The sequence below is a fragment of the Sphaeramia orbicularis genome, chromosome 24 (assembly GCF_902148855.1).
Source record: "Sphaeramia orbicularis chromosome 24, fSphaOr1.1, whole genome shotgun sequence".
Classification (NCBI taxonomy): domain Eukaryota; kingdom Metazoa; phylum Chordata; class Actinopteri; order Kurtiformes; family Apogonidae; genus Sphaeramia; species Sphaeramia orbicularis.
This window is the reverse complement of record NC_043979.1, coordinates 28704330-28765277: the sequence shown is the minus strand read 5'-3', so window position 1 is coordinate 28765277 and position 60948 is coordinate 28704330. Positions and strand designations below refer to the sequence as shown.

General features: G+C 36.7%; 3 protein-coding genes across 4 annotated transcripts; 1 reads left to right on the top strand and 2 right to left on the bottom strand.

Annotated features, from left to right (window-relative positions):
- Positions 1 to 1627: 1627 nt before the first annotated feature.
- On the top strand, positions 1628 to 53498 carry fmn1 (formin 1). Of its 2 annotated transcripts, XM_030128737.1 has the most exons (19): positions 1628 to 1689; positions 3525 to 5359; positions 14395 to 14576; positions 24188 to 24296; positions 27003 to 27064; positions 28604 to 29262; positions 30604 to 30745; positions 31351 to 31438; positions 36270 to 36331; positions 36422 to 36510; positions 36597 to 36726; positions 37874 to 38020; positions 39147 to 39206; positions 40909 to 41029; positions 49577 to 49669; positions 51304 to 51355; positions 51541 to 51690; positions 52819 to 52900; positions 53141 to 53498. In XM_030128737.1, exons 2-19 carry the CDS (start codon positions 3613 to 3615, stop codon positions 53183 to 53185), a joined length of 4020 nt encoding a protein of 1339 aa, XP_029984597.1. In that variant the 5' UTR covers positions 1628 to 1689; positions 3525 to 3612; the 3' UTR covers positions 53186 to 53498. The 2 variants fall into 2 exon arrangements, with proteins under 2 accessions (XP_029984597.1, XP_029984598.1); XM_030128738.1 differs by lacking the exons at positions 1628 to 1689; positions 3525 to 5359; positions 14395 to 14576 and adding an exon at positions 21487 to 23623.
- Positions 53499 to 54467: 969 nt separating this feature from the next.
- On the bottom strand, positions 54468 to 55533 carry grem1a (gremlin 1a, DAN family BMP antagonist). Its single transcript, XM_030128507.1, has 2 exons — positions 55417 to 55533; positions 54468 to 55293 (listed from the first exon to the last, which is right to left on the bottom strand). Exon 2 carries the CDS (start codon positions 55283 to 55285, stop codon positions 54746 to 54748), a length of 540 nt encoding a protein of 179 aa, XP_029984367.1. The 5' UTR covers positions 55286 to 55293; positions 55417 to 55533; the 3' UTR covers positions 54468 to 54745.
- A 102-nt stretch (positions 55534 to 55635) lies between these two features.
- On the bottom strand, positions 55636 to 59338 carry scg5 (secretogranin V). Its single transcript, XM_030128506.1, has 6 exons — positions 59230 to 59338; positions 58653 to 58882; positions 58230 to 58379; positions 57714 to 57826; positions 56926 to 56979; positions 55636 to 56708 (listed from the first exon to the last, which is right to left on the bottom strand). Exons 1-6 carry the CDS (start codon positions 59289 to 59291, stop codon positions 56583 to 56585), a joined length of 735 nt encoding a protein of 244 aa, XP_029984366.1. The 5' UTR covers positions 59292 to 59338; the 3' UTR covers positions 55636 to 56582.
- Positions 59339 to 60948: the final 1610 nt, after the last annotated feature.

The window sequence follows — 60948 nt, the reverse complement described above, 5'->3', positions numbered from 1 at the left end:
ATATTTGTGACACTGGAAAGCTGAGTCTTATCTTTACCAAATGTAATATGACAGCATCAAAAGTTATTAGTGCAACAGAATATTTTAGCGGTTGCATTGAGTTGCTATATTTATGGCATTTTAACACCACATGTACTTAAACAATTTTCACTGATGATATGATTGACAACTGATTGATGTCAATATTAATTTAGGCATTACCCCGCGCCCCCAAAGGGGAGGCAAGGGGTACTGTTTTTGGTTCAGTTTGTTTGTTTAACACTCTAGCAGCAAACTATTGGTTGAATTCATATCAAATTTGGTTTATAGATTGTCAGTGGCCCAGAATAGATGTCATTAAATTTTGAGAAAAGTTCGTCCAAGTTTCAATTTTTTATGAGTTTTTTCAAACTCCCCCCCCCCCCCATTTAGTTATAATGGGTAAAATTTCACATGTCTGTTGCTGCAAAACTATTGGTTAAATTCATACCAAATTGACTTTATAGATTGCCAGTGACCCAGAATTGATCTCATTACATTTTGGAAACAGTTGGTCAAAGTTAAAATTTTGTATGAATTTTTAAAAATATTCCCATTTACTTAGAATGGGTGCAATATGTGCGAGGGGCGGGGTTTGTTGTGCCTGACACCACTTTTTGTAGCATCACATTAAATGGACAAATCAGACTGTACAACACCTTTGGTCAATGGTAGATCTGAGACTAAACTGAATACAGACTAATATTCTGTCAATAATTCACTGATTACTTGTTTTAATTCGGCTTTCTTTTCTTTCCTTAAACTCATGGACACTAAATTTAACTGGAGGGATTAATGAAGTTGACCTGTATACGTCTGTATATCTGTCAGTAACTGTGTTTTTCTAAAAGCTCACATTCACAGTAAACCATTTGATGCCTATTCCATGACCTAATACTACAATCATATTAAATACAGGTCATTTTTCTTTTTATTTGTCTTCGGACTGACTTAATAACATTACAAAACAACCATAATAGGGACATGTGTAAATAACATCTAACCTGTCTTGGAATGTGTTGTTGCTTTTCAGTGGCACAAACAGCTGTTTATTCTTCACATACGTCTGTAATCCTTCACAGACAGCTGGTCATAGGTCAGATTACCTGTGTGCATGCATGACGGAGGACAGATGTGGTTTACATGCTCCAGGTTAATATAGATTATACCCTACATGCAGGACTTATGGTGTGAACATAAGGTGACACATTTTTCTTCATGTATAAGCACATCCCGTCCAGTCCTCTGCATATGTATCTGTCTGATTCTAGTTTGCAAACAACTGAACTACCATCTTTATGCTCATCACAATTTATTAACTTACTCTGACAACTCACCAGGTAAAATTAATTTCACCGTTCATGCTTGGTTCATTTCTCTATAGAATGAAGTCAAGAGGATTACATTAATTAGTAGTAATGAGCCTACCATCTGCCTGTTTATGTGCTCCCCTCTGTACCTGTGTGTCCTCTGGGAATTAGTTGTGGTGAGTTTTATTCTGCTCATCCAATAGGAGTCCTGGAAACTCCCTTTGCGAGTTGTGATTGGTTGAAATCCCATCTGTCACTATGATGGGCGGGAGGGTGTCGTTTGTGACCTCAGTGTCGCTGCAAGTGTTAAAGAGAAGCAACCTGCTGCTGCATGGAGGAAAGCAACAGTTTACATCTCCAAGTAAGTCACTGTCTTTTGGTCCTGTCTCTGTCTGACAAATATTATAATAATGTGAATACTGATAATGCATATAAGACAACAGTAGATTTTAGTTTGAACAAGATGCTAATGCAGATTTAGTAGTTTACTACAAAAAAAAGTAGCTTAAGTCATCATGCAGACTATGATTTAATAAAATATAAGTAAATTTATGTACATATGTGAGATGTTATAAAACATTTCCATGTCTTCAGTTAATCGGTTATTCTCTAACATTCCATTCTAGTTACATAACAGCTACATCGTCATTTTAAACTAGATCATGATGGCATCAAGACATTGGTTTTGCATGCATATTTGTCTTTGCATAATACCCTGCACTGACCACTGACTGCCTCTGTCAGATGCCAGTGTGTGCATCAAGTCTGTGTCCTCATTTACCCAACATTCAGTTTACAACCTTCCTCTCATCTATTATTATTATCATTATTATTATTATTATTAGTAGTAGTAGTAGTAGTAGTAGTAGTATTGTTATTGTTATTGTTATTATTAAAGTAGTGGGCCTTCATGACAATAGGAAAATCTACAATGTGCCATAAATACTGAACATGCCATGTTCAATGTTATGATGACAATAGGACTTGCATATGTATAAATGTATAAATTGTAATACTTTTATATTGGGAATGGATCCCAGGAAGAATGGTCTCTACTTTGGTAGAGACTAATGAGGATCCTTAAATAAAGAAATACACAAATATCTGAACATATATAGAAACAGTGCTGACATGCATTGACTAGCTCATGCACAGTTAATTAAATAAATCATTTCAAACAAGTTGCACATAAATAACTCCTTAATTAAATAGAACATTAGATTCCACATTCTGCAAAGACATGTCTGTGTAGGTTCTCATTTGCCCAGGTCATCATTCTTCTTGGTTGTTCTTCTCAGTTCAACTGGACTAGTTTAGCTCTTTTGAAAACGTTTCGTCTCTCATCCAAGAGACTTCTTTAGTTCAGTTCTGAAGTAATCTCAGTTCTGAAATGAAGAAGTCTCTTGATGAGAGACGAAATGTTTTCAAAAGAGCTAAACCAGTCCAGTTGAACCGAGAAGAACCACTAAGACGTATCATGCATATTCGTGTAACGATGGCACTGAAAATATTTAAGATTTCTTCATATTTAGTTAGTATTACATATGCACTGGTCAGGACAAGTAAGAAGTAAATTAGGTTGCATCTTTTCAGAGGACTGGGGTAAGCAGCAGTACAATCATGTTAAGTTTTTGTAACTCCATCACAGAAAGTATTAGATATTGCATGGCAGCATAGTTTCACTGGTTAAAACAACAATGAAAGTTGTAAAGAAGAAAGAGTTTTGCTCATTTGTGGTTAGAAAAGCAAAAAGAAGATTCCCTCACATATCTTACATGATGAGGACAAACTATTTACTATGACGCATACTTTTCAGAGCTAGTAAATGCAAAAACAATCTGTTTAAGTTTTCTTTTCTCCCTATTTCCATAACTCTACTTCATAAAAAGCTGAAGTCTTCAGTATTGATAAGATCCTAGTCTGGTGTTTGGACTTTTTATGTATTCTTTCATACTCCTTGTCTTCGTATTTCATTTTTACACTTTTTCAGTGTTGTATTATACTCACATTATTTTTGTTTATTATCAAGCTGCAATACAATATTATTGCCTGAGACAAACTTCCCTTAGAGACTTAGTAAGACTTAAATGTAGAGGAAAAAGCCATTTACAAGTTTATAATTTGCCACAAAAATAACTCTTGCTCTTTAATTAAACTCAGATAAATGCAAAACATTTTATTTTCATTATTTTTCAGGGTTTCTGTTGAAGGAGAATTCACTGGGCCAAACAGTCAAAGACCAAACAGAAGTCACCTGCTCTACCTGTTTTAATCAGTCAACACTATGGAGGGCAGTCATTCCATCATGGAGCTCTACATGCCCATCATGGAGAGAAGCTGTGTGAGTAGATTTCTCCCCCTGCACAGAGGTCCAGCTTCCCCCTCTAAAGCCCCTCTGAAGCACCAGCGAGGCTTGACCTCCAGCTGCAAAGAGGAGGGATGGGCCGGATCAGTGAAGCAGGGCCAAGCCGACAAATTGGGCCCTGCAGACTTTACAGGAACTCACAAAGCAGCAGATGATTCTTCTGAGATCCTCTGGCTGACAGAGTTATTACTGCTGTGTTCAGACTGCCAGGCTTTCATGAACATGGGCAACCAACAGGGGACCAAGATAAACTTGAATAGTTTTGCGGAGAGTTGGGATTCTTTTTCGAAATCCCCTAATATCCAGATCCCTCAGAAGAGAAGAAGAAGGACAGAGGGGCGACTTTACACTGGCAACCTTCAGCATAACCTCAAGATGATGCCAGGGACTCTATGGGCACCTTCCAAAGCAAGACGGCTGACAAAGCTCCGGATGATGAACTCCCCTGCCTTTGGAGATACACAGAAATGGGAGGAAGAGAGGCCAATTATCTGCACACCTGAAGCCAGGAGAAAGAGACGTTTAAGGAAAGAAAAAGAGCAGAGAAATGCTTCAGTGTTGGAGGAGAGTGATGGTAGTCTGCAGGATCTGGCACCACCATGGAGAGAGAAGTCAACCGCACCAGCCTCTGTGCATTTTTCTAAACCTTTCAGCACCAAGGCCCATTTTGCTCCAAAAAAAGATGTATCTATAAGGGAAGAATTGTCTTTTGCTGATTCAGAAACAGACCTTTCTGAATATGACAATGAAATGTACTCAACATGTACTTCAGAGTCTAATCCGGAGCCAAAAAGTACCAGGAATAGTCCAGAATCGCAGGCAACAATCCAAACACAGACAGAAAAGGAAGTCGGAGGTGTAGAAAAGTCATCTCTGCAGATGTTAGATGAGATGGGAAAAAAGGCCGCAACATTACGAGTGATGGGTAAAATCGAGGAGGTGGAAGGGATCATACGCCGGGTGAGTCTCACTAGTTTGGACTGGATCAAAGAAAACAGGGAGGAGAGAGATGAAAACCACCGTCTTCATGAGCTGCTGAAACAGAGGCCCTGGGAAGAATCCAGCGCTGAATCGAAGGATGGGGAGTCTGCTGATGATCGGCCTCTGTTTGTTGAGGAGCTTCGAGCTCTGGGAGAAGCTCTGAGCCAGAGTCTGCATCAGGCCCTGAGGATGGAGGGAGAAAACACAGACTGGAGGCCAACAATCACTCACATTGAACCCTTAACCAAGACCAGAAAGACTTATAAAAGGCCTCATCATCTACCATTAAAACCTCATTTTAACTACTCATTAGTGCCGAACAGTTCCTCATCACCTTCTCTTTCAAACTCCTCCATGCCCTCTCCGTCTCTGTCTTCAATCCTGAACACGTCTACGAGAACATCCAGCAGCTTTGGATGTTCACCCCCTATCCTGTCCCCTCTGTTCAGCTCTGAGTCTCAGATACAAACAGATCAACATGAAGCAACCACCCCTGAGTGGATTAAGCAGAGCAGAGGCTTTGAAAAGACCACCAGACTGACAAGTGGAGAAAAAACCTATCAGAGGAAAAAGAAGGATTTGGACTGGGTGAATCTGGGGCTGAGTGAACAGTATCAGACTCATTCAGAGATAAATGGGTTCACCAGTGACACAGAGGACAGTCAAAGAGACCTGCTGCTTTCAGGTAAAAATACTAACATAATATTTCTGGCTGTTTTTTTTTTTTATTCACGTACTGTAGTTAAAGCTGCAGTCTGAAATAAAAATGCCATAATTACTTTTCTGCATACTGTAATTCGAGTGGTCTGAGAGGATGTGAGACTTCTGCATCCACTCCCCTGATTTTGTCCAATCACAAGTGTTTTCTGACAGGTAGGCGGGTTGAAGCTTTGACTGACAGCTTTATTTACCAGTCACTGATCAAATTCTGCCTGTGACCTGTACATGACTTCATTTCTTGGCTTCATTTCCTGATATGGAAGCTTAGAGAAATGGTTGCACTTTCCTATAAAACCATTAAACAAGATCAGGTCTATATTTATATTTAGGCTTTTGATTTGGGAGGAGGGAGCTGCAGGAGGAAGGCATCTACAAGGGGGGCTGAAAAGTTCATAGCCTGACTAAGAAGGAGTTCTTCCACAGCAATGAAACTTGGCATACATTAAATTCAACCTCTCCTGATACTAACTGCATGGTTTATTTCCAGATAAACCCACACTGGATAAATAATTTAGGACTTTGAAAAGTAGTACCCAAGACATTCGATGAACCATCCGTGGCACTGTGGTCTTATCAAATGTCTGCAGAAAAAGGGGTTAGCCCCCAAGGACATTCATGCTGACATGGTTGGTATAGGGGATGATGCTCCAGCTTTATCAGCTGAGCAAAAGTGGGAAGCTGAATTCAAGAGGAGAGAAGAGGGAGGGAGAACGAGGGAGGGGTGAAGAGCAAGCATTTTCATTAAATGTCTGTAGTACTACTTTTCAAAGTCCTAAATTATTCATCCAATGTGGGTTTATGTGGAAGGAAACCATGCAGTTAGTATCAGGAGGGGTTGAATTTAATGTATGCCAAGTTTCATTGCTGTGCAGTAACTCCTTCTTAGTCAGGCTATGAACTTTTCAGCCCCCCCTCGTAAAAATAACTTTACATACAATTTTACATTTATGTAGCTTTATACTTCTACTCCATAACAACTCAGAGGCAAATTTTTACTTTTTACATCATTGTATTTGTTTGAGGGCACTGGTTTGCATTAGTCTGTGATTGACATTTTTGTATCCAATTCCTATCCAGTGAAAACCACATATTTCTTAACACGTTTGGGTTTTTTTTGTCCTTTTTTCCCTTACGGGCTGAAGAACTTTTCCACTTTCTTAAGCAAAATAAACACTTAAAAACTCTCCTTGATTCCCTGAAAATGCATTGTCACAAAGTTAAAAAACAAAACAAAACCCCAAAACAAAACAAAAAAAACAGGCCTGTTTTTCTAAGCTCATAAAAATGTGACTTTTTAGATAAACATGGTTCAACACAGTAGAGTGATTCTACAAACATATGATGATTTTATGGAATATGATGCATAGCTATTGATTAAACTGCAAACTGTGCTGCCACATACCACACACATGTCTACACAGTTCATTTTATGTAATGCTACAGGTTGAAGAACTGTGTCCAAGACAATAAAATTTACTGTACTTGATCCAGAATATAAAGTAGTTCAAATGAGCTCAACCGTAAACAGTAGAAACAGTTAAATGAAACATGCACATTAATGCAGCAGTAAACTGAATCCAAACATATTAGACGTACATCCACTTACTTACATGATGATATCACACTCACTTAAGAATTTAAAATGCAGAACATATACTTGTAATGAAGTATTTTCAGTTTTGTATTAGTACTTTTACTTAAAGAATCTGAATTTCTACCCACTATCAGGGTGTTACGTGATTGTTTTTTTGTCACATTCTGTTTGCTATCTTCAAGGCTGCTGTATGGGAGAAGTATTTTAAAGGATTTTCCAGTTGTTGCACTGTGCAGTTTTCACTCCACTGTGATACTCACCCAACCTCAGTGCAATAGTCACTACCCATGCACCTTGTTTTTTTACTCTTTCCTTGTATATATCCTACTCTGCCTGTATATATCCTTATTTTAATAGAATCTTTATTTTTGTCAGTAGTAGTTTGTCACACATGTAAACATGCACCACACACCGAAAATTATTTTCTGCCTTTATCCCATCACTAGATCATGCATCACACACACTGCATGCTAAGAGCAGTGGGCTCACCATGTCAGGCGCCCGGGGAACAAAATAGGGGGGTCAAGTGTCTTGCTCAAGGGCACATCAGCCAACAACTCTCCACCAGTCCAGTGAATCGAACCGGTGATCCTTTGGTTATAAGCCGACTCTCCAGTTATCTAGGCCATGGCATACATATAGAGTTAGCTTTTTGTATACTTCAGTAGTTTTTAGAAGTACTTAAAGTAGTACATGTATATTTAATATTCTATTTTGTAGCTTTTGTACGTTGTCTGTATTTCTCAGTAGTTTGTGTGATATTGTTATGCAGTCTTTTTCGCTGCTAAACAGATGTTCATTGTTCCTGTGACAGTGACAATAAAGATCTATTCTATTCTATTCTATTCTATTCTATTCTATTCTATTCAGATATGGCTGCATATGTTTCATGGTCTTACATTTAGCAGGAGATAATAGCTCCAGAAAGTTGTTGGCGTGGTTCCAGGATGTGTGTATGAAAAGCTGTGAGCATAACTGCGTAACATTGACTTTTAGTGGTTGGTTAGTGAAGTGAACAGAACAGGAAGAGCAGACGGCTTTAGAGGAGGAACATGCTGACTCCTGACAGTCAGTTTTACACATTGATTAGGACGCTCAGATTTTAGTACTTTGACCTCAGCCTGGTGGTGTCTGCTCTCATCTTCTCCCGTAGTCTCATTTGGGTCGTTGAACACAGACACACTCACTCTCTCTAACCATTTCTCTCTCTCTCTCTTTTTTTTTTTTTTTTTGCCACAGCTGCTGAAGCAGACCTGAAGGATGTGCTTTAGTCTGTAAATAATGACCCCTTACTGGTTTTACATACCATTGTATGTGTGTGTTCAGTCAGGTGTCAGCTACTGGATAAGCACCTGATGTGGGTTCCTCTTTTTAGAACAAAATTAAAAGTTTAAGCTCATCTGACTCTTGGAATGTTGTAGGAGAAAGGCAGTGATGAGTGTGAATATGTGAAATTAGCAGATACAAGAATAGCAAAAGTTGAAGAGACTTTTCAGTGTAGTGTTGTATGGAGCACTTACCCAGTTGGTTGACGTTTCTTCAGTTTTAAGAAAAAAGGAGTTCTTTTGTTGTACCAAAAAGTGATCATCCAACAGAAATGATTGCTGTAGGCTTTAAAGTTATTCAAACAAGTAAAAAGATAGATTTGGTTATAATCGAGGGTATAGAATATGTTAAATACTGCATGAAGATATTGTAGAAGAGATTATTTTTCATAAAACCCTTCTGTAAATCATTTAATTTACAACCTTCTTTCCTAATATAAACATAGCGAACCTATAAAAACAACTCCTAATCACATAAATGCCTCATTTATTAAATTCTAATCACTCCATTGGCTATAACTGAAAATTTGTTCTTATGAAACATTAAAGGTTTACAACTACATACCTGTGTTGTTACCAGTATCACAGATGATACGATATTGAAATTATTTGCCTGTTATGTTTGTCTGATCAAGATGAAGACATCTGTAGACCAGTGGTGAGCTTCATGGCTGGTGAGGCACTGAGGTTTTCAGAGTCAGAGCTACAAATATATGATCCCAAAAGACTGTCTTATTCATTTGATTGACAACAGTTAACAGGTTATGTTTCATATCAGCATTCTTTACACATACATACTGTATGTGATGTATATTTCATTTAAGGTCAAAAGTTAATTTTCAATCAAATTATGTTGGATATGCAATCTTCCACTTTGACATGAAAGATCCACTGGCAACCAAAATCATTTACTGATCTAAAAGTTAAATACCTGGCGGGCAGGTACCAGGCATCTGCGCTGTAGCAGGTACACTGTATGTACAGTGGGGGACACAATGTCTTTTTGGCATTAAACCAATAATTCGGTCTGCTTCTGCAAACTGCCAAGGAAAAAAAAATCTCTACCGGTGTTTAATTAAACAAACAGTTAAGATCACTCCATTGGATAATTAAGCAAACCCTGGAGTTTTAAGCAAAACCTGCAACAAATTTTAGTTGATTGTTGCACCTGTTGAGTATTTGTCTTTTACATGTCTTACTGTTATTGTTGTAATGTATTTATTTATTTATTAGCTGTTTGTTTCTGTAATTGTTTAACCTTGTTTATTACTATTAGCCCCCTCACCCCCTACCCCTCAAGGAGCCATTGCTCTTTGAACAGGCAGCAATTGTAAATAAGAATCTGTTCTTATTGCTTGCCTGGGTAAATAAAGGTTAAATAAAAATAAAATAAAATAAAATACTGCACTGATTTAATATGTTTCAGCTGCAACAAGTTCGTTAACCCTTTAACTGATGCAGTGAGCAGCTTTAAATTGATTAAACCACCATAGAAGCATAAAGATTGGACTGCATTTCAATGAAAAAAGGGTGGTCTGTGGTCTGATGAGTCCAGATTAGATCCTGTTCCAGAGTGATGGATGCCTCAGGGTAGGAAGAGATTCAGATCAAGTGATTACCCATCATGCCTAGTGCCTACAGTACAAACCTGCAGGGTCATTGTTTTGATCTGGGGTTGATTCAGTTGTTCAGGTCTAGATTCAAAACATGACCAAAATAAATGTTGTGACGTTACACAAACTTATTGAAACAAATGAACACACCAAATGAACACCATATTCAAAGCTAAATGTGGCCCAGTGTCCATGTTTATCATACAACCTCTCATCCAATAATCTGAGCTAATTCTCAAGGACATCATTTATTTCTGTGTAAAACAAAATGACGGGAAACACAAACGATAAACAACACATTTAGACGATTACGTTCTGATAAAATGATGCAGTGACAGATGCAAAGACAGTCATGATATACCATCAAATGCAAGATACTAAAGCTGCCTCTGGTAATGTAAAAAAGGGGAGAGTGTATAAATGAGGTAAACTTAGAACAAACTCTTCATAATAAATGCAGTGTTGGGCATAGGCTTAGATCAGACTCACTGCTGAGGAAATCAAAGCAGACCCAGTCTGGGCAGCAGGACGCCTAGCTGTCCAAATAGGATTAAACCTCTGAGCTTCATACAATACAACATGTCTTTAGAGGATGATGATTAGAGGGAGAAGAAGAAAGACATGCTGAGCTCTCCAAATCCAGTCCTCCGTTCACTGTGGTCAAATTGAGGACAGATAACACATTTTTCATAAAGTGTTTAATCTAGTTTCTGCAGCTGCTTTTTCGTCTGTTGAAAGTTGCACGACTGGTATCTTTGTTGGCTCTTTTATCTGAAATGATGCCTTGTCTTAAATACAGATGGTGAAAGAACAAAAAAAACACTGTTCTCCTCCAGGTTTGTTACCTTTGAATTCTTTTAATATTAATTGAATATTTTTATCCAAAGTGACCTTCAACATCATTGGTGCCGATGCACTTATAGCTTGAACACAGTAGAGAGTGAATCTGTTTTTGCAAAAAGGAATCCCACTGTGACAACTGAGATGAGATGAATCACTCACTACAGTGTGTCTAAAGCAAATGTATGTACATGTAGTTTTTTAATAATTTGAAACAGTAGTCAGAGTATGCATAACACTGAGAAATCGTACATCACTTTGTTCTCCTACATATTGATTTTTCTGCTTTAACCCTTTCATGCATTGTGGTCACTCCAGTGGACAGTTCTTCTCCAGCTGTTCTCTTGTATATTCATAGGTTTTGTTTTAGTTCCATATGAGCCAACACAATGGACACTTCTGTAACATTCCATAATACACTGCAATTCATACCATTATGATAACTTTACTGTTCTTGATAAACTTGATCTGCAGTAACATTTTTAAGTGTAAATCAGTTGTTATTTGTTAGACAAAAAGAGTTGTTTTTTGCATATTATTATATGAGGTAATAACTAGCATTAGAGTATGTTAAAATGTGAGAAAACATCAATTTAGCAGCCTTAAAAATGTTATTTCATTGTTTTCATTTTACTTCCTGATATTGGGTTTTAAATACATATTTCTTTACTTAAAAAATTAAATGCATGGACATTTTTGTAACTCCACGAAAAAAAAAAAAAAAAAAAACTCAATCGCAATTTTTTTTTTTTTTTTTATGCCTAAGGAGGTATAAAAACACTCCAGAAAAAAAAACTCTTGACTAAGGTTCTCATGCATGAAAGGGTTAATAGTTGTTCATCGCGCAGATTTGGTTGACTCATCCTATCATCTCCTATGTATCTAGTGTTGTTCTGAACATAACTATTCTAAAGCATGTAATATAAGTATAATAGAGTGATGTTAAAGTCTGTGCTTATGTCATATGTGCATAATGCATTCTGCAGTCAAATGTTATAATTTCCTTCATATCACCAAATGTATTAGTTGAGTTACACACAAATCAAAGAAGCTACAGTAAAAGTTGAGTTTATACCTCACACATTTTAATTTGGTGAACACATATGTTTCAGAAAATGCTGTGTTTGTATTTCTAATCGGAGGTTAGAGGTGCATTAATGGGCAAATACTATATATAACGCCTCAGCAGGTTTTATTATACATGTATTTTTAGTCATTTTATTGCATTCCGTTTAAGACTGTGATGTGTGTGCTTTGACTTTGACTTGAGAAATAATCTATAAATGTAGGATTTTTGGATTATTGCCCTGTCAGTCACAACATAATAACATAATTAAACTACAAGAGTATGACACAAGTTTAGTACTGTTTTCACAACTCAGATAACAGTTAGAGCTAGGTAAATAAAACCTTTTTGTTGTCATCATGTTATGGATGATTTTAATCAGTCGTTTTCTGGCCACATGAACTGAAGGGAAAATTATTCAAGAATATGCTTGCTTCACTAGAACTACATACCATATATGAATGAAGAAACACATTCAAATTAAATACATTACAAGTAGTAAACAGGCTGAATTTGTTATATTGCCCAGCCCCATGAGCAACAGATTTTATTGTTTCCATCTTAGCTGAAGTTCCTTATTACATCCTCATGGTGACACCATAGTTTAGCACAGAGGAGTTACAGCAGTGTGTGTTTTAACGCTCATTCCTTATATGATGATGACCAACTGGGGCTCTTGAAGATAAACTATTGTAATTGTCTATCTGGAACTCCCTCCCTGACTACCCCAGAGCTCCACAGTCACTGGACTCATTCAAAAAGGGACTGAAGACATTTCTGTTCAGACAGGCTTTTTATGGCTCACCATGATGCTTTGTTTTATTTATTTAGTATTTTATTTCAATATAATATTTTTTTTTTCATTGTTGGGCTGTCTTTTCTCTGTAGCACTTTGAGATTCATCTGTATGAAAAGTGCTTTATAAATGCAATTTATTATTATTATCATAAATTAAGCAATTAAGCATATTGTTTAGCAAAGCCCTATTAGTTTGAATATTTGTCATAACAAAAATAAATGGGTCTATATCAGGGGTGTCAAACGTACCAAAGGTTCCTGTCACGCCTATGGGATAAATTTGCGAAGTGCTAAAAACTGAAGGCATTAACAGCCAAGGGTGTGAAGCTCATTTTAGTTCCAAACTCCAATCTCCAAAATGTTAACAATATTATGCCTGTTACAAAATGTCTTGTGCATTTATAAATAAACTGTGATCTAGAACTCATAATGTGCATATGTAAATGAAAATTTGAGGCATAATATTGCTAAAATTCACTTATTTTTTGTATTAAATTTAAAGTTGTTCAGGTTATTCACTTTTTTGGGGGAAAGGCTAAAGTGTAAATGTACATTTTCAAGCATTTTGATAATGTAATTTTACTGTCTTGCACTAAAACAAAGAGAAAAATGTTGAATTCTCATTATTTACAACAGGGGTGTCAAACTCATTATAGCTCAGGGGCCACATTAAGCCCAATGTGATCTAAAGTGGGCCGGACCACAAAAATAATAACAGGGAAAAAGTAACATTATATTATGAAAATGTTTACATTTACAAAATTTCCTTAAAAAATGTGAATAACATGAATAACCTGAAATGTCTGTCCTGATATGCTTATCATTTACACATGTGCATTACAACTTACAGAGCACAGTGGATCTAAAAATACATTAAACATTTAGTAACAGGCAGAATATTGTTAAAATTATGCTTTATTCTCTTAAGACATTTCAGGTTGTTCATATTTTGTTCAGGTTATTCACATTTTTTGGAAAAAGATAGTTAAGCATTTTCAAGGAAATGCACTTTTTTTGCATAAAAACAAAATGAAAAATTTATAGTTCTCATTATTTATAGGTTATTATGGTAGTATTTTACTGATCTGACCCAGCTGAGATCATATTGGTCTGTATGTGGCCGCTGAACTAAACTAATTCTTAATATCTTCAGTGTAATTTTTGCATTTCACAAATTCATCCCAGGGCCTGGATTGGAGCCTTTGGTGGTCCAGTTTTGGCCCACGGGCCATATGTTTGACCCCTGTGATTTACAGGCTATTATGCTATGCTATGCTATTATGCTGGATTGGACATAGCTCCTATACTAAAATGAGTTTGACACCCCTGGTCTTTATCTTTAATACACATGAGGAAATCTGAGTTTGATGCATCTATCAAGTCTTTCAAAATGACTGACATAGTGCTCCTAACTTTTTGTAGTGTGTGAGCTACATTTAATTAAGACCCATGGCATGCATAACAAAATAGATAGATTAATCATCAAAAAAGAAGTGCATAGTTGAAATTGGATGCTGTTGATTGGGGTCCCCCAAGACCTGAGTATACTGGTATAAAAGCACTGAGGCAGAAACCAATTACATGAAGTCATTACAATCAAATTGATTGATGAAAGTTGGAGACTCTAGAATGGTAGACTAAAGAATCTGTGAGATATGACATAGGCTCTGCAGGTCGATAGGATCCAGGTTTAAGGTGCATGAGTGCAAATAAGAACCTCTGCAAACCGGTCAATACCATGTAGGTATGTTCTTCCTCCTCCAGACGAGGCTCTCCAACGGCAGGAGGAGATCTGGCAGCAGGAGGTGGAGGAGTCTCTGTCCTTCTGCAGGTCACTTTCTCATCCCTCCAGACCCAAACACGTGGACTTCTTGCGCATCACTGCCCCTGAAGACGACATCCTAGACACCCCCGCCCCCACACCACCTCTGCCCCCGGAGCCGAGGGTGAGTAGCGTGAAAGACTCGATGTGAAGGAGAGCGCAGCACTCTCATACTGTCCAGACTAATGGTTTTAAATATTTACTACCTTCACCTCAAAGTCTGCATGTTTCATTACAGTGAGTGACTGTGAAACCAGGGACTATAACCCAGGAAGAGGTTATGAATATAAATAAAGACAGTCACCGTTTCCAATTAGAACAGTATTAATGTTAAAACTATGCCGATAAATTCGAGTACTAAAAACGATCTACTGGTCCTGCTGAGAAAGAGGTTACATAGTGTGCGACAAAATAAAAAATTGACAGCTCACCCACATTTTGTTGCGATTGCACCCAGATATCACCACAAATCACTCAAATGCAAACAGAGAATTGACTTCCAACCACACTGATTTAATTGCTCTCACCAGTGGTTGCAGAAAACCCACAGGAGAGACAGGATTAATGCTGAAATCACAGGGAAACAAGACACTTAATTGGAATGTGAACAACAAAAAGAACACAATTAGACTGGAAAACAGAATAAATATAACAGCAACCATAAGATCAGATGCATTTACTATCCTTGCATCATAATCTGGTCATACTTACAGTATATACATACAGTCACGGAAAAAATTATCAGACCACCCTTTGTTTTCTTCAATTTTTTGTACATTTTAATGCCTGGTACAACTAAAAGTGCATTTGTTTGGGCAAATATAATGATAACAACAAAAATAGCTCGTAAGAGTTTTATTTCGGAGCTGATATCTAGCCATTTTCTATGTTCCTCTTAACAATAACCAAAATCACTGAAGTTCTTACATCAGTAGCTATGGCATTGTACTACCAAAAACAGGGCTTTTAGGCATTCCATATTTTCTTTTCTGTCTGTTTTAGTCACATGAGACACAGGAGTTAGAACTTGATTGCATAACCATAGTTTTTGAGGAATTTTGATTATCTAAAATTTTTTTCCACAACTGTACATACATACATACATACATACATACATACATACATACATACATATTTTTACTCTCAATTATTAGTAGTTATCACCAAAAATGTGTACCTTCTTCTGAAAAAATCTAATTAGTTCATTCTTGACTCCAAGTTAAAGTTGGTGTTATATTAGAAAAAAAAAAAAAAAAAATCCCTCAAGGCATTGCTGAGATGTCAAATTCATAAGAATGGACAGATTTTCATTCACAGTGACATTGATTTTTACCTCTGGATCCAAAAATCATTTCAATTCATGCTTATGTTCAAGTAAACGATAATGCATTTTGAACATAATGCACCATAGATGTATCTAAACATGTAACAATATCACATGGTCTGTCTTATATACAGTACACTTGCTCATAAAGTACACATAAAAGTCCACAGTATGGCAGCTACTACATTTTTGTTTCCTGTAGGCGATGATTCAAGTTCAGTCTCTATACCAGTTACTCAGTACTTTGACTGTGAAAACATCCAAGTTACTTTAACAACTCTTTTAGCTTTTTCTCAACCAATCTTATCAATATTGACTGATGTGTCAAAGAATGTGTTAAGGAGCATTTCATTGAAAACCACACAATGTCTTACCTATAATATATTATTTTTGTTTCCTAAGAATCCTTCACTAATACACACTTAGTTTTCTCCACCTGTTTTCCTGTACTGACAGACTCTAAAGCATCGTATACTCCAACTGCATCATGTTTTACTAATCTATTGGCAGATTATTTATATGGCACATTTCATACACTAAGGTAGATCAATATACTTTACATGAGGTGAAGGAAAATAATAAATAATAGGAAACAACTGCTTAAAAGTACATAAACAATAGAAGATCCAAATATTGAATATTTGAAATAAGAGAAAGTACAGATTATGTAAAATTAAAATAAAAAGAGATTAAATAATAAGTACTACACAGCAACAAGAGAAACAGTGTAGTATGAATTAAGACTTAGTTCAAAGTTAGAGTTCATTCATAAGCTCAAGAAAAAGAGAAATGATTGCTTCGATTAAAAAAAATATCTCTACATTTGAGAGTGAAACATAATCTCTACTGGTGTTAGTTTGTTCCATCGTTTTGCACTTTAACAACAAATGTGCTAGTTTTATTTTCAGTGTTTTAGAGTAGTAACCTCACTCTACAGAGGCCTTTGTGTGATATTTCAGTGAAAATATTCAGAAAAGCTGTATCATTGTGACTTTGACCCACATTTTTACACTACAGTGGGGGCTGGTCTATGAGGCCAGTAGTTCCACGGTCCCACAGGTCCAGGTTTAAGAAATAGCCTCATGCTTTGCTGTGCGACAAAGGATGTTGTGTTCCCCGCTGTTATATAACAGGATGGATTTAATGCAGCTCTGTAGGTGCATTGTATATTCAGTGGTGTCTTTATTAGTTTGCTGAGTCTTTAAGCTCTCCCTCCTGCTTTCCACCTGTGTACATGATGTTTTTATGAGTTAAGCATTAGCAATATGGTCAGTAATATAATATGATAAATGTAACAGAATAGAATAGAATAGAATAGAATAGAATAAAATAGAATAGAATAGAATAGAATAGAATAGAATAGAATAGAATAGAATAGAATAGAATAGAATAGAGCATCATTCTACTTAAACATTATATACAATGGAATTTGTGTAGCTACATCTGGTCTGTACAAGATACATAATTATTACACATATATACAAGAATTCTTGCACTGAAAATACTTATTGCACTTGAATACCTTATGTCACTTTTCATGCAAATATGCAACCCTGATTAAAAATAGTTTAGAACGTTAAATTGAAAAACTAAAGTCAATAATTATATTATATAAGATGAACCATATGAAACTGATAAAAGGGGATGCAGTCACAGTAGAATGTAAATCCTGCTCATGAAAAAAAATTCAGTCCATTCCTTCATGTGTTTTGTTATGTGCTCACATAAAGACAGACGTGAACTAAAATAATCCTCTGATTTATTGTCTGGAGAAATAAGTTTTCTTAAAACCTGTTGAAAAGGCAACAAAAATGTATTGATTGTTTGTGAGATCAATCTCAAGATCAAATAACAAAATTAAAAATATCAAAGTGGTTGCTATTCTAAAACCAGGAGGCAGGATTACTGAGAAATTTGGAAGAAATGGCAACAACAAACAGCTCTGATGTTTTCTTCATTAGATCTGTGTTCACATAAGCCAGATCAGTGTTTATTCAGTAATTGTTTGACATTGCATGTAAGTACAGTTTGTGTCTGTGAACTCACATAGTTGGTCTTCATCCTAGTCTTCATACTGATATAATTAGAGGGATAAAATATTTTACCACACAAGTCATTTTTCAGCCTTTATTCACTAGATGTTGCAATCAAATGTCACATAAATAGTAACCAGAATGATGGAGAATATGTAGGTCTGCAGTTTTGGCCAAAGGTTTTGGCAGTGACACAAACTGACTCTTTGCATAAATGTGATTTATTTGCTCATAAAAATCTTTCATACTTATAAAATACCTGAAATTATTCTTAATGAAAAACAAAAACAACTGAATCAGCAAAGTCCTAAAAGAACATTTGTGTCATTGCCAAAACTTTCAAATACATTTTTATAATTTTAATATCCATGTAATATATAAAACCAGTAAAATTGATCACCAAAACATTTGTAGAAGGGTGCTTCCATGAAACTGGTACCTAAAAACAAGACAGAGGGGCTGAAAATTCAAACAAGATACAATGTTATGAAGCAAGTTTGGAAGCACTTTCGGTCTTTTTAAAAAATGAATATTTACTGAGATAAAAGGGAAACTATTTTTCAGGTAAAACACACTTTTATAATATTTTTATGCAAAAATCTGCATGTAACATGGTAAAAAGGACATGGAAATTACACGCTACTATTTTTTCAAATATTTTTTTATTCTCTCACAGGTACATTTTAGGAATCGAACTAATTATGCAAGGCAGAGTGTTTCACAAAAATGACCACTGTTGCAAAATCACTCGTGATTTATATGTGTTTAAATAGACAGGTTCTGCGTGTAACGCAAGTGGACACAGTGGGTTACACGCACAACCTGGAATGAGACTGCCGATTCATGAAAAACCCACACGTCTGGATTAGAAAAACCACCAGGATCGTCAAATTTAACACAGTGTCTTTATAGCTGTATATAAGACCATTTGAAGCCATGTTTTCCAGATCAAATGCACTGACACCTAGGTAGCTTTTCTTGTCCCAATTTTGGTCCTATTTTTGGCCCCAGTATTTTGTAAAAATTCCTTGATTTTGGGATGGCTCGGAGTATAATGGCAAGAGTCTAAATTTTTTTTTGCATTTATCTGAGGTCATCATTAGGTACATCTTGGGGGAAAATATCTCTAAATTTCTCTTTTACTATGGGGTCTAAAAAGCTGATAAAGTGCCAGGTACCAAAATAAACCCCATTTTATAGAAGCACCCAGAAATGAATGTATGCAACCACAAATATTTGAAAAAAAAAACCCCTACATTTCTGCACAAACGTTCCATGTCTTCACTTAATGCTCATACAGTGTTCATTCAGTTTTTGGATACTGTTTGCAAACAGTGACACGGTTCACTTATCTGGAAGATTTGATTCTTACATGTTGGTTAAAGAAGTCTTTATTATCATATCCGATTCTATTAGTTTGACCTGTTTGTTGATATCGTTTACACTGTGAAATCACTCAACTTGTAAAACCACCGCTGAAAGTAATTTAATGCACTTGAAAAGTTGAACTGAGGGGACAAATAGGACGCTCATTAATGAGAAGCAGCTTCTGCTAAAAAGTCATGGAAGGGCAATGCTGGATGTTATTTTCATCACATTTGCATTATCTTAGAAACAAACATGCACCTTTGGGTCATTTTTAATCCCTTTGCATTTGTTATTGTCTCATATTAATCTATACATTCTCCACCTTCTAAGTTCAGAGGCCTAATGCTGGAAACCGGCCAGAGTGTTTGTCCAGAAGTTGCGGTATGTGCTCAGATTTTAATGCTATTTCACAGGATTATCTGGATTCATTCCTGTTACATAAACACAGCTTGCATAAAGGCCACAATGTCCCTCAGTGAGAATGAAAAAGCACTATTAGTATTCAGATTAAGTGTAGCCAGTTTCTCTATGATCAGAAACAGAGAGTAAAACAAGTCTCAGTGTCATGACATAGAGTATAAAATGTTATCGCTATAATATGATCAGCCACTTACCTGCTGGCTGCGATAGCGCAACATGAAAACAAATAAAGGTGGAACCAGTGAGTGAAGAATCAACAAACATGAACCATGAAGGAGGGATTTTAGAGTTGGAGAAAACCTCCTGATACTTTTGTACATTTTGTGTGCAAATAATAAACTTGCACCTTAGTCAAAGAGGTTATAATTCTAGTACTGTCTCTGAGTTTGTCTATGAGGAGGTTTATGCAAGAACTATTGCACTGAATTCCATGAAACCAGCATAAAGTGCATCGGCCGTGAAGGAACCCATTAAATTTTGGAGGAGATCCAGAAACATAGCAGATCCTGAAATGTTTTCACTCATTCTAATCCTCATCCCTTGTATGCATTAATGCCCAAATATTTTTAATTAGCTTGGCTTGACACAGTCATTGTTGTACTAATCTACACTGTTTCCCATAAAGTTGGAATAATTTTGTTTTCAGACACATTCCTCTTTTTATTCCTATTTATACACATCAGTAATCGCCTTTGATCTGGTGCAATGATTATGTACTGAGTCTATCAAGAATAAATCACATGGTCACAATCATTTCGTGAGAAGAGGTCAAATATTTTATTCCAACTTTATGAGCAGCAGTGTATATATGTAACTTTTAAGTAAAAGTTAATTTTCAAAAAAAAAAAAAAAACTTTCTGAGCTTTATTTCTTTTTTTAATTCGTTTGATTTGGCACACATCAGCCCATAATCCATTTACCAACCTCTTGAGACTCAGCAATGCATTTTTGTCCTCTGTAGCTTTATTAAAAAAAAAAAAAACTGCAAAGGACATTCCAAATAGATAGATAGACAGACACAGACAGACAGACAGACAGACAGACAGACAGGCAGGCAGACAGACAGACAGACAGACAGATAGATAAATAGATAGATAGATAGATAGATAGATAGATAGATAGATAGATAGATAGATAGATAGATAGATAGATAGATAGATAGATAGATAGATAGATAGATAGATAGATAGATAGATAGATAGATAGATAGATAGATAGATAGATAGATAGATAGATAGATAGATAGATAGATATTGGAAAAAACTGTTGCATCATGCTGTTTCCGATTAAGATACAATAATAATAATAATAATAATAATAATAATAATGGATTAGATTTCTATAGCGCTTTTCAAGGGAACCCAAAGCACTTTACTTTATTTATTCGCTCTCACATTCACATTCTGGTGGTGGGTGGTAAACTACGTTTGTAATCAGCTGCCCTGGGGCAGACAGATGGAAGCGTGGCTGACAATTTGTGCCAAACGCCCTCTCCGACCACCACCGAGCATTCATGCGCATTCATACACTAGTGTGAGTGACACTGGAGGCAAGGTAGACAAAGTGTCTTGACCAAGGACAGCGGACTGACTAGGACAGAGCTAGATTCGAACTACCAACCCTTCGATTATTGGATGACCCTCCTGAGCCATGGCTGCGTGATTATTTAATGTTAAAAAAAAAAAAAAAAAAATTAAATTGCCAAAACTTTTACTTTCCTTGGTCTCAGGAGGTAAATGTTTTGTGTCATTAATGTAACAGCCCTCATCTGTCTGTCAGTGGTATATGTTAGATTTAAAGTGGGCTGCTTAACAGTACACAGGAGGTGGGGTTACCACCACTAAAACATTCAGATTAACTGGATTGTACTCAGTACCTGAAGAGAAGCTGAGAGACTTCCTTGTCATGGACCAAGTGTTGAGCAAGTGATCCCTGACAGTCTTATTTGCCGTCTTTCAGCTGTGGGTGTGGTGTCCTTCCATCTGTTCGTTTCTGAGTGGCGTCCTTTGTGGCACAGCTCACGGGTCTGTCAGGGTGTTGCAGTCACTGAGGAAAAGCCTCAAGTCGCACCGTGATGATCTGTGGGATGATATGAGATGCACATTGAACATCAGCTTCAGAAGAACCAGAGGGAGTATAAAGCAAATCTGGATGCCTAAAACCTGGATTCAGCTATGACTGTAACTGTGGTTGAGCTCTGCTGAGTCACTCCAGCCAACAGGGCATGGAGCCCGGCTTGGAAACCTCCACTTTTCCATTACTCTTTGGATTTCTCCTCTGTCATTGGGTGTTCTGAGTGACTAACGACTGCTTCTACTTATAGGTTTTTAGCCTGGTAAGACATGAAGAAACTGCTGCACAGAGAAAGGATAAATCTGTTTCTTTGCAACAAACTGGAGCGCAAACAGGTTGTATTTTCATAAGTGATGTTATGACTTAATGGATGGAACTTGTTACTGACTCATAAGTTGCATGAAACTGAAGAAATGCATGACATACAAATACTTAAATGCAGTTTCTTGGATTTTTTTTCTAGAAGATATGAGAATTATCAACTATAAACCTTGTTTCAAAAGCTTGACCTTTGCGTTACCGTCTATTTCTTCTGACATTTAAGAAATGGAGCAGCAAGAAGCCATTCTTACGTTTTTCCGAGTCTTTTCTGAGGAACTTGATGGGGACTTCATGGAGGAAAACTCTGACCTGGGTGACCTGAAGAAAAATATGGACACTCTGGAGTTTTGTAGAGACTCCTCATCACTTGTTATATTACCTGTTGAAGAAGAGAACTCAGTGGTGAACGGAATTATGATGGAAACAGGAAAAAACTCACAAATAGCAAATGAAGAGATGAATTGTTTTAACCAGTCAGAGCTGGAAGTTGGTGAAATATGTTTTGAGCAAAGTATGGCTGTAAACATTGAGGAAGATGATGATGAAGAACAGGATTTTGGAGTAAATGAGCAAGTTCACTGTTGTATTGAAGAGGATTGTCACATAGACTCATTACAGCGGACATGTCAGCACATTTCAGTAGATACAGATTGGGATTGTGTTGCACCAATTAATTTCAAGCAGGTTGAGGAAGCAATTGACTTGTATGAAAATGTCCAAGTTGCAGATTCCCAGGAGGATTTTGTCCCCTGCATTTTAAATAATGTTGAATTTTCCGGTATTTCTACTGAAGATGCGTATTTTGACCCTGAGGAATCTGCAGAAAGTGGGTTTTCAGATGTAGTAACAACAGAGGAGGAGTTAGAATCAATGCTGGAGCATGCAAAAGAGCAAGCAGATTTGAAAAAGGAGGCTGAGGAGGAGAGGAAAGATGTGGAGGAAGTAGACGTTCACCCAGTTCACTCATTCCAGCCCCATGATTATCCATCTCCAAATGTTTCCATATCAACTGCAGCTCTAACCAGTTGTCCTCCACCTGGATCCACCTTAACAAGAGCCACCTTCTCCCCAGGTTCCCCCTCAGAAAAGCAGATCCAGCTTCCCGCCCTCTTCAGCGGCCTCAGGGTCCTGAGAAAAGGGGTGACGGGGCCCGAGCATGACACCGTAGCCCAGATTAGACCACTGTCTCTGGGAACAAACAGGAACATTTTCCCTGAAAAGCACGAAGAGGGTAAGACTCAGGGGAACTTCCTGAATCAAATCTCCCAGTTTCTAAACCGGGAAAAGAGAGAAGATGAGAAAGAGGAGAAGACGGAGAGTAGTGGTGTGTCAGAGGAAGATGAGGAGACCAGAGAGAAGCATGAAATTGAAGATAGTCAAGATACTCAGAGCGGATCTGAAGAGGATATAGGTGCTGTGGAGTCAACCAAACCTCCTGTTTCAAGTGCAGAGGCAGCTTTTGATGCTTTTAAGGCTTTTTTCACCCCAAAGCCTTTAAAGAAAGACCCAGCAGAGAAGATAGACCTGGAGGCAATAAGGAAAAAGATTAGAAATGACAAGGATGTGCTTAGGGCGATTTTTGAGAGAACCTCCAATAAGACGCCAGAGAAGAAAGACCCACCTGATGGCAAAGTATGACCTTAGTGGTTAGTTTAATGCTATAAAATCCAGTTTTCTCTTCAAAATATCTCAAATTTTGTTGACTCATGTAAAATCCTTATACCAAATGTTTGTAATCATGCTCAAAATCTCATCAATCAGTTCTGTGTCATCATATCATTTCTAGGTTTAATGTTTGATGTTACTAAATGAAATTATATAAAACAAATGTACGTCATAAAACATAATAATCCAATCCAACTTTAATACATTACCTCATCTGTGAACAGGATTTCTGCCTCAGAATGATTTTCAATAACAATGGTGGTGAAAACAACAATTCTCACAATCCCTTGCTATTTCAAAATGTCTCTGTCTATCATATTTTTCACATCTCTCAGTCGTGTTTTGATTGAGAATCTCTAAGAGGCACAAATTTCACTAACTCCAGTGATTGTTTTAATGGAATCATCAGTTTGAAAACAAAAAAAAAAAGAAAAGAATCACTTCATACCAGTCAATATTAGACTGCTACAGATCATATGTTATACTTTTAAAGTTAAACATGTCTCCTGTTTCTATCTCATTACACTTTAGTCAGAAACGTCTACTCCAGGTGAGGGAGAGGAGCGAACTCCTGGTCGTCTACAAGCTGTGTGGCCGCCGCTCAAAGAGGAAAAAGTTGGGCTTAAGTACACAGAAGCAGGTAAAAACATCAATACATACACTGAAAATCCCAAAATAATGAGAGTCAAAGGAAATAGATATGCACTTTCACCACGTTATAAATATTCGTGACACATGTTGACAGAGTGTAGGAGTATTTGCACTGTGGTATCATGTGCTGGATATAATATCAGGCTCTACAGCTAAAATAAACACAACTCCACCCTGTGTGTGTCTACAGTAAGTTAACTAGTCTCCATCTGCTGAATGTGAAAGGATTCAGGTTGCTCACAGGGTGTTCATGGGAGATGGAGTTCTGCGGTCAAATGCCAAATGACAAACTTCTTCGAGAAAAGGTTATTTATTATGGAGAGTCATCCTGATAATAAATGTTACAGTTGTTGATTCCAAAAAACTATGCGCCCAGATGAACCGAGCTATGTGTATTTGACATGAAAATGATAAAACAAAGGCAATAAAATAAGGAAAAATGGTCAAACACATTATTTGACTATTTACTGATTTGTCTCAAGGCATCTAAGTCTGACTTTTCAGGTAATTAAAAAAAAAAAAAAAACATTCCCAGCTTCACTTGACAAATGTGTGCCTCAATTCAGAAGGATTAAAGTGGCATAAAACATTGTTTGGGCAGGGATAAAGCTGTGCGCCACGGGTACACACCTTCCTTTGGACAGTAAACACACTTTCCAGCTGATTGGTCTGTAGGTTTACTTGGTGTTTGAGATGACAGTTATGCATGTGAGTCCGTGTGTGTTTTTCTTTTATTTGAGACTCTACTGCCATCATCTGGTCAACTTTTGTTTCATTTTTAAGCAAGAGTATCCCTCTGTATATCCTCATACACTCATCAGCCCCATTGTACTATTAACCCTTTCATGCATGAATTATGAGAACCTTAATCAAGATTTTTTTTTTTTTTTGAGTGTTTTTATTCCTATTTAGGCATGAAAAAAACAACGCGATTGAATTTTTTTTATGAATCTATTTTTCACAGAGTTACAAAAATGTCCACACAGCTGGACGGCATGCATTGGATTTTTGAAGCAAAAAAACATATATTTAAAACCATCATCATAAAGTGATCTACTGTGTGAAAACTATGAAATATATATATATTTTTAATGCAGCTAATCTCATGTTTTCGCACATTTCATCATATTCTAATACTAGTTATGGAGGTAATACGCAAAAAAAAAAAAAAATTGTTTGAGAAAATTAGCAGTTGATTTACACTCAAACATGTTAGTGCAGATCAGGTTTATCAAGAACAGCAAAGTTACAGTCATAGTCTGAATGTCAGTGTTGATGATGCATGAGCGTCCACTGTGTTTCCTGAGACCCAGGAAAGTGAACATTTTTAGCTTTTTTTTTTTTTTTTTTTTTTTTTTTAAACATTAAACAGTCATCTTGATTGGAAACTTGCATAATGCATCAGTTTTTTCATATACATTTTTAAAATTATTTTCATTTATTTATTTTTTAATGGAATGTCCTTCGCAATGAGCAGCATTTTTTTTACTGAAGCTGTCAAACTTTTGTCCCCTACAGAGGACAAAAATGCATTGCTGGGTCTCAGGAGGACATGGAACTAAAACAACTAATCCCATGAATGTACAAGAGAACAGCTGGAGAATAGGTGTCCTCTGTAGTGACCACTATGCATGAAAGGGTTAAAGGGGCTATATGCAGTACTTCTACTTTTAAGTATTACAAAATGACAAAAAATTACCATTACAATGTTCAGAAAGAAGGACTACTGTATGAAGTTCTGCTGAAGTTGCTCATGTATTGGATTGTAGAGATATGAACTGAATATGTTCACACTGTGGCCACTAGAGGGAGTAATGAGTGAGTCACTCTGTTGGTCTCTTGTAATGAGGAAAATTAACACTATGGGGCCTTTGACCAAAATGCCAGAAAGTGACCAGATGGGATGAAAACGACTAAGAAGCAATTTTTAAAGTAAAAAAAAAAAATGATAACAGCCAGAAGCTCTGTTGTTGTTTTCACCACTGGACACAGCTCTCAACGAAAAGAATGGAGTTTAATGCTAAGTTGGCTGTTTGTTGATCTATGGTTCAGACTAAACTGTGACAGTTCTGACCTTATTTGGACGATTCCAAACAGATCTTTAGTGCAGCTTCTGACAACATAAACTGTGAAGAAAACAGAGCTGATTTGTAGTTTTACTGTGGCTAAGCTAACAGAGCTATAATGTAAACTATCAGCTGTTGTAGCACATAAAGATTATAAGACATGGTGTTATTTGGACCAACTGTCTACATAACCGCCTAGGAGTTTTAGGTTGAAGTGGAAAACCTGATGATACATTAATACAGATGTGTGTAAACAATGACTTTTATACTTTATTCAGTGACTGATACAGATACATAGTGGTGATCCATTGGTGATTTTGATTGTTGTAAGTGTGTTTTAGTACACAACCTCCTCCTGCTGTTAAGAGTTTAGAAAATAAACTCAACAAAGAATGAATTTTGTTTGTAATATAAAATTATCTTCAGTTCTCTAGTGTCTCACTGCTGTTGTAAGTTGCTTGTCAGTGGCAGACCACATCCCCATCACCCCCACTACTTTAAAAAAAAATCACTCCTGGGCACAATTGTTTGGAATAATAAACATGTGTTGTGGTACAAGAACAAACACAAAGCTATTGTTATGCTCTTACTCACAGTTTGTTTCTTCCCTCTGCTTTATTTCCTGTCAGAACACCAGGCAGCACTTCTGCAACTCAAGAGAGAATGCAAAGAGGAGCTGGAGAAGTTACAGGTAAAGCACATACAGACCCGACAAGTTCATTAACTTAAGAAAAAAAGATACTCTAAGGATGGGAAAGTTTTATACCTGAGGTGGTAGTGTGGGAAAATAACTTTCCAACTAATTTTCTTTGCTGTGTAGCTTTAGTTTGTGTCTTTTGCGTCTCACCATTATACACTGTCCGACCAAACAAAAGATTCACTTAACATTCACGGTGACATCTTTTTGCCACATAAGGCTTACATAGTGTCACAATAAAGTTCATAATATTTTTTCCATCCATAGTTGCATTCATTTTTGATTATTGATGATCAAGAATTCAACCACTGCATCAAGTCTTCATCACATCCCAAATTAGAAAATGGACTATACAGTCACGGAAAAAAATATTAGACCACGCTTGTTTTCTTCAATTTCTTGTTCATTTTAATGCCTGGTACAACTAAAGATACATTTGTTTGGACAAATATAATGATAACAACAAAAAATAGCTCAGAAGAGGTTAATTTCAGAGTTGATATTGAGGCATTTTCCATGGTTTTCTTGATAATAACCAAAATCACTTCAGTTCTTCCATCAGTAGCTATGGCATTGTACTGACAAAAACAGTGCTTTTAGACATTCCATGCTTTCTTTTCTGTCTGTTTTAGTCACATGAAACACACAGGAGTTAATAGTTGATTGCATAACCATTGTTTCTGATGACTTTTCATGGTCTAATAATTTTTCCACAACTGTATGGTGGCTAATGGTGTCATTCTCCCTGAAACATTCTGTCACAAGCCTGATGATCCTGATCAGTCCTGTCATCGTCTAATCTTTTTGACATTAGAGACATAGGAGGCTACTTACTGCATCAGTTAGAGTTAAATAACCTGTTACAGCTGAAACATTATTAACCACTGCAGTATTTACCTATGGAAGGATCTGAACTATTTGCTTCATTAGATTCGGGCAGTTACTTTTTTTTTGTCCAGGCTGTTTATTTAACTCTAACTGATGCAGTAAGTAGCATTTTACAGCTGTACACGTTTAAGGTTGAGCTCATTTTATCTACTTAATATACAGCTGGTACTTCAGTCTGCAGCAGTGTGTCTCATTCTATAAGAGCATCATCTGTTTGTCACCTGGCTGTCTTGTGAGAAACATTTGTCTTTTCATGAGCTCTGGAAAACAGACCTGTTTTCAGCTTTGAGACAATGCATTTTCTAGCAAATCCAAGGGAGTTTTTTTTTAACCTTCAGTTTATCATAAACATTTAATGATATGTGATTTTCACTGGACAGGAAGGGGATTTAATGGAGTAAAAAAAATACAATATTCACCTTTGAGATGTTGTGGAGTAGAAGTGATGTTGCATAAAATAGAAATAAAGTGTTGTACATTAATTTTGTTCTAAATACAGTGTTTGAGTGAAAGTACTTTGTGACATTGAACATCTCCCAACTTATCCTCCATTTTCTACACAAAAAAAAAAATCTTCTAAAGTGATAGCTGTCTCCTTTTATTAAGCTGCAAACTGGAGGTTGGTCTGACTCACTGTACTTGTAGGAGGACTACGGTCACGAACTGTCCAGACTAAAGGAGGAGAACGAGGAGAACATTGCCCATCTGGAGTCCACCATCGCCGAGCTGCAGGTCCAGCTCTCCCAGGCTGGGACGCGATCTCGTGGAGAGGTCCGTGACATCGCCGTATCTACAGGAGATGACTTCGTACACAAATCCTTTCGTACTGTCTGCATCCAGACAGACCGGGAGACGTTTGTTAAGACCCCTGAGGACGAAAAGGGAAGAGTCGGCACAATCCCTCAGCAGCAGAGAGAGACTCCAAAAAAGTTGGACCTGACCTCCATCAGCCTCAGCCTGGCCGGTCAGAGAGATGACTCATCACAGCCCGAACCTCCCTCTTATTCTCCTCCTGGTCCTCCATCAGATCCACTTGCTCCTTCTCAGTCCTCAACCAAAACAGACCCTCTGCCCCCTCCTCCACCGCCAAACAACATCTCTCTCCCCCCTCCACCTCCACCTCCACCTCCACCACTACCAGCACCACCTCCTCCTCCATTCATGCCAGGCTTAGCTCCTCCACCACCTCCCCCTCCTCCAGGTGGAGCTCTCATAATGGACAAACCTCCCAGGAAACCAGCTGTGGAGCCTTCCCGACCCATGAAGCCTCTTTACTGGAGCAGAATCCAGGTCCAGGAAAACAAGTAAGTCTAGAGCTGAAGACTCAGTAATAAGGAGCAATTATTGACAGGTTTCAAGAAATATCACTTAGAAAGGGCATGTTTAATTGTAAGAGGAAACATTTTCTCTAGTGGTTCTTTAAAGAGTTAACCTTCAAAGATGTTCACAGCCACTGGTGAGCAAAAGCATCTACTGATCTAAAATATTTAATATCTTCTGAACCACTAATCCTATCAATACATGTAAATAATTCAGATAAAATCCAGGATCTCAGCTTTTCATCATCATCAGATATGACTCATTTGGACATTCAGAGACACTGTAGTGAATATGGAAACACCATCATCTTCTACAATATTGATTCACCAATAAAACCCAAATAATTTGACAGGTGACAATGGTTTTAGACGTTTGCTTTTGCATTCAGTTAATGATATATTTTGCTTTCGATTAATCATTTTTAAATTTACTCTCAGCTTTTATGAACATCTACATGATCAGTTAATTAAATATAGGAAAATACCCGATTTTCACTGAAAAATGCAAAATCCAGACGATAATAACATAATAAATGGAGATAAATCACTTAGAAAAGGTTACATTTAGCAGAAAATTGTTTGGAAGTTGCCACAAAGATAGTTCTCAGTCTTAAAGAGTTCTACAAGAGCTACATAATATCCTAACGTTATTCATTATGATTGTGTTGCCCAGCTTAATAATATTGTTAATGTTTATAATGAAAGTCCTGAATTCAACACATCCTAATACCTTTGCGAGAATAGACAAACAAATAAACAAACACATACACATGACACAAATGAAATGTCCAAAAAGTTCTATCAAATCAGTAACTTTATGTTCTTAATGATACTAGGTGATTAGAGATTCATAAATTCAGATTATCATGTTTACTACCCTACATTATCTTTCCATTTCCATTCTTGAAATGCAGGCGCTCATATTTTTACAATACTGTACCGTTAGCTTTTTCTAAACAAATACTATAACAGTCATTTGAAAGAATCAACAATAATGGATTATTTTCTGTCCATTCAGGAGTCACTTTCCACATCCATTTGCTGTTTATTGCTTTTAAACCTGCTAGTAATATTTGTAATAATAAATGTCTACCCTACTGTTTCAGCCCAGTTGGCTCATTTCCCAAATAAATAACAATAAAATTAAACTCTGAGCCAGTTATTGATCCGATTTGTGTTACTACATCCCCCCCAGTGAGAAACATTAGGGAATGTGAACATAAGCAGCAGAAATACAACCATATTCTGTCCAACGCTGATCATTTTCAGATTTGTTGTGCCTCATATTTAAAAGCTACTGACAGACGATGTTTCTCTCCCCCACAGTAAAGACACTCTGTGGAACATTTTAGAGGAACTGAACATAATTAATACCAGTGAATTCGAGGATCTCTTTGCCAAAACCACCACCCAGACGAAGAGGAAGCCGCTGTCAGACGCTTACGAGAAGAAAGCCAAAGCCAGAAAGGTAACATGGAAAAACTGCCTCTAAGTCTAGTATAAAGCAAGGGAATGCAATATGCAGTTTGTCCACTAGAGGGAGCTGATATCATTATGTTTCCTTTTAATGGCCAGCAAATTTCTATATTTTCACCTTTTTTTTTCAATTCTCAACACATTTAGTCTCATCACAGTGCAAGTATTTTTCTACACTGTTTTGTCTCTTTTCATTCATTTACTTATTTGAGATTCTAATGTGCACCTCTCTACCTTGGTTTAATTTGTTTTTGCTACATTTGCAAGCAACTGGAATACTAATATAACATGGCACCATTAAAAGGAATTATTTAAATACGACACAAAAGGGCATTAGAATAGCTGCATGTATATGAAAAGGAAATAAAAAAGATACATAATTAAATCAAAATGCCAATAGAATTCTTTTGTTTGTGTTTTTCATATTTTTCTTACAACTCTGGTTCCAAATGCTTGAAGCTGCTAATGCATTATGGTAGTGCATGTTTGTTTTACTTCATCTTTGCACAATAGAGTCTGCACTAATGGCTCGCTAATGGTTTCTAGTCGTTTGCTGTCATGGTTACTGTGGTTACTGTTTTTTTGTGTGCGGTTCAGATCATTAAGCTGCTGGACGGTAAACGCTCCCAGGCTGTGGGCATCCTCATATCAAGCCTCCACCTGGAGATGAAAGACATACAGCAAGGTTAGAAATCCTGCATTTCACTCACATGTCATGTATGAGTTTATTCCCTGTCAGCCGCTGATATGAGGCATCACTTTACTGGATAAAATAAGAGGAGAAAATGGGATATATACAAGATAATTTAAGGAAAAATTTGACTTAGGCAGATCAAGTTTGTAATTATAATAATAAAAAATACAAATGAATCCAACATGTATCAGACAAATGACTTTATGTAGAAAAGGTAAGTTTATTTATGTAGCACATTTCCTCCAAAAAGGCAATCCAATATGCTTTACATGGATAAACGGAGCATTCAGGAAGAAAAGATAACACTGAATTCTGAAAAAAAGATGAAATATAATCAAAAGAGAGTATTGAAATGGGATGATACAATGACTAAGAGAAGACATAGTAGGCCAGAATTACAAGAAAAAGAACAAAAAAAGTGTAAATTCTTGACTTTGTTAATAGGCACATATCAGTTAGTTTCCCTGTTGTTTCATTAATAAATGTGTCATTTATTGTCTCGATTAATCAATGAATTGTTTGGTTTATGAAATGCCACAAAAAGGTGAAATGTGTTTCCCAAAAACTAAGAATTTATTGTTTGATCAACAGCCCAAAGATATTCAGTTTATTGTCAAAGAGGGGGAAAGAAAGCAGGAAATATTCACATTTAACAAACTGACAAACTGACATCAGATAATTTCAGTTATTATTATTATTATTATTTTAAATTAATTAATTAATTTATTTATTTTTTAGTAGTAGTAGTTGGGGTTTTTTTTTTGTTTTTTTCTTGAAAGTTGCATAAATAAAACATTTACATTTTGGGAAAATCTAATCTCCATTGGGAATTTGTTTGAGTTGTTCACAGCAGAACAGCTAAATGCTGCTTCTCCATGTTTAGTTTGAATTCCATAGCCCATTGATTTAAAACTTGTACTCAATTTATATTCATTAAACATGTCAAAGATGTATTCTGGGTTTGAACAATTCAGAGTTTTATAGAATATATAAACTAGTAGCAGCACTTTTATGTCTATTCTGCATTGAACTAAAGGATAGTGTAAAGATTTTACAAGTAAATACAATGTACTCTGTTCTCATTATACTGTCTATGCTACGCAGCAGAAACATGTATAAAGACAGTTTATTTATATAGCACATTTCAGGTACTGTAATAATGTGCATTACAGGAACCAGTATGAGCAGCATAAACGCTGAAGTAAATGCATAAATTAAATGGAAACAATAAAAATTCACACAAATATTGTTCAAATATTGTATTCTAATAAGGTTTTTCCCAGGACAACCACAGATTCTTTCACGATTATCTCTGGACCTGCTGCGGTGGTCCGGCCTCTTCCCTGCCCTCATCATCACCACTCACTTATCCTCAACCGCCTCCATGTGTCTCCCCCTACTCCCCCCTTCTCCCCCTCTCCCCCAGTCCCTATCTCTATCGCTCTCTCTTTTTCCCCTTCTCTACTCTCTCTCTTTAACCCCAACTGGTCAAGGCAGACGGCCATCCTCCAGGAGTCTGGGTCTGCTCGAGGTTTCTGCCTGTTAAAGGGAAGTTTTTCCTCACCACTGTCACCAGTCACAAGTGTTTGCTCCTGGAGGATTCTGTTGGGTTTCTGTAAATTGACTTAGAGTCTGGTTTTGACCAACTCTATATATAAAATGTCAAGAGATAACTTTTTTGTGATCTGGCGCTATATAAATAAAATTTGATTGATTGAGTGATTTAATTGGTTTTCCCCTGTAAGTCGCTTTGGAAAAAAGCGTCTGCCAAATGCGTAAACATAAACATAAACATAAATAATTTTAATTTTAATAATATTTTAAGTAAGTTTTTTTTTTCTCCTTTATTCATGTGCACTAACTATTCATTGAAATCACCTATTTGCTGCTTAAAATATTCCAGATCCTGCTAAAGACAAAATATGCAATATTGTCAGATTTTTATATCTATTTGAGCCAGATTTTTTTTCATGTAAATATATTCAGTGTTTCTCCCCCAACAAATGTGTAGTATGTATTGTATGTATTGTATGTAATGTTGTTTACATAATCAGAAAAATCATCACTTCAACCTAACCTGGTTCATGTAATCAAACAAACATAATCTATCATGTAGGAGATGGATTACAGTAAATTACTGAACAAATGGCATTCTCAGCCAGTCTGAGTAGCATTCATCTGTAAACACTCAGGTAACCGCAGCTCCCTGAACATCGTCCTTGTTTAACTTTAACCCCAGCATCACACTGAACGTACCCTGTATTTCACTGGGAATATGAGCTTTTGGTGAATTGAAAGTAGGATTAAAGGCTCAAATGCACACCACAATGTCAACAAGACATTTACAGAGAGGCCCAGTGCACGGATAATCCCGAACACTGAAGTATTTGGAACGAACTTCACTTTGTATTTCCCAGGGGAAGAAATCTGGAGGTTCTGGGTTTCTGAGTTTATGAAGAGACTTTTACTCCTGATAACATCATTTCACAACTTAAGGCATCCTATAAATGAAAATATAAATTCACATGGTGTATTTTCAGCTAGATAAATTAATCCACAATATCTCAAAATAAAATTCTTGTCAGGAAATTATAAGAAAAATTGCCACAAGAGTCTTTTAGAGGTACTTGTACTTATACAGCATTTCCAAATTTATACTATGTTATATTTCCATGTCTATTAATCCACTCCATCTGTCTGACTGTAGTTACTGATAACATTTAAAAAGATTTCACACAGCGAGCTTTAAAAATACAAAACGCTCCAAACCTTAACATTGTTTAAGATTAAATCTGTGGTTTCTATTGTTTTCTGATGTCTTACAAAATGTATTTCTGATGCCTATGAGGTGTTAAAAGTTCCACCACCAGGCAGTTTTCCCACTAAACTTCTCACATTTCATTCCACTAAACAGTAGAATAGAGCGCCAAGACATGCACATCCAAACAGTGAAACATCTTGCTGGGAGCTGGATAAACAGTGTAACAGGAGTAAGACAAGAAAAGTCCACACACCAGTACAGCTCTTTAAGCTGTGGCATTTTGGGCAACGTTGTTCTTCTTCAGGTTACAAGTCAATACATTTATAAGAAGAGCCATATTGTTGAAATGCCGTAATTGAAATTCACTCTATCAGAGGAACTATACTGGTGTTCTTGTTGGATTTCTTCTGGTCTCACTTAAATAATTGTGGAAATCGTCCAATATGTCACTAAAAATCAATAGTCTTTCCTCTCCCATTTATCATGGGAAAGGCTGCTACACTGAAAGAAAGAAAGAAAGAAAGAAAGAAAGAAAGAAAGAAAGAAAGAAAGAAAGAAAGAAAGAAAGAAAGAAAGAAAGAAAGAAAGAAAGAAAGAAAGAAAGAAAGAAAGAAAGAAAGAAAGAAAGAAAGAAAGAAGGTTGATAGGTTGTCCGTCCATCCATCCATCCATCCATCCATCCATCCATCCATCTAGGATCTAAAAGGATATAAAGTTGTTCAGACTGTTCCACATCCAGCAGAAGAAGCAGTAACATGATGCAACAGAAATAATAATAATAATAATAATAATAATAATAATAATAACAGCCCTGCGATGAACTGGCGACTTGTCCAGGGTGTACCCTGCCTTCGCCCCTATGTAGCTGGGATAGGCTCCAAGCGACCCCCGTGACCCTAGTGAGGATAAAGTGGGTTCAGAAAATGAATGAATGAGTGAATAATAATAACTAGAAGCACTCAGAGAGCGCAGACCTCCGCCAAGGCAGATCAGTGGCCCCACCCCACCCCTGATCACCACCAAAATTCAATCATTTGTTCCTTGTGCCAGTATCAACATTTCCTGAATTTTTCATCCAAATCCGTCCATAACTTTTTGAGTTATCTTGCACACAGACAGACAGACAAACAGACAGACAGACAAACCAATGCAGGCAAAAACATAACCTCCTTGGCGGAGGTAATAATAATAATAATAATAATAATAAGAAGAAGAAGAAGAAGAAGAAGAGGAAGAAGAAGAATGAAAAACAGTGACAGAAAGTGAATGAACGAATGAATGAATGAATGAATGAATGAATGAATGAATATTTCCTCTCCTGCTGGTTACTGCACATTTTCTCCTGCGATAACTGATATAGATTCTCTTAACTATTAGAACTATTTTCATGGAAACTTTCAAATTGATTTCTCTACATCTTATCTTTCCAAAGTGATTTGTCACCATTTATGAAAAATAATATCCTCTGCATTTTTCAGTGTAAATCAGGTATTTTCTTGTATTTAATTCACTGATCATGTAGATGTTCATAAAAGCTCAGAGTAAATTCAAGTGTATTGTATTAAAACAGAAAACTGAAGAAAAATGTCCTTTTTTTTTTTTTTTTTTTACAAAATACATCAAAACAACCGTCTATACCGACTGTCATTTGTAAAACTCCATGGGGTTTACTGCTGAATCAATGTTGCAGAAGCTGACAGTGTTTCCATGTCCACTACAGACCCTACGGAACCAAATGGGTCATATCTGATGGCAGTGAAAAGCTGAGAAACTGCCTTTTACCTCAGTTATTTACATGTATGGATGGGATTAGTGGATCAACAGTTATTAAACATTTTAGATCAGCAGATGCTTTTAGTTGCTGGTGAGTTTTTAGATCTTTGAGGGTTAATGAGTGTTTAACCTTCTAACCAGTGAGTTATGTTACTGTATATTGATGCTAATGACTGGCAGGAACTTGTGCTTATGCATCATATCGTCTATAATAACTAACTGTAGCCCACCTGTATAACTTTGCTCCAGTTAAAGTTAGATTCTTGTATTTCCTATATTCCCCTCCAGCTGTGCTGACTGTGGATCACTCTGTGGTGGACCTGGAGACCATCGAAGCCCTGTATGAAAATGTAAGTATTATAACACAAATGTAATCTGTATACTTTACTCTGCAGATGAAATGTAAATGTCCTCATAAATGCATTATTATAATACATCAGAGGGCACAGCCAGAGGAGCTGGAGAGAATCAAGAAACACTACGAGACATCAAATGAAGAGGAAGTTAAACTGCTGGACAAACCTGAACAGTCAGTGTCTCAGAGAAAAGTGTGTGTGTTCATGTGTGTACACTGGAACAACATATTGACCTTTGCTGTTTATGTGGATGGTCCAGGTTTCTGTATGAGCTGTCCCAGATCCCGGACTTTGCAGGCAGAGCTCACTGCATCATCTTCCAGTCTGCCTTCATCGACGGGGTCACCTCCATCCAACAAAAACTCAACACGGTCTTCTCTGTCTGTAAGGTAAAGAAAAAAGTCTGACTATGTCCAGCTATGAGGGTTTACAGCAGATAGGAGCAGTGTTGTGTAACCTACTGGAAAGTCATACTTGAGTAAAAATGACTCTGATAGAAGTTCAAGTCACCAACTGAACAAGTTAAAGTCTTTAAGGATCTAGTATTTACTGTATTTAATTATATCAAGTAATCTACAATTAAATGTACTCAAGTAATGAAAGCAAAACTACAAGTACAGTATGTAGCCTTAATGTTTTTAAAATGTTTCTAATTTTATGAATGTTGCCACTTTTGTTCTTACCCAGGGACAACAGTTGAAAAATAGCTTTTTTGCTAATACTGGCACATTTACAGAAATGTTCATTAATGTGTATTGTCCCTGCTAAATAAACAAACAAATAAATAAAAATAAATAAATAAACATGTTTATAACAACCAAAGACAGTCAGAATTTGGAATATTAAAAACTTTATCCAGGATAAACATAGTAAAACATAAACATAAACATAGTAAAGTAAAAGATGAGCAGTCAAAATATTGAAAATGATGCCACATCACACACATCAAAAACAGGGTTTCAAAAACCTAAAGAGGAGTAGGCTACTGCTGGTATTAGAAAAGTCGGAATAAAATTAAAAAAAAAAAAAAAAATTATGTGGCACCTCAAAACATGGAGCCTACATTACACTTCATAAACATGGAATCCAAAGTCTAAACCACTGACATAACACCAACCTGTTTTATGTCATAGCTTCATTCAACTCTCTCTCACGTCAACAGTTCGACAGGTTGAGTGTGGACCGTCGTTTGCACATGTGCATTATGCGATTAGGCCCAATGACAAATCATCTTCCTGACTTTGTTGCCGTCACTAGTAATCTCAGCGGTGAAAGCATCAAATTTCCTTTAAATTATTTTCTGTAACAAGGACATTAAAAATGTATCGGAGTAGAAGTATGCAATTGAGTTAGGAAATATATTGAAGTAAAAGTGAAAGTAAACAGTAACTCAGTAAAGCACAAATTCTCCCAGAATATACTTGAGTACAGTAGTGGAGTATTATTACTGCATTACTATACAACACTGTAGGAGGGATGTCTGTCTGTACTGCCAGTTGCAGTCTCATGGATCCTGGTTGTGTTTTCTGTTTAAAGGTGTTGCTGGACAGCGTCAGTGTGAGGGAGGTGATGGGGCTGGTGCTGGCGCTGGGGAACCACATGAACGGAGGCAGCAGGACCAGAGGCCAGGCTGACGGATTCGGCCTGGAGATCCTCCCCAAACTCAAAGATGTCAAAAGCAGGGTAAAGCCTGAAGAGTAGAGGAGCAGTCTTTGTGCAACTGTAGTGGTATTAAATTCGGGAAATTACTGAAACTGTCCACGACTGAATGGACTTAAGCAATTTTACACAAGAACCATATTTAGATGAGAGCTTTGTTGATAGGTTGAGTATTTCTGCAGTTTCTATCCCACTATTTCAAAGGCAAATATTGCACTTTTTACACAACTACACTGATTTTTGTTCTAAAATTAAATCAACTTTTGAGAATAGAATAGAATAGAATAGAATAGAATAGAATAGAATAGAATAGAATTGTCACTTTAAATGATAATAACACTTGTGCAATCTAGATATATTTAAAATGGAAAAAAATATATTACTGGGTTTAGTTAAAATGCAAAAACTGTCCCTAGAAAAAGAGAGTCCAAAAATGCATCAATATGTCCATGCAAAAATGTAAGAGCCAATGCAGGACCTATCTTAACATTTTATCTTATGTATGATTATATGGGGGAAAAAATTATTACTAAAAATGGAATATTAATCCTTTAAAATATAACAGGTTAAAATTCCAAAAAGTTCATGAATATTTTGGAGTTTGGATCAGGACTGAAGGTGGTTAACTCATTTTCAGTGGCAAATAATGTTAATATATACATACATTTTCTATGGAATCTTGATAATGTGAGTATTTCTGGCCTTAATGACACTGAAAGAACCTTTTTTTAAGTGAGGAACAAGAGTTAAACTACCAATGGAATACAAAGTAGATAAAATGAACGGAACCTCAAACAGCATTAAAATGAATCACACACATAAATGCAACAGAAACATAAATCTATAAACATCAAACAGTAAAATGCTGCACAAAGACTTTTACTTTTCATACTGATAATACTTACATTTTGTCCAGGGTGTACCCCGCCTTTGCTTATAAGTAGCTGGGATAGGCTCCAAGCGACCCCCATGACCCTAGTGAGGATAAAGTGGGTTCAAAAAAATGAATGAACGAATGAATGCTTACATTTTTACTTAAGTATTCAATGAAAATAGCTTTTACATGCAGTGAAGTATTTTCACAGTTGTAGTATTTCTGTAACAGACCTGAATACTTCTTCTTCTTGTGCTATTTCTACATTTATTTCAGGACAATCGCATCAGCCTGGGAGACTATGTTGTGTCATACTACCTGCGGAATGTGGACAAGGTATTGATTGCTATAACATATTGTTCCAACTACTAATGATACACGTGATAAATAAGGATAAAGATACACATAACCTCAACTTAATTTGTCAGTGAAGGATCTGCTACTTTTTTGCTTTTCCTCAACAAAAAGGAGGTAGTTGTTAGTTGTTGGCTGGTTGATAAATTAAAAAAAAAAAAAAAAAAAGTCCAGGACTTCAACACCAAAGAGCAGGATTTACATCTCAGTCGTTGGAGTTTGTAAGGTTAAAGAAATTAAAGCCCTTTCATTAGGAAAGCATACAGTCATGGAAAAAATTATTAGACCACCCTTGTTTTCATCAATTTCTTCTTCATTCTAATTCCTGGTACAGCTAAAATATAATAATAACAACAAAAATAGCTCATAAGCATTTAATTTCAGAGCTGATATCTAGTCATTTTCCATGGTTTTCTTGATAATAAGCAAAATCTCTTCAGTTCTTACATCAATATCTATGGCATTGTACTGACAAAAACAGTGCTTTTAGGAATTCCATGTTTTCTTTTCTGTCTGTTTTAGTCACATGATACACACAGGAGTTAGCACTTGATTGCATAACCATTGTTTTTGATGACTTTTGATGGTCTAATACAGTGGTTTCTAACCTTTTTTGGTTTGTGAACCCATTTTAACATTATAAATTTCTGGCAACCCCAGACATTCAAAACGGAGACTTTTTTTTTTTTTACTAAAATGAATTTGTTTTTGATCATGTAATAGTTTGCTATACTATGTTGCAAATAATTAATTTCAGATGACATTTAGTCTATATAATGTATATTATTATGGACGGAGGCAGAAAAGCTAGGTGTAGATTACTGCACAAAGTGAGAATTTTATTTTCCTTGGTCAGGATATGTACAGTCAGTCCAGCTTGTTTACAAGGCTGACAATTATTACTGAACAAACAATAACTCAAACTATGAATTATGAAAGAGCTGCAGCATCTGAAACCGACCACAATGAACATTTGAAAGATAAACAGTACCACAGTGCTTCAGTTTCAGCTTCAGAGTTTGTCATGTCATTTATGTGTTGTGACTGTCTCCCTCAACTCACCATATATTGTTATTAATACGTTTTTTTTTTTTTTTTTTTTTTTTTATCAATGACTAGAAATTCCAGGCAACTCCACTTGGGATCCCGACCCCAAGGTTGAAAAACACTGGTCTAATATTTTTTTCCGTGACTGTAGCGTTCTGCCTTTAATATTTAGAAATACATAGTAATTTTCTGTCACATCTTTGCAGCCCTGTTATCTTTCCCAAATTTCAACCAAGTGCCCAAACCTAACCCTAGATAACATTAAATACATGTATTATTTCTCAGAGATTCGACTAAAAAGTGTCACATCTGGTTAAAACTGTATAAATTTGATATACCCAGATTTTGAAACGTTAATACAAACCACAGATACACATCTCTGTGGTCTGCTGAAATGTACAATAGCAACATTTGATTCTCATGAATGGTTTGATTGTTGTTTTGCATGCTTAATGTAAAATAAATGTATTTATATTGTTTTTATGAAAAACTGGTTGTCTACCAAAAAGCATCTGAAGCCTTTTCCTGACGCTCACCAACATGATACAACGGACATTTACAATCTGTTTCTATTGTCCTGGTTTTGACAGTGACTTTGATTAATCAGGGATGTTTTGTTGTGGTTCTATTGCACCAGAACGCTGGCACGGACAAAAGCGCATTCCCTCTTCCTGAACCCCAGGACGTGTTCCTGGCAGCTCAGGTTAAATTCGATGACCTCAACAGAGATCTGCGACAGCTCGGACGAGATCTGACACGTATGTAACGTCACTTCGCATCTCCTCTCTCCGTTTGGGCTCCTATTCTCCAGCTCTGTCATGAATACTCTCAGATTCTTCTGCTGTCGGTTCACAATATTAGATGGTTGGTTACACACATTCCCCAAAACATTAGATCCACTTTGAGCGTACAGACGGTGAGCTTTAGCATCCTTGTGACTGGGTGACCGGAATAGTCTTGCCTTGTGGTCATTTTGTTGTGTGTTTTTATTTGAAAACCTCAGCCAGCCTGTGTAACTCTATCACTGTGATTTGGAGTTGCTCTTCAGAGTTCCCACAGACCAAACCTCGGCCCAGTCTGGCATCGTTTTTCCGCAGACACCCCCCCCCCCCCACCCTCCTCCTCCTCTTCCTAACTTCTCACCACCCTAGTTTCCCATCACTGGCCCCAACCATTGAGTAACTGTTTATACTTAGGGCTAAAGGCCTGCTTCTTTGACCAGACTTGAGTTCGCTGAAGCCCAGAACAAAAGATTTCCTCCCCTTTTTTGTCCGTCTTGCCTGTTCTCTTCTCCCCCTAAGTGTGCCCATATGACGCCATTCAACATGCCAGCCAGTTTAACCAGACCAGTCATGTTGAGGACAATGCTGACTATGACATGTGTGTGATTATGAGTGAGTGTATTGTTGCATGCATGTATTTTTTGCGTTTCATTGTACGTGTGTTTATTCGTGCACTGTGTGTGTGTTCAGAGACTGGCAGGAGTCTTGCTGCTGATACTGGCCTGGCGCCTTTCAGATCCAGCTTCTAATCCTCCTGCCCATCAGATCTCCCATCGTTGTGCCTTTGTGCCCCTGTCGCCAGCGAAGGGAGTCCATAGCTTCCCACTTATGTAATCACCAGACCTCCAGTATCTGTAGTATCTCTGCACGGGCCTCTGCAGGGATCCACGCATCCTTAACCTGCTGGGCCATATCACCTGGGCTCCAGTGTGGCCCCCAGATGTGCGCCGTAGATAGCTTTCTTTACCTCTCAACACAGCTTTGTCTTATCGGGACGTCTACCCAAACCGCCGTGCAATCTGGATCAGTCCATCGCAGGTTTCTTTTGTTCTTCTGCTTGAACCACCCTCATGCCTGGGTCGAAGCTTGGCTTTTGTCGTTCTTCACTCTCCCTGTGTTTTCTGTTTGGTTGTAATGAAGTGGTTGCCAACAGAGTTAAAGGAGGTTTAGTTTCTGAAGGAAGAATGAAAACTAGGTGTGAAGAAAACACTTGGATAATGTAAAAACATGTGATGCTTTACAAAAAAAAAACCCTGAAAATTATAGCAAGTTTTTTGTTTATTTTATACATCAGTGCTCAATATTTTGACTAGATATTCATTTAGTATTTATTTGTACAGTAGAAAGACAAGTATAGAGCATAGGATCATAACTACTAAACTAAAGAAGTGCTGAACTCTACAATACACACAAGGACAAACAATATGACAACAATTTACAGACAGTTTTAGAATATAACAAAATTACAATAAATCACATTATTCAAGAATATATGACTGGTCGCTGTTTGAAAATTATTTCAGATTATGCTTAAAATGATTCCGGTTGGGCCTGAGCACCTGTTTTATTTTTATGCCAACTGATGTTAGATGCCATGACAGCAAATGCCCCCATACTTCAAAAGAAGTTAGAAAATAAATAAATAAATAAATAAATAAATAAAATAATGCCATTTTCAATTGCCACTATAGGGAAGGGTAAGCTGAGGGGTATTTAGTTTCCTGTAACCTACAACTTCACCACTAGATGCCACTAAATATTACACATTGAACCTTTAAGTCATGTCGTATGTGTGTTTCTATACAAGTATTTAATGTGCATTTTCCAAAACAGCAAAAGGAAAAATGGAATTAATTGAAATTCAGGAGGTTTTTTCAAATTTTGCTGAAGAATAAATGCAGACACAGGAAATGGAAACATTTTTTTCTGGTGTAATTCGTAGCAAACATTAAAACATTTTACAAGATAGAGCAGCTGATCATCCTCCCAAATATTCCGATAAAATGTAAAACCATGTCTGAAAGTTCACCAGGTGATGTAGACTAATGAGTAAACTGAATTATTGCTCTTTTTCATCTGCGATAAAAGACATTACACCCATTTTAAAAGCAAAACTACAATACAATGTTCTCATTCTTCTGCTGTTTATTAGAACCATTTGTGATATTCCCTAATCTGCCACCTGCTGGACACAACATGGCCTTGATTATTCACTCCAAACTTGTTTATGGAAATACACATAATTCACATTTTTCTTTTAGCAACTTTTTCAAATTTCCTTCAAACACTCTGGACTTTTTATGGAGCCACAGCTTTTGGCTCAATTTTAGCTCTGATTTGGCTTCTTGTCAGTTCCTGTACATTTTCCATTCATAAATTTCCATCCTTGACAGAAATTGCTTTGAATGGTTCATTTTTCTCACCAAAAACAATCTTTTACTACAGCAACATCCTCTGTGTTGTTCAAGACAGTGCTTTTGCATTTAAAATGGGTTACAAATTCCCACTGTTACTGAACAATTTTACACAAAGTTTGCATCTAGTTTTATTTTACCATTTCTAATCCTCAACCAACCAGGCTTCATATTCATGTCAATCCAGTCCTCTGAAAACCTCTTGTCTTAATTTCTTCAAGCTGAATCACTCGTGCACCCAGTGGTATGAAAGGTCACATTACTGATTTAATATAAGAGTTTGTGAATTTTTGTATGAATATTTTTAGAAAACAGAATGGGTGCAGTAGTCTGATATTTTTCTATCCTCCTTCCTTTTATCCAAATTTGTCCAAATGTCAAAATTATTAAAATCTTGGTCCATACTTTTTTATATTGTACCAGGCAAGATTATTATCATTAACTAAAACTAACGAAATGACGAAAACTAGAATTGTAAAAACATTTTCATTAACAGAAATTAAAAAAAAAAAAACTATAATCAAAAGGAAAAAACGATAACTAACTGAAACTGTATTGTGTGCTTACAAAACTAACTAAAACGTATGAAAAATATGGATAAAATTCCCTTCGTTTTCATCTTTGTCAATGTTGGATTGACAGGAAATCGATTTATTTCCCTCGAGCAATTTTAGCTGCTGGGACCATATGATATTTAACGGTCCGTCACTTCTCATCACTCGTGATTTACAGTTGTCTTCTCATCCCCACTTTACCTGGAAACATGGAGACTAAAGATGGGAGAAAGCAGCAGAGTCCAATATGGGATTTATGTGAATATGATGGCGAAGAAGATAAAAGATATGAAAAAACTAAAACTAAACTAAAACTAAGCATTTAGAAAATAACAAAAACTAATAAAAACTAGCAAACCTTCTCTAAAAACTAATTAAAACTAACTGAATTAGGGGAAAAAAAAGTCAAAACTAAATAAAACTAAACTGCAATGAAAAATCCAAAACTATTATAACCTTGGTACCGGGAAAATAATTAATCTCTCCATACTTTGGAGCAGGGAAGTCATATAATGTGATATGGCTGTGATAGACTTGTATTGGTCAGTGGATTTTTGCTTGAAAGTAAATGGATCCGTGATAAAAACTGGACAAAGGAAAGTTCAAACAGAATAAAGAGAATGTTTCTGTTGCAATTTGGGTGAAATAGCCCTTTACTTGCTCAAGACATAACTTTCTTTCTGATTCTGTTTCTTGTACTAGTTACATGTTATTGTATATGTATAGACACCATCTTTTCTACTAGGAGTAATCAAATTAGAAGTGTGATCGGCTATTTATGTCACTGCGGGAGCTCTCAAGGGCAATATTGTGTAGTATGAAGTGACTAGTTCAAACATACAGGGTGGGGAAGCAAAATTTACAATATTTTGAGGCAGGGATTGAAAGACAGTGTACGAGGGCTGTTCAATAAGTTCATGGCCTCACCCAGAAATACTGGTTGTTATAATACAGGATGTTACATTCTTTCGTGATGGGATAGTGATGCTTGAACATCGATGGACCAAGTGCATTGCTGTAAATGGAGATTATGTTGAAAAATAAAATATAAATTATCAGTCTGTGTTGTTCTGTTCTGGGTGAGGCCATGAAGTTATTGAACAGCCCTCGTATGACCAATTAGTTTATTGAAAGTCATGAGAATTTATTTACCACAAGAAAATTTACATAACAGAAAATGTTTTTATTCTATGTGTCCTCCTTCTTTCTCAATAACTGCCTTCACACGCTTCCTGAAACTTGCACGAGTGTTCCTCAAATATTGGGGTGACAACTTCTCCCATTCTTCTTTAATAGTATCTTCCAGACTTTCTCGTAATAGTTTTGCTCATAGTCATTCTCTTCTTTACATTATAAACAGTCTTTATGGACACTCCAAATATTTTTGAAATCTCCTTTGGTGTGACGAGTGCATTCAGCAAATCACACACTCTTTGACGTTTGCTTTCCTGATTACTCATATGGGCAAAAGTTTCTGAAAAGGTATGGATAATAGTGTTAGGTATGATTATGACATCAATATATGTTTGGTTTCAAAACAATTGACGTAGTGCCTGCTGAGAAAAAACAACTAAATGTTCATTGTAAATTTTGCTTCCCCACCCTGTATAATCATAAAAAACCTTATAACCTCCATAAAATGCCATTTATACCTTGCGATGAGCCCAAATCACAGCTTTAGTGCACTTTTGTGTAGTTTGGGTTTCACATCTGAGAGCACCACACTCCTCATCAGCCGGCTCTGTTTATGTGAAGGTCTATAACCCTCTTCAATCTGAAAAAAGCAAACTCTTACCAGGCACAAAAGGCAAACAAAAGAAAGAACGACTCGCCACACAATGCAGAGAGAGATACCCGCCTCCACAGTTTACACAAATCCTGAATGAAAACAGTATTCTTTTGTAATCTTATCTGGGAGATGTTGATCGAGCGTCAGGGTTGGGGGGCGAAGGGGGGCAGCCTCTATTATGACTGGCTCAGGAGACTGGCTCCTCTGATGTACACTGATTGGACACAGAGCGATGTGGAGCCACAGACTGGCAGAGGAAAAGAGAGAAAGGGAGTGGAGCTTGTAGTCGCCATCTCTAGGTAAATCTCAAAAAGTAATATCTAAAGAGGAAGCGGCACTGACTATCTCCTGCTCGGGCATAGGTGGAGCTGGTTTTACTCAGAGATCTCCTTAAAAAGTGGGGTAGCTTAAAGATGTGATGTGATTTTATACTATTGAAGTCCCCAATGTAATCAAAGGTACCACTGAAAGGCATAAAAAGACGTGTTCTGACCTAAAAATTCCATAAGTACTACATAGCATAAACGATACCATGCAGTGCTTATGCAACGTCACAAAAATGTCATAACATTTATTTCCATCTGCAGTCGCATTCATTTTTCACCAAGATCTCATAGTTATGATTTTTGAGTTAAACCACTGCTTAAAGTCTTCTTCAGCACATTCCAAACACTCTCAAGGGGGCTCAGGTCTGGACACCGCTCTTTTACAGGGTGGGGAAGCAAAATTTACAATGAACATTTAGTTGTTTTTTCTCAGCAGGCACTACGTCAATTGTTTTAAAACCAAACATATATTGATGTCATAATCATACCTAACACTATTATCCATACCTTTTCAGAAACTTTTGCCCATATGAGTAATCAGGAAAGCAAACGTCAAAGAGTGTGTGATTTGCTGAATGCACTCGTCACACCAAAGGAGATTTCAAAAATATTTGGAGTGTCCAAAGACTGTTTATAATGTAAAGAAGAGAACGACTATGAGCAAAACTATTACGAGAAAGTCTAGAAGATACTATTAAAGAAGAATGGGAGAAGTTGTCACCTGAATATTTGAGGAACACTTGTGCAAGTTTCAGGAAGCGTGTGAAGGCAGTTATTGAGAAAGAAGGAGGACACATAAAATAAAAACATTTTCTATTATGTCAATTTTCTTGTGGTAAATAAATTCTCATGACTTTCAATAAACTAATTGGTCATGCACTGTCTTTCAATCCCTGCCTCAAAATATTGTAAATTTTGCTTCCCCACCCTGTACATTTTAACCCTGATAAATCCTGGTGAATCCAATACATAATGTAGCTGAACCTAGACCTGACCAACTGAATCAACCCCAGATCACAACACTGCCCCCACAGCCTTGTACTGTAGGCACTGAGCATGATGGGTAGTTACTTCTCTCCTCTCTGTCCTCCAATCAGGACTCATCAGACCATGTGACTTTTTTCCATTGAAACACAGTCCAATCTTTACACTCTGTATTATAAATGGATGGGAAGCTACTCACTGCATCAGTTAGAGTTTTAAATAACATGTTACCAGTTGAAGCAGATTAATCACTGCAGTAAATATCCAGTGGAAGGATGTTATTTATCTATTGCCTTGGTCAAATCTGGGTGGCAATTTTTTTGGGCCAGACCGTATACAAAACCATATAACCATTCATCATGTACTGGTTGTCTTGAGGTTTTCATAGGGTGTACATACTGTCTGAGTTAATTTATGTGGAAAAGTTTAACAGATGTATGTGTGTGTGTGGGTGTGTGTGTGTGTGTGTGTGTGTGTGTGTGTGTGTGTGTGGGGGGGGTGTTCAAGAAAAAAAAGACTTGACCATAACCCACAAGGGACCAAATATTACATCAAAAGTGATCTGCTTGATTAAATTTGGTTTGGGTGTTGTGCTTAAGCTGTACAATAGCAGTGATATACACTTGTGGAAAAAATTATTAGACCACTCTTGTTTTCTTTAATTTCTTGTTCATTTTAATGCCTGGTACAACTAAAGGTACATTTACTTGGACAAATATAATGATAACAACAAAAATAGCTCATAAGAGTTTAATTTCAGAGCTGATATCTAGACATTTTCCATGTTTTCTTGATAATAACCAAAATCACTTCAGTTCTTACATCAACATCTATGGCATTGTACTGACAAAAACAGTGCTTGTAGGAATTCCATGTTTTCTTTTGGTTGTTTTAGTCACATGATACACACAGGAGTTAGCACTTGATTGCATAACCATTGTTTTTGATGACTTTTGATGGTCTAATACAGTGGTTTCTAACCTTTTTTGGTTCATGAACCCATTTTAACATCACAAATTTCTGGCAACCCCAGACATTCAAAATGGAGACATTTTTTTTTTGATAAAATGAATTTGTTTTTGATCATGTAATAGTTTGCTGTACTATGTTGCAAATAAGCATTAATTTCAGATGACATTTGGGCTATATAATGTATATTATTATGGACGGAGGCAGAAAAGCCAGGTGTAGATTACTGCACAAAGTGAGAATTTTATTTTCTTACTTTCTACTTAACTTTCTATTTTCTTTACTTGATTGCATAACCATTGTTTTTGATGACTTTTGATGGTCTAACAATTTTTTCCACATCTATCTATCTATCTATCTATCTATCTATCTATCTATCTATCTATCTATCTATCTATCTATCTATCTATCTATCTATCTATCTATCTATCTATCTATCTATCTATCTATCTATCTATCTATCTATCTATCTATTTATCTATCCATCCATCCATCCATCCATCCAATCTTACAGGAAATGATGGAAAAGATCACTCTTCATATATTGTAGGGACCTATATGTCATCACCTACATGTACAAAATGAAAAAGTGTATAGTTTGCACTGTAGCTGCACCTTAGTTATTTTTCATCATCTATTAATCTGTCAGTAATAGGGATGTCCGATATTGGCTTTTTTGCCAAAAACCGATATGCCAATATTGTCCAACGCTTAATTTCCGATTCCGATATCTACCAATACCGCTGCCGATATATGTGGGACATTAAACTAATTTTAGGTAACATCACATATCTCCTGTCATGGAATTAACACATCATGCCTAATTTTATTGTGATGCCCCATTGGATGCATTCTCAAATGCAACAAGGCTTTCAAAATGTAAACACTGTCTGTGCAAAGAATACATACTTCAACTTAAATTGTGAAAAAAAAATGCCATATTTATTAATTTTCTCTCCCTCCCTCCATGAGTCTATTACAGTGTGGCAACTCTACTGTACGATTTTGAAAACTGCACATTTCTTTCAGCTACAAACAATGCTTTGTTTACGTGTCGGTAAATGCCGGCGAAATCAAGGCATTATTTTATCGGTTTTAATGATAGGCAAAAAAAACGATAACGATATTCACCGATCTTACATTTTTATGCCAATATCAGGCCGATAATATTGGTCAGCCGATATTATCGGACATCCCTAGTCAATAATGTTGACAATCATTTAACTCATTTGATAAAATTTTTAAAAAATCTAATCCAAAACAAATGTATTCAAAAGCATTTACAACTATGCTTCACCAAAGGGTTGAACAATCAAAAAATAATAAAACATACATCTGTGTAATATATCTGTTCTAATTCACTTTGTCCATATGTGATACCTTCATGTTTGTTAACTGCAGGTCTAGTGTAGGTGTGTGTTTAACAGCCTATATATTCAAACAAAAATTGATCTAGTGCATTATTCTGTTTTTTGGGGTTTTTTTAGGATGCGAGAAAGGTGTACAGGAGGTTTGCTCTTACTCTCCAGAGGAACACCTGCAGCCATTTAAGGATAAGATGGAGGCGTTTGTTCTCAGTGGTGAGTATTTGAACTTAGTGTCGTGACTGTTTTCACATGTATTTTAATCAGTTTTATTTGTGTGCCAGATGTCGTATTGTATGTCCTGTCTGCAGTATTTATGCTTCAGGCCAGAGGTGCATTTACAAAAGAGGTCTGCAGCCTCAGTAGAATGGCTTTAATGTGTTGTTTTTCACTAAGAGAGATTGGATATAGAGAAATAACAGCCTGCGTACTTTTAGTAAATGTGTCTAAACCTCAAACAGACAGACGCTACGTTACAGTTTCCATCTGTTCAACATGGACATAATTTAAAAATGCTAATTATGTGGACCTCAATACTGAATGAACTGAAACTCCTTGGACTCTTTCCATCTTATCTGTGTACATACATGTGTAAAACCCAAACGCAACGTCAGAACATCCAACAAATGGTGGATCCCAGATTTTTTTGATATACCAGTCTTTCCTGATCTGTTACTGTCAACCTCAATACTTTGGGGGGGGGGGGGGGGTTAAGTCTATGTTTAAAGGCCCAGGAAAATAATACAACAGTTCAAAGTTATCAATTCTAAATTTTGTAGTGAAGTCATTCTTGAACTTTTACTTTATTAATGTTGATTTTTTTATTGTATATGAATAGATATTGTATTTTATTTATCTGTAATGTATGGAAATTGTTGGTTTGTTGTGTCTTTACTGCTCTCATGGCCAGGTTTTGACCTCATTAAGGATTTCACCTGATTAAATAAAGGATATATTTTAGATAATGTCTTTGCGATTACATACTGGTACAACTTCAGGTAGAAATCTGCAATCCTCGCCAAACTGTTAAACTTCAGCAGCTGTTTTTTCTATACTCTGTCTCTCCACATGCTTCTTTATTGTCTCTAAGCAGTCAGACAGATGTACACTTTGCTTTGTTACTGGCCTGAATATCTCCGTTCTTGTTCCGTTTTCTTGGAGTTCCCTCAGTATCTTTGTGTGTGAGACTGATAGGATGGACTCGGAGTGATGGCGAGACACTCAGATAGGGATCAGACAGATTTGGCAGTGACTCCGAGACTCACAGGCAAAAGTATTCATCCCTGGAGAGGCTCTTCCTTCCCTTTTCTGTAAATGAATAAAAGTGAGCGACAAAGCAAAGAATGAAATTGCTCTATTCAGACATGTATTATTATCAAATATAGTGTCTCTTCTTTTCCCTAAACTATATAAATCATCTGCTGACAATATTGCTGTCAAACACACTTTGTCGCGGCTTTTATCTGTCATATTAAATGTTTATCTTGTCATCGTATTTGTTAAAGCTACCGCAAAAGAAAACAATGCGTCTCCGTTCTGAATATTTCGATTTTTGCTTCAAAAACATTCAGACGTAGAGACAAATCACAGACAGGTAGTGGTTCATGAGTTATTTAATAATAATGGCGACGCAATTACAAACTGGCAGTAAGAATGGACCCCTTTGTGTATAATTGCTGTTTTGAAGAGACCAAATGGTCGTCTGCCTCCGTTTGACAAGCTCAGCATCATACAGGACGTTCTTATTGAGGCTCTATGAGTATTTATGTAAGAATTATGGCTCTAAATTATAATCTGGTCTTTTTCCATTGGCTGACTGCCACTGAACTGTCTGCTTTTTGTTTTTACAGCAAGGAAAGAACATGCTGAGGTTTCCTATCAGCTGATGACGGTACAAAAAAGGTTGGGAAATTGAGTCATCCTCTCCTTTTTATGTGCAATGTAGCAGCCTTTGTTTGAACTTTAACAAAAAAGGCTGACATAGCAATGTTTTTCAACATCAAGAATCATTTCCTGTTTTAATCCTTATGAACAAAACAAACCCAGTATCAACTCTCAGTAAGTTTATGACTGCTCTGTCTGCTCAGTTTTCAGGATTTGGTTCTGTACTTTGGTGTGAAACCCAAAACAGGAGAGAAGGAAGTGACCACTAGCCACTTCTTCATGCTCTGGTTTGAGTTTTGCGCCGACTTCAAGGCAAGGTGGAAGAGGGAGAACAAAAACATCTCCAAAGAGAGGTATCTGACACCTTCATTACCGCTGTTTGTGAAAATGGACAAATGTTACAGTTACAGTATTCAGAGACCGAACCACCACAGACAACTTCATATTAGACTTATTATTTTAAGTGATGGATACAATGAATACACACCATTACCATTAAATTTGAAAAAGGGGTTTCATGATTTAATAAGGTTAGACTATTGTTCACCATTCAGTTCTAAAATCACAGGTTAAGCCAGATATAATATACATATGATGTCCTCTGTGGTTGTGACAGTGCATGGGGTTCCTGTGATTTTTTCCTTTTCTGTGATGTTGACTTCAAGTAACATTAGTATCATCATCACAGTCACCATTATTTTCTAGACACTAATTTTTCAGTCAAACAAATAGGAATAATTGTCTGGATCAGGGCTGTCAAACTCATTTTAGTTCAGGGGCCACGTACAGTCCAATATGATGTCAAGTGGGCCAGACCAGTTTAATAATAACAATGAGAAATGTAAAATCCCATTATGAAAATGTTTACATCTGCAAAATTTCCTTAAAAATCTGAATAATATGAATAACCTGAAACGTCTTAAGACAAGTAAGTGCAATTTTAACAATATTATACCTAAGTTTATCATTTACGATATAATTTACAGATCATAATGAATCTACAAATACACAAAAGATTTAATAACAGGCAGAATATTGTGAAAATTGCACCTCTTTTAAGATATTTCAGGTTGTTCATATTTGTTCAGGTTATTCACATTTTTTGTGAAAGGATATGTTTATAAATGTAAACATTTTCATGTAATTTTACTTTTTTACACTAAAACTAAGACAAAAAAATTGGGTTTGTCAATATTTATAGGTTCTTATGATAGTACTTTACTGGTCTGATGGTCTGTATGTGGAACGTGAGCTAAAATGATTTTAGAAAATCCTTGATAGTTAATATCTTCAGTGTAATTTTTACATTTTAAAAATTCATCCCATGGGCCAGATTGGACCCTTTGGCGGGCCGGTTTTTGGTCCGCAGGGCGTATGTTTGACACCTGTGGTCCAGTTGATATACTGATATTATAAACTGACTCTAACTGCATTTTCTAAATTCTGCCCCATTTAACTTGGACTGTTTTTTGTTTTTGAAGGCTGAAAGAGGCTCAGCTATCAGTGAAGAGGATCACATCAGAAAAGAAGGTGGAAACCAGAAAGATCAACCCAAACAGCCTGGTAAGATCCTTAGAGCTGATTTAAGAAACAACTACAGAGGGTTTCTGTTAGTGGATGGATCGCTGCTAAATACAAACAGTTCAACAAAGAGAGGATCTATGTGCACATTCAGAAATATTCTCTCCAGTCAACAGTGGAATGTCGTCAGCGTCAAATGTTTCAACACATTCAGCACATTGGCACCAGGGAATGACCTTGTATAACACACAAATGACAAAACCCATTGTTTTCTCTGAACAGAAAGAGCGGCTGCGTCAAAAGGAGGCCAACATGGCTTCAATTTAAACCCTCTGGAGCTATCGAACCCTGGAACATCAGGATCAAGTCACAGCTGTCCGTCTCCAACAGGCTGGATCCAAACAATGACCAGAGTCAGAATTTAAGATCAAATGTTCGGAGTCAGTGATGCTTTGTATTTCACCCCTGATATCAGATCATTTGCAACTTACTATGAATACAGAACATATTACGTGCAATATTTTGATATCTGCTTCAGCTGTGTACAAATTCTTAAACTTGGTATAATTCTGTACTGATTGTGACATGTATAAACCAATCTTTTATAATATTTATGCACAAATAAAATCCGTGATCAGAATGAAAATATGATTCAAACTGTTTATTCACAAATGATGTTCCAATATATGATACATAAATTACATGCTGTTGTAAAATGAAGATGTATTTAAGTAGCAGTGCAAGGTGTAAAGAACTTTTTTTTTTAATCATGAAAGCCTTCAGTTCACATCCCACACAGTGGAAACTATACAACCAGGTCCTTTGAGATGATTCCATACTGGTTCTCATACAAGTTTGTAAAAGCCCTGCACAACACTGGACTGTATATTGAAATTTACAAAAATTACACAACAGCTCAACACAAACTTAAACCAACTTTCATCACTTCATCTCCAACCATCAACCTAAAAAGACAGAAAATGACTTTTGACTGATTAGGCAAGAACACGGCACGTCCATCATCCACTGATGCTTATTTTATCTTTTAAAAAAAATGCATGAAATTGCTGATTCTGGCTCCCTATGACTAAAAACCCAGATAGCAAAATCATTTTGGCTTAAATTTGGCCCAAAACTGGCATTCCATTTTGGCAAAGTTCTGGGCGGATGTATGGGCCCTAAATGGCCTAAAATGGGCAAGCCAAAATCAAACCAGAAGGAAGCCAAAATTCAATCAAAACTAACTGTGGACTTCCAAAATATAGCTATAATTGTCCCAGAAAAGCCCCAAATCCCCATAATCCAGCCAAAAAGTAGCCAAAACTGACCCAAAGAGAGGCCAAAATTCACCCAAAATTTGTGTTGATCATGTTTTTTTAAATGAAGTGGGGTTTTCTTCTGGGTATAAATTGCACAGTTTTGTCTTTACAGAAATATGCCAAAACAACCAAAAAACATCCATACATGGAAAAAGATGTTGCCACTCTTTAGTCAATCTTCTGGCTTGCCATAAACATCCCATACCATCCCTATACTCTATCCTGCTCTTTGCCCAGTCTATTGGTTAACCAGACATATGCCAGAACTCAGCCATATACTACTGATGCCTCCATATCTATTATGGATAACCTTAATCCTACCACAGTTAAGCCTAAAGGTTTTCATAATGCCAAAAGAAAGCCAAAAATGCCAAATGTATGCCATAATACTGCCAAAATATTTGCTATCTGGGAAGATGAAATATTATTGTAGACTGGGGTACGTCCCTTACCCTCCAAGTCATATATTTTACTCAATTTTCCTTAAAGCAACACACAGTTCCAGATTATTATCTCCAGAAAGCTGATTTTACATCCGAAATCCGATGAAAATGATCGTCCCTTTGGTCTAATCCATGTCAATAGTTGTGCAGCGGCACTGTTTTACGCGCTGGACCCTTTTCTTCCTTGTGCTGGGGGTTTGTCCAGGACAGTACAGAGTGTAAGTGACGGTGCTGAAGGTTTTGGGTTTGCAGGCAGAGCACGACTGGAAAGCACTGCCGTCCTGGTAAACATGCCGGGGGATGAAGAAGGAGTTGCACTGGCCGTAGCAGAAGCGGTTGATGATGGTGCGGCTCAGACATCCCTCCTCGCTGATGGTCTGCTTCAGCGGCTGCGTCTTACACCAGTCCAGCCTCAGGTACCGGCGCTCCGTGACGTGCAGAGCCTCCTGACTGGACTCCAGGACCTCGTCGGTAGTGGTTACGGGTCCTGTCCCCCGTGAGAGCAGTCCTGTGATGGGAGGTTGTTGGCATCTCTCCGACTCGTTGGGGTTGTATTTGTTGGGATGCGGTAACGCGCCTTGAAAAGTTACAGCATCTGCGGTTCTTAGTGAGGAGAAGAGCAGCGCCCAAACTAAAGCAGAGGTCAGCACTGAAGAGGTCCTCATCACTGAAGCTGAAATGCAATGAAAGGGATTTTACGCACGGATTTTACGCACGGATTTTACGCGCGTATTACGCATCACTGTCACTCCAAAACACTAATTTTACCAAACATAATCATGGGTAAATAAGTTACCTTTTGTTCTTCCCAACCTCCTCGAAAAATATGATCCACACAGTTGTTTCTTCTGGGTGTCCTTTGTACTGTGAAGCTGCTTTATGAATGACACCGTTTTCTAAATTGTCCTGACTCTGAGGGCTTTAGCAGAACACGCCCCCAAACCCTGATGTCTTATCTTTATCTGTCTGACTGTAGAGGGGGAAAGAAAGAAAAAAACACCATCTCCAGACATCGTCAATGCAGATAAAAGGTTTATTTGACTTTACAGAAACAAAAACAAAACACAACCATTTTGGTAAGATTACGTCTACCTGCAGACTCGCTGCCTGTGCCGCAGTACAATGAAGACATGAATCAGAATAAGCTTTGTCTCATGCTACAGTGAAGTATTTCACAATAAATGTTTAAAATCTTTAACAAATCTACTCTTATTCATAAATAACTTCTAAGATTATGATGTGATTAATCTTTGCTTCAAGACACAGAGGTGATTACTTAGTCATAGTGACTTTAAAAAAATCATCTTTATAATATGAGCATCTTAATCTCTGTACAGTGATAAATACAATAAGTAAATATTCTCATCCAACACTCCTTCAAATCAATAAAGTTGTATATAATATATTGTAACATATAATATTTTTACACTGTTACACAAGTTTTAACACCTTATTTGATAATGTTTAGGGATAGAATTCAGATACTGTGACCACATGACAGATGATAAATGTATAAACCTAAAAAAAAAACAACAGAGATATGCATCATTTTTGTGATGTTGACCATCACTTAAATACAATCTTTACTTTTTCAGGACTTTTTTTTTTTGACTGTCAATATTTCACCTGAAAGTCTAACAAACTCAACGTAAAGAATTAGTTTATGAGCTCTGTGGTTATGATAGAACTCAAGTACTCTTAAAAGCAAGTAAATGTAAAGGCTAACCAGTTAAGTCTATGGTACATTAACATACAGCTAGTGTTAGCATCATATTTAGACAAATGTAGCATTTGTTGGGTAAAAATGTCAACTATATTCTATGATCACATGTTCATATTTAAGGGACCAGCACATACTACGACAGTCCTGGGACTTTAATAAAAATGCCAAAATATTAGGTGTTAAAATGGTTTTACAGTGCAATTATTATAAATTACAGTGACTGTTTCAGGTGTAGGATTTTATACTGTAGTTCTGCTGATGGTGGAGACAGTCGGCGTGTCCTCTTCTTCCTCAGAGAAGTGAGGAACTGATTTCTTAGCCACCACATTTTCCAGCCTTTTGCCCAATAGATATGGGTTGGTGCTCTGCAAAGACGGAGATGGAAATCACTTAAATGCAGGTACCAAATATGTTAAAGCAAATTAAAACTGTGATTCCTGCTCAGAATTTCACTTCACATTTGACATAGTGTGTTTAAGAGTACAGCGGTTCCTTCAGGGGTAAATCTCAGCACTGGTGATGTGGTTTTTCAATAATAACCCCACAAAGGAAAAGGAAAAAGACAACCAAGAAACATTATACCCTTTTTCTTCTTTTCGGTCCTCCCTTCAGTTTTTGGTACAAAAGCTCCTTGTTCTGAAAGAAAAACCAGAAAAAAAACATTTCAGACATAAAATCATGTATCTGTTGTTTTACAGCTAGTGCCTTTGTTCAGGAATTACAGTCAACAAATTGCCTGAAAGTCTTTTCAGAGAAGAAAAACTCTCAAAGGGTGACTTCTTCAGGCCAGAACGACCGAGACAAGTTGAAGAAGGAATCCATGCGAATTACAAACAACTTTTGTTTGATCTTCTAAATGTTAGAATCTTGTCTTCATTTTAATTTCTTTATGACGTTGCCAGCTCAAGTAGACCGTGAGAAACCAAAAATATGACTGCTGTGCTGCTGTTTGTTGTTGTAAGAAAACAGGACACACTTTAAACTGTGACACGCTCTAGTTAAAAAAATGTGGATATTGTTGAACATTTTGATTTGTACGAGTGGCAATAATTTCTTGGGGCTTTTTGTCTTTTTAAAAGAAGGTTAAATATTTTTACAACAATTTGCAAAAGCTGGATCTTTCAACTATTTATCCGTAACTCCAAGCTATTTATTTGACCTCTCCTTTTTTGCCTTTTATTTTTTTGAAAATTTCAATGCAGAGTTTATTTGCTACAGCGAATTCAAGTAAGTGGAGGATGCATTCCACACATGCAGGAAACTGAAGCAACAAAGACCTACATTCTTCCAATTAGTTTTATTCAATTAAGTTTCAGAAAGTAAAATAAATAGAAGAACTCCTGGGTAAAATATCATCAGTAAGCACTCACCCACTTAGCGAGGGCTGGGTAATCGTGCTCTGGGTCAAAAAGGTGTTGGTGTTTCTGGAACTCTTTGCTGAATTCTGCCGTATCTGGAGCGTTTTCCAAACACCCATCTGCAGCTGAAAAGCATAAAATAAAAGATGCAAGAAACATCAAATATTATATCACTTCTTTTCAAATATGCAAATTAAGTCAGTTTGTTTTCATGTATATGCATAGGTTTTGTTTCTTTTCTCATAATCTGTTTCATTTATAAGGACTAAGCAGGGTTATTTTGTTTTGTTACATATTCAAAATAAACTAAACTAATAAAAACTTCTATTTTTGCCTCAGGTGTGGCATCTGCATCCCAGAAAAGACAAGCAATCATCAGAGGTTTGTTATTTCTGTCATTGTTTCTAAATTTAAACCTCCAAAACAATAATAATCCACTCAAATATGTCACTGTGACATCTCCTATTGAAGCCATTAACTTAACTGTACCGGTTTGTTATACAACGCTTTGAGCTGAGAATATTTTACCCGTCTTTCCTAGGGGACATGGGTTTGGAGGGTCTGGGTAGCCGTGGTCATCACTGAAGTCTTTGGGAACATTGTCTCCTGTCAGTTCAGCCACTATATTTGGGATGTTGCCATAAGGGCCGAGGTGCTGCAGCCCCTCATGAGCACCACCTGGTGGAGAAAAAACAGAAGAGAAAACCTGTAATCCATACATGCTATATTATTAGTAATCCAAATCAGAACACATTTCAAGCTTTGTTGGATATTTTAACCAAAATTAATGTACTGAACAGGTCTAAACAAACAGGTAATTGGGGACCAGAGTATTTTACAGATTATATTTTAAATCCTGCTTCCTCCTTATTTGCCTGTAAATAAATCAATTCTATTATTTTACATGTCTCGAATGGTTTAATTTCTGCTTAAACAAACATGTAAACGCACCCTGAATGCTCTGTGGTCCCACTATGTTTGTAGCCTGATGTGCTGGATACTCCACCCGGGGCCGAGCGATGCCCAGCTGCTCCATGACGCCGTGCAGGAGGCGCTGGATGTCGGCCTCAGACACCTCGTCCGCCGTGCGGGGGCTGCGGGCTGGAGCCCTGCCGACCAGCAAGACCAGGAGGAGGCCGAGGAGTGACAACCGCACCGCCGAGCCCATGTCTACCACCGGTCTATAGGGAAACAAAACAAAACAAAAAACACTTTAATATAACAAAGACATAATAAAGGCCTATAATAAAAGGAGGGATGAATAAAGCCATCAGACAGTGCTATTTACATAAAAACAGGTGAATCCAAATGAATAAAGGTATGGTGCGCCACTCACTGAGTAAACACAACCATTAAGGCCAGTATATTCCAAATACTATAAATAAACCATCTATGTTATGACTAATATAAAAGAAATGCGCTATAATGTACAATTAAGGTCTATTACATTAAATCCTGTCGTCAATAACAGGTTTTATTCACAGAAAAATACAATCAAAATAAGGATGTTGTGTTTTTTTTTCCTTACCGTGTCTCTGATGGAAGGTCCTTCCGTCTCCTCCCCAAGTCAGACACAGTGGAATCAAGCATTTCCGTTTTCCAAAATAAACTCTTGCAAATTTTCCACGATAAGGCGAGAAATCAAGACTTCATGCGCAACGTTTCATCCAAACGCAATCCAAGTCAGATTAATGTTGTTATATTGTTTCCATTTTTATTGCGTTTTGAGCCTGGATTGGATTTCCTCTGTTTTATTTTGAAGGAGGAACAATTGGTTTCCTGTATGACCAGTTTTCTATGATTATGTAACCCTACAGGAGGATGCGGTCCGCTTCGCTTCACGGTTGAGATGCAGTTGCTAAGAAACCAAGACATCTCCCATTGTCATTGGCTGGTGGATGCTTACAGTTAGCCCTGACTGACCTCACAGGACTCATCTCCATATTAACTAGACCAGGGGTGTCAAACTCATTTTAGTTCAGGGGCCACATTAAGCCAAATTTGATCTGCAGTGGGCCAAACCAGTGAAAAAAAACAACAACATAATATATAAATAATGTCAACTCCAAACTTTCCTCGATGTTTTAGAGCAAAAAAAGTAAAATTATGCAATGAAAATGCTTACATTTACCAACTATCTTTTAAAACAATGTGAATAACATGAACAAACGGAAATTTCTTAAGAAAACTAAGTGCAATTTTAACATTGTCTCAGTTTATCGTTTACACATGTAAATTACAACGTACAGCTCACAGTAGATACACAAAACATTTAATTACAGGCAGAATATTGTTTAAATTACACTTCAGACATTTCAAAATGTTCATATTTATTGAAGTTTTTTGTGAAGTTAGTTTGTTTTAGTGTAAATACAGTAAAATGACATGAAAATGTTTACATGTACAAAGGGAAAAATTTGGAGTTGTGAGTATTTATAGATTATTATGATAGTATTTGACTGATCCGGCCCACTGGAGATTAAATTGGTCTTCTTGTGGAACCTGAACTAAAATGATTAATATCTTCAATGTGATTTTTGCATTTCACAAATTCATCCCAGGGGCCAGATTGGAACCTTTGGCGGGCCGGATTTGGCCCCCGGCCGCATGTTTGACACTTGTGAACTAGACCTTATAATTTCAGGATTTACTCAAATAACTTCCAACTTTCAAGGGCTATAAAGAAATTAGTGGTGGTATCAACCCATAAAGACCCAAACATCCACCAGCGACCAAAACCATTCACTGAAATAAAATGTTTAATACCAGTTGATCCACTAATCCTATCAATACATGTAAATAATTGGTGTAAAATAAAGTTTGTCATCTTTTCATGGTCATCAGATACGAGTCATATGACCCATTTGGACATTCAGAGGGTTCGTAGTTATCATGGAAACAGTCATCTTCTACAACACTGATTCATCAGTAAAACCCATAATAACTCTGTCAACAAGTTTAACAAAATATGGGAGCCTGTTTCACACTATGTGAATGTTACACAGCCTTGAACTGTAAATACATTATAGTTGTTTATATTGTGATTGACCTGTTTTTCTTTTCTTAAATGTACCAGATTGCGCTGTCTTGTTTTTTTCTCTATGGATTTGCTCATCATGTCCAGTGTCAATCTTTGTATTATGAACACATTATTTGAAATTATAAGTTATATTTGTTAAATGTAGAAAAGTTCTATAAATGCTGAAAAGCTCTATAAAGTTTAAATAATAAAATAATTTAAAAAAAA

Bases quoted from the DNA above. Each gene is read 5' to 3' on its own strand.
- fmn1 (XM_030128737.1), top strand. From the start codon at position 3,613: ATGGAGGGCAGTCATTCCATCATGGAGCTCTACATGCCCATCATGGAG. The intron at 31,439-36,269 runs GTTAGAAATCCT...ATTCCCCTCCAG, and splicing joins GATGAAAGACATACAGCAAG to CTGTGCTGACTGTGGATCAC. The intron at 41,030-49,576 runs GTATGTAACGTC...GGGTTTTTTTAG, and splicing joins GCTCGGACGAGATCTGACAC to GATGCGAGAAAGGTGTACAG.
- grem1a (XM_030128507.1), bottom strand. From the start codon at position 55,285: ATGAGGACCTCTTCAGTGCTGACCTCTGCTTTAGTTTGGGCGCTGCTC.
- scg5 (XM_030128506.1), bottom strand. From the start codon at position 59,291: ATGCTTGATTCCACTGTGTCTGACTTGGGGAGGAGACGGAAGGACCTT. The intron at 57,827-58,229 runs GTAAAATATTCT...TATGCTTTTCAG, and splicing joins ATGTCCCCTAGGAAAGACGG to CTGCAGATGGGTGTTTGGAA. The intron at 56,980-57,713 runs GTGAGTGCTTAC...TTTTTCTTTCAG, and splicing joins ACCCAGCCCTCGCTAAGTGG to AACAAGGAGCTTTTGTACCA.